The sequence below is a fragment of the Lygodium microphyllum genome, chromosome 28 (genome assembly GCF_053477565.2).
Source record: "Lygodium microphyllum isolate KBCC chromosome 28, Lygodium_microphyllum_v1.1.10, whole genome shotgun sequence".
Taxonomy (NCBI): domain Eukaryota; kingdom Viridiplantae; phylum Streptophyta; class Polypodiopsida; order Schizaeales; family Lygodiaceae; genus Lygodium; species Lygodium microphyllum.
Window position 1 is genome coordinate 59720501 of NC_141162.1, and position 72089 is coordinate 59792589.

The window sequence follows — 72089 nt, forward strand, 5'->3', positions numbered from 1 at the left end:
CTATTGAGCACACAAAAACTATTTAACGTACGAAGTTCTTCTTTTGTTAGCACTTTACTCATTCCTTTTCCTTGAGGTATTATAGAGGTCATCCTCAAGTCTTCATCGTCTTTCCATAGTCGTGGTTGAGAGGGGTCCACTTTAGCAAGATATTCAGAGATATAAACAAGGGATGATTGCACTAACCAACCCTCAGCCATGCTTCCCTCAGGCTGTGCTTTTTGCCTCAGAAAATCTTTCAAGGTTTTCATGCAGTGCTCAAGAAAAAACATCCACCTTGCATGAACTGTCCCAGAAAGTGTGATCTCGTCAATCAAATGTACGAGTAAATGTAATTGAGTAGTCAAAATGGATCGAGGAAAAGTTTCCTCCACCAAACAAACCACCTCAACGGATAATACTCGAGCATCTTGCAATGTGTTTGGATCAATTTCCTTTGGGCTCACATATCTGTCAGGATGTATTTGACAATTGTTTATTTTTGCGTACAAATTCAAAGATATATAATGAAAAAATACAATGTATACACACCTTACAAGCTCTCCTATCTTGTAAATTATATCACGTACATCTTTGGATACACAATGGGATATGCTAGTAGGAAGTACGAACTGAATGTAAACAATATTCATAGATCAAATGATTAGTTGAGGAAAAAGTCATCATACCCCAAAGTGTACACATAGTTACTCCACTAATTACTATATTCATGGTTAGAGATATCCTTACTTGAATCATTTTGTGCCAATCGTGGGACTTCAAACCAGATATTTGCTCCACACCTTTTTTTTTTCTTTATGAAGGCTCCCTTGAGACATCTCATACATCCTGTGGGTGTTCGAAAGCTACATATTTGTTCCTTCACTATTTTTTCATCGTTCTTTGACAACATCCAAGGTGCATGGGATAGCTCAATCTTTCCTCTGGGTCCAATGCGTGGCCAGGCTCATCTCATGCGACCAATGTTACATAAATCCTCCCTTACATTGATTGAATCATGAGCCCCTATCAAGTGATCCCATGCCATAATGTAGATACAACATTTTTTAATATGTGCATGGGGTCCAATAGGTGATTGATCTTGAGTTCGGTCCAATACGAAAGACGAAAAAATATAGAGAACCTAACAAACAAACAATATATTATGTAAACAATTCATCATGCTAAATACTTTAAAGTCAATCGAGAGAAATACACTTCTTACCAACTCATGCCTAGTGGAGGGTGGCTGTCGGCATTAATCCATCTCTCCTTCCAATCTCGAATGGTTAGAGATTGTGGAGTCATTCCATTAGTAGGGAGAACATATTTGGAATGGTCAATAGGAAGAAATCGATGATGATTGTCATAGATAACATTCTTTAAACGTGCCGGCCTAGAGGAAACTAGAGAGGGACCGCAAATAGGACATGCATGATATCCTGATGTGGTTAAACTAAAACAAACAAATGAATTAATAAAATGCAATTTATTCAAGTCTTGAATTTCAAATATAGAGCTATATACATGTACCTGAACACTCTTTGTATCCTGAAAAGTCATGCATGGTCCACAACAACATGGCCTTCAACGTGAAATCTCTAGAGGATGCAGATGCGCTTGTATCTTGCACCTCAGTACCTTCCCATAACATTTCTAACTCTTCAATCAAAGGCTCTAAGTACATGTTCATGTTTTTTACCTTGTGCTTTCCAAGAATCAGAAGGGATAACATTACATGTTCCTTTTTAATTGCCATGGATGGAGGAATATTATAGTTCACCAATACCACTGGCCATACACTATATGATGTGCTTTTGATGCCAAATGGATTGATTCCATCCATACCTAAACCAAATCTCAAATTTCTTCGCTCTTCTTTGAAAACAGGCCACAAATTATCTATATGTTGCATGCCGGTGTGTCTGCAGGGATCCTCCATTTTCCATCACTTGAACGATGACTAGCATGCCATGACATGAGCTTTTCAATAGACTTACACTTGAACATAAGTTGAATACGTGGAACAATCGAAAAATGTTGCAAAACCTTACGAGGCACGTCCATTGACTTCGTCTCCACTTCGTATCTTGATTCGCCACAAATAGGACACTCTCATGCGAACTCATGAATCCCATGAAATAAGACACAATCATTGACACATGCATGGATCTTGACATAATCGAGGCCTCCCAGAGATGTCAAGTAATGTCTTGCTTGCTCTCTCTTAGTTGGCAATTTATTTCGTTTTGGAAGTATTTGTGATAATATCCTACATATATTTTTAAAAGTGAGTTAAAAAACCACCAACATATATTTGTGTTTGATTTCAAAATAGAACAATTAATATTATGATTCATAAGCCAAACTGAATTGATAGCTACTTCAATAACGCATTCAAACTAACATTACTCCATCCACAAATTGTTGCAAGTTAAGTATCTCGAGGGAAGCACAAAGAACGGAGTACGTATAACCTTCATATAACGGAGTAGATGACGCTAAATATAGTGGGTCATCTGGCTTCCTAGAGTGACCTTCTCCCTGAACCGGTTGCGAAAATAGATGGTGTACCATGTTGTCCAAAATCTCATCCTCTACAACTTGATGGGGCATTTAATGAGGGCTATTATCATGGTTGTCAGTCTCCACTCTTCTTGAAGACTCTGTCTCCTCATGTTGATGTTTTGCAGCCTCTCGATGCCCGGGAGGGAGCATCTGAGGATGTGGCACTGCATCTTGCTCAACCACAAAAGGGAGTTTCATGTACGTTGATATATATTGAGTAACATAGACTAGCAATCTTAGTGTTAAAAAAACAATGAATACCAGTGATTTTTCTCGGTCCCATTCTCCATACATGCTGAGGTGTGACATTGTAACTCGACGTGCTCGAAAAATACACCCTCGACAACGATCACACATGAATTTAATTTTTTGTTGTAGCCATGCATCTCGATTATTAGGACGTAATGTTTCATCCTCACTTGAGGATGTGTTTGTTGACTCATCAGCTTGCACCACACTTAGGTGATGACGACGACATGATTATACCTAATTCATGACAACATCAAATTTTTTATTCATATATTTACATAAAAACTTCAAATTGGCGTACAAATTATTCTAAGATCTCAATTTTAAAAACACAAAACTTATCATAAATACATAAAAACTTATGATAAGAACTTACTATCAAAACTTATCTTAAAAACAAAAACTCATGATAAAAGCAAAATGCGCATCTATATCTGTGTTTAACTACGCGTCTAAATCTGCGTCTATTTGCGCGTCTATAAGCGCGTTTACGTAAACTTAGATGCGCGAAAATAGATGCAATAGTAAAAATTCAAAAGATACTTGAATCATTTCTTTCCAAACTGCGCCTTTCCTTTCCTGCATTTTTTGCGCGTTCTGAAGCTCAAGTTTAGATGACATGCAATCTACCTCCACTAGTCTCTTCATGCCTCACCTCCTCATGACTCACCTCTTCTTTGACTTCAAAGAGACAAGAGGGAAAATAAGAAAGCTAAGGAGAGGAAAAAATAGAGAAGAAGAGAGAGGAGAACAAGAGAAAGAAGAAGCAAAGGGAGGAGACAACAAGCAGCAAGTATCAAGGGAGAGTAGCTCACCAAGGAGAGAAAGAAGGAGAAGGAAGAAGCGCCACCACACGTCCACACCAAAGACCCAAGGTATGTCCTCTCTCTCTCTCTCTCTCTCTCAGTATTAGGATCTATGATTGAACTTCTTATAGCACAAATAAATCATGGATGGCGGTTGTCGAATTGAAATCAGTCGATTGAGTACGTTTGTCAACGCATGTAGATTTCAGTACAAACGTAGGTATAGACACAAAGCTATATTTGCTATCATTGTGTTTGTGGTCGTGTCTCCTAGAGCGTGTATTCTGCCTCTTAGACGCGAGAATGCACGCATTGCACCCAGAAGCTTTGACTTCAGAGTTGCATCTCCAGGCGCGTGTATCTTGCATCTCAGACGCGGGAATACACGCGCTCTGACCAAAATCTTTGACTTCAGAGTCGCATCTCCAAGCGCGTGTATTCTGTATCTCAGATACGAGAATACACGCACTCTGCCCAGAAGCTTTGGCTTCAGAATCGCATCTAAGAGTGTGTGTATTTTGCATCTCAGACGCGGATATACACGCACTCTGACCAAAGGGTTTGACCTGAGAGATACGTCTAAGAGCGCGTCTATCCTGCATTTCAGACGCGATTATACATGCGCCAGCCAGCTCTGATAAAAAATATTTTTTTATTTCTAGAATTATAGGATTTTGTATTTTTTTAATGTTTTATTTGCAGATGTCGCATCCTGGTTTATCTAGCAATGATCCAGATTTGGATCTCATGAATGATACATTGGGCTTGTTCGGCAGAAAGATCAATGCTTTTTTTGGAGGTTTTTCTAGTAGGGAAGACTTCATGGGAGAGATGACTAGATACCTTGGCCGCTCTCCCACAGCAGACGAGGTGTTCAACGTCATGTTTGGAACACCTTTGACGTCTTTGCCTGGCACTGCTTCCCAAACACCAAATGTCCAAACTCCAATTGCAGGTACTCCACGTGCAGCACCTGTACATGCATCGACTGAAGCACAAGCGTCAGTCGATGCACGTGCATTTGCAGAAGCACGTGCATCTAGCGAGGCATAGGGTAGTCGACAGAGAGGAAGGAGGGAGGGTCGAGGGGGAGGACGAGGCTTGTGTGGGAGGTTTCCTAGAAAGTGGTGAGAAATCACCCTCACCAGAAGATCATGTAGAGGAGCCAGTACGCCAGTACTATAGAGTTACAGATACTGGTGGCATCTTCCATGATGATGAAGGAAAGGATGTAGTGGCGTACATGAGAAGTGTCGTGCATGCGACGTATAAGGATTGTTTTGTTTACTTCAAGAATCAGAAAAGTGGCTTGTGGCAGGAGGTGTTGAGGGCAGTCCATAGGAGGTACCCAAATCCTGAGGGTCAGCGATTCTTGGATGATTGGGGACGCACAAAAGTGAGGGATTTTCTTCACAACAAAAGATCCCACCTCATGACACACGCCAGGGAGTCCTTCCAGAGATAGGAGGAGAGGAATGGAGTCTATAGCCAACCACCTATGTGCCACCACATAGAGTGGAAGAAAGCCAAGAAGAAAGCAACAAAGAAAGTGAAGAGTCGCCAGCACGCAGAGGCATGACGCATCCAAATGGAAACCATGGGATCATCGCATTACGAACCGGGCGGCATAGAGTCGTGGGAGGTAGAGTTTGCAAGTATATTTTAATTTCTAATTTTTTAAAAATTATATTTCTTTCAATTCTTTATATAATTTGTTCTAATACATTGTGTCTCATAATTATTTGTATATATCATAATTGTTTTGCAAACTACTATGGTTTGTAGGATACCTACTCCTTAGAGGTAGGTTACCATCGAGGCCATAACCGCGCAGCCACATGGCTTCACTTCTATGAGGAGGGTCTTATCATTAAGAAGCAATACAACCAGGCTATGAGGATTCGACAGCCAGAGGAGGTATGTTTTTCTTACTTTCCTATTAAAAGTATAGCTAATTATAACTTTTTCTTTGCAATTGTACGTAAGCAACCTTGATCTTTTGTGTATGTAGGTGAACCCCGATGTGGAGCATAGCGAGGAGGGGGATAGCGACACTAGTAGCCATGGTGATGCTAGTGAAGATGTTTCTTCTTTAGATTCGTAGAGGAGCACCATACCTCCTCTATGGCCTTGTTTCCTTGTATATCTATTATCCATCTTTGAGCCTACTGCTTGTGGCCATGCTTTAGGTTGCAAGCACTTAAACTCCCCATGTAAATGCGTTTTATCTGTAATGAATACATAGATTTTTGTTTTCAATTCTCATACCTTTAGATCCCTTATAGATTAAATGCATTTACATGGGAAGTTTAAGTTCTTGGGACCTAAAGCGTGGCCACAAGCAATAGGCTCAAAGATGGATAATAGATATATAAGGAAACAAAGCCATAGAGGAGGTATGGTGCTCCTCTACAAATCTGAAGAAGAAACATCTTCGCTAGCACCACCATAGCTACTAGCATCGCTATCCCCCTCCTCGCTATGCTCCACATCGGGGTTCGCCTATACACACAAAAGATCAAGGTTGCTTACATACAATTGCAAAGAAAAAGTTATAATTAGCTATACTTTTAATAGAAAAGTAAGAAAAACATACCTCCTCTGGCTGTCGAATCCTCATTGCCCGATTGTATTGCTCCTCAGTGAGATGAGACCCTTCTCATAGAAGTAAAGCCATGTGGCTGTGCGGTTATGGCCTCGATGGTAACCTGCCTCTTTAGGAGTAGGTATCCTACCAACCATAGTAGTCTGTAAAACAATTATGATATATACAAACAATTATGAGACACAATGTATTAGAACAAATTATATAAAGAATTGAAAGAAATATAAATTTTAAAAAACTAGAAATCAAAATATACTTATAAACACTGCCTCCCACGACTCTTTGCCGCTCGATTCGTAATGCGACAATCCCATGGTTTCCATTTGGATGCGTCGCGTCTCTGCATGCTGGCGACTCTTCACTTTCTCAGCTGCTTTCTTCTTGGCTTTCTTCCACTCTATGCGGTGGCACATAGGTGGTTAGCTATAGGCTCCATACCCCTCCCCCTATCTCCGCAAGGACTTCCTGGCGCATGTCATGAGGTGGGATCTTTTGTTGTGAAGCAAATCCCTCACTTTTATGCGTCCCCAATCATCCGAGAATCCCTGACCCTCACGATGTGGATACCTTCTATGGACTTCCCTCAACACCTCCTACCACAAGCCGCTTTTCTAATTCTTGAAGTAAACAAAACAATATTTATATGTTGCATGCACGATGCTCCTCATGTATGGCATTACATCCCTTCCTTTATCATCATGGAAGATGCCACTAGTATCTATAACTCTATAGTACTGGCGTACTGGCTCCTCTACGTGATCTTCTAGTGAGGGTGATCGCTCGCCACCTCCTAAACAACCCCCACACAAGCCTCATCCTCCCCCTCGACCCTCCCTCCTCCCTCTCTGTCGACTACCCTCTGCCTCGCTGGATGCACGTGTTTCTGCAAATGCACGTACGTGGACTAACGCTTGTGCTTCAATCGATGCATGTACAAGTGGTGCACGTGGAGTACCTGCAATCAGAGTTTGGACATTTAGTGTTTGGGAAGTAGTGCCAGGAAAAGACGTTAGAGGTATTCTAGACATGATGCTGAGCACCTCGTCTACTATGGGAGAGCGGCTAAGGAGTCTAGTCATCTCTCCCATGAAGTCTTTCCTACTAGGAAAACCTCCAATAAAAGCATTGACCCCTCTGCCGAACAAGCCCAATGTATCATTCATGCGATCCAAATCTGGGTCATTGCTAGATAAACCAAGATGCGATATCTATAAATAAAACACAGAAAAAAGACAAATTCGTACAATTCCAGAAATAAAAAATTATTTTTTATCAAAGCTGGCTGGCGCATGTATAATCGCGTCTGAAATACAGGATAGATGCACTCTCAGACGCATCTCTCAGGTCAAACCCTCTGGTCAGAGCGCGTGTATATCCGCGTTTGAGATGCACAATACACGCGCTCTCAGATGCGATTTTGAAGTCAAAGCTTTTGGGTAGAGCATGTGTATTCTCGTGTCTGAGATGCAGAATACACGCGCCTGGAGACGCAACTCTGAAGTCAAAGCTTCTGGTATGAGTGCATGTATTCCCGCATCTGAGATGTAAGATACATGCGCCTAGAGGCGCAATTGTGAAGTCAAAGCTTTTGGGTGCAGTGCGTGTATTCTCGTATCTGAGAGGCGGAATACAGGCGCTAGGAGGCAGGACCGCAGACGCAATGACAGCAAACATAGCTTTGCGTCTATACCTGCGTCTGTATTGAAATCTACATGCGTAGACAAACACGCTCAGTCGGTTGATTTCAATCGGACAATCACCATCCATGATTCATTTGTGCTATAAGAAGTTCAATCATAGATCCTAATACACAGAGAGAGAGAGAGAGAGAGAGAGAGAGAGAGAGAGAGAGAGGACTTACCTTGGGTCTTTGGTGTGGACGGGTGGTAGCGCTTCTTCCTTCTCCTTCTTCCTCTCCTTGGTGAGTTACTCTCTCTTGATGCTTGCTGCTCGTTGTCTCCTCCCTTTGCTTCTTCTTCCTCTTATTCTCCTCTCTCTTATTCTCTCTTTCTTCCTCTCCTTGGCTTTCTTCTTTCCCCTCTTATCTCTTTGAAGTCAAAGAAGAGGTGAGTCATGAGGAGGTGAGGCATGAAGAGACTAGTGGAGATAGACTGCATGTCGGCTAAACTCGAACTTCAAAACGAGTAAAAAACGTAGGAAAGGAAAGGCGCAGTTTGAAAAGAAATGATTCAAGTATCTTTTGAATTTTGACTATTGCGTCTATTTTTGTGTGTATATGCATGTCTAAGTTTACGTAAATACGCTTATAGACGCAAAGTTAGATGCGCAAATAGACGCAAATTTAGACACGTAGTTAAACGCAGATATAGATGCGCAATTTGCTTTTATCATAAGTTTTTATTTTTAAGATAAGTTTTGATAGTAAGTTCTTATCATAAGTCTTCATGTATGTATGATAAGTTTTGTGTATTTAAAATTGAGATCTTAGAATAATTAATATGCCAGCTTAAAGTTTTTATGTAAACATATGAATAAAAAATTTGATGTTGTCATGAATTAGGTTTAATCATGTCGTCGTTGTCACCTAGTGCGGTGTATGTTGATGAGTCAACGAGCACATTCTCAAGTGAGGATGAAACATTATGTCTTCATAATTGAGATGCATGGCTACGACCAAAAATTAAATACATGTGTGATCGTTGTCGAGGATGTATTTTTCAAGCACGTTGAGTTGCAATGTTACACCTCAGCATGTATGGAGAATGGGACCGAGAAAATTTACCAGTATTCATTGTTTTTTTTAAACACTAAGATTGCTAGTCTATGTTACTCAACGTACATGAAACTCCCTTTTCTGGTTGAGCAGGATACGGTGCCACATCCTTAGATGCTCCCTCCCGAGCGTCGAGAGGCTGCAAAATGTCGACGCGAGGAGATAGAGTCTTCAAGAAGAGTGGAGACTGACGACCATGATAGTAGCCCTCATTAAATGCCCCATCAAGTTGTAGAGGATGAGATTTTGGACAACATGGCACACTATCTATTTTCGCAACTGGTTTAGGGAGAAGGTCACTCTACAAAGCCAGATGACCCACTATACGTAGCATCATCTACTCCATTGTATGAAGGTTGTATGTACTCTGTTCTTTGTGCGTCCCTCGAGATACTTGACTTGCAAACAATTTATGGATGGAGTAATGTCAGTTTGAATGCATTATTAAAGTAGATATCAATTCAGTTTGGCTTATGAATCATAATATTAATTGTTGTATTTTAAAATTAGACACAAATATATGTTGGTGGTTTTTTAACTCACTTTTAAAAATATATGTAGGTTATTATCACAAATGCTTCCAAAAGGAAACAAATTGCCAACTAAGAGAGAGCAAGAAATATATTACTTGACATCTCTGGGAGGCCTCGATTATATCAAGATCCATGCATGTGTCAATGATTGTGTCTTATTTCATGGGATTCATGAGTTCACATGAGAATGTCACGTTTGTGGTGAATCAAGATATGAAGTGGAGATGAAGTCAATGGATGTGCCTCGTAAGGTTTTGCGACATTTTCAGATTGTTCCACGTATTCAACTTATGTTCAAGTCTAAGTCTATTGGAAAGCTCATGTCATGGCATGCTACTCATCGTTCAAATGATAAAAAATGGAGGATTCCTGCAAACACACCGGCATGGCAACATATAGATAATTTATGGCCCGTTTTCAAAGAAGAGCCAAGAAATTTGAGATTTGGATTAGGTATGGATGGAATCAATCCATTTGGCATCAAAAGCACATCATACAGTGTATGGCCAATGGTATTGGTGAACTATAATATTCCTCCATCCATGGCAATTAAAAAGAGACATGTAATGTTGTCCCTTCTGATTCTTGGAAAGCACAAGGTAAAAAATATGGAAATTTACTTGAAGCCTTTGATTGAAGAGTTAGAAATATTATGGGAAGGTATTAAGGTGCAAAATACAAGCGCATCTCCATCCTCTAGAGATTTCATGTTGAAGGCCATGTTGTTGTGGACCATGCATGACTTTCCAAGATACGAAGAGTGTTCAAGTACATGTATATAACTCTATATTTGAAATTCAAAACTTGAATCAATTGCATTTTATTAATTCACTTGTTTGTTCAGGTTTAACCACATCAAGATATCATGCAGGTCCTATTTGTGGTCCCTCTCTTGTTTCCTCTAGGCAGGCACGTTTAAAGAAGGTTATCTATGACAATCATCATCGATTTCTTCCCATTGACCATTCCAAATATGTTCTCCCTACTAATGGAATGACTCCATAATCTCTAACCATTCGAGATTGGAAGGAGAGATGGATTACTGCGGACAGCCACCCTCCACTCAGCATGAGTCCGTAAGAAGTGCATTTCTATCGATTGACTTTAAAGTATTTAGCATAATGAATTGTTTGCATAATATATTGTTTGTTTGTTAGGTTCTCTATATTTTTTTGTCTTTCGTATTGAACTGAACTCAATCACCTGTTGGACCCCATGCACATACTAAAAAATATTGTATCTACATTATGGGATCACTTTATAGGGGCTCGTGATTCAGTCAATGTAAGGGAGGATTTACGTAACATTGGTCGCATGAGATGAGCCTAGCTATGCATTGGACCTAGAGGAAAGATTGAGCTACCCCATGCACCTTGGATGTTGTCAAAGAACGAGGAAAAAATAGTGAAGGAACAAATATATAGCTTTGAACACCAACAGGATGTATGAGATGTCTTAAGGGAGCCTTCACAAAGAAAAAAACAATAGGTGTGGAGCAACTATCTGGTTTGAAGTCCCACGATTGGCACAAAATGATTCAAGTAAGGGTATCTCTAACCATGAATATAGTAATTAGTGGAGTAACTATGTGTAAACTTTGGGGTATGATGACTTTTTCCTCAACTAATCATTTGATCTATGAATATTGTTTACATTCAGTTCGTACTTCCTACTAGCATATCCCATTGTGTATCCAAAGATGTACGTGATATCATTTACAAGATATGAGAGCTTGTGAGGTGTGTATACATTGTATTTTTTCATTATATATATTTGAATTTCTACACAAAAATAAACAATTGTCAAAAATATCCTGACAGATACGTGAGCTCAAAGGAAATTGATCCAAACACGTTGCAAGATGCTCGAGTATTATCTGTTGAGGTGGTTTGTTTGGTGGAGGAAATTTTTCCTCGATCAATTTTGACTACTCAATTACATTTACTCGTACATTTGATTGATGAGATCGCACTTTGTGGGGCAGTTTATGCAAGGTGGATGTTTTTTCTTGAGCGCTTCATGAAAACCTTGAAAGATTTTGTGAGGCAAAAAGCACGGCCTGAGGGAAGCATGGCTGAGGGTTGGTTAGTGCAATCATCCCTTGTTTATATCTCTGAATATCTTGCTGAAGTGGACCCCTCTCAACCATGACTATGGAAAGACGATGAAGACTTGAGGATGACCTCTATAATACCGCAAGGAAAAGGAATGAGTAAAGTGCTAACAAAAGAAGAACTTTGTAAGTTAAATAGTTTTTGTGTGCTCAATAGTGATGTAATGAGAAAACGGGTGACACTATATAATGAAGCAAGGGCAAGAAGAAAAAGCGAAAGACAAGCATTTCACACTAGATATGGACGTAATGTCTCATTCTAGATCATCTAAATGCGCTCCCACATCATATTTATATAGATTGGTTACATGAGAAAATGGAGAGAATCGAAAAAGAGGAGGAGATTAATATATCTCAGAAAGAGTGGGAATACGTACGAGGTTGCTTATCAAAGGTGAGACATACTATCAATTAATTTGTTTCTAGTTATATTTTATATAATAAATTGACATGTTTGATCTTAATCTTTTACTACTAGTGCACATTATTCAATGCTATTTGGTGTGAGGATAAACATCTTCGAACTCAATGTATAGATGAAAAGAGAAATACCCAAGATTGTGATGTCCTTGCTCACTTCGAGGATGCCAATGGTACCATGGAAGGTTATTGTGGCTTGATCCAAGATATTCTGAAGCTTGGCTTCAGACGATTCTTTATATATGTACTGAATGTGAAGTGGTTTAAAGAAGTGGTAACAAATGGTGAGCATTGCATAATCAGACGTCATCCACGTGGTTTTGTAATCATTGACTTTATAAAATTTCACCAAAACAAGAATGGCACATTAGTACTACCTCAATAATGTGAGCAAGTATATCTGTAAAAGCTAATTTTTTTATATGTATACATGTGATATATATACACAATATAATTACTAATATTGTGTATATGTATACATAATTACGCGTCTATATTCGCGTCTATTTGCGTGGATATATAGATGCAAAATTCGCGTCTATTTACACGCTCTTTTACACGCACATATAGACGCAATGATAGACGCACCCGACTTTGCATGTCTAACATGCGCGTCTATGCCTCGTTTCTGTTGTGGTGTAGGATAACAAATCGTGTTGTTCAATAGTACATCAACATAATAATCTCCCTAAAGTTGTTGCTCAAGAATTGCTATAGCATATATATAAAAGTCTCTACACTAGTAACAGTTGCTCCATACAATGATAGTCAGATAGTAAACTTCAAAATTGAAAAACCTATAATATGTAATTTGTATCAGACAACTTGTAATCTAAAACTACTTGTTTTAAATAATCTATCTCACTAGTTATCAATGCAAAGTAATCTCTGTACAATGTCTCTATAGTGAACATTGTAAGCCTTCATCTATTTGGTAAGTTTTGAACAATTTGTGTAGAATCGTAGAAAAGAACGAAATAAAATGTGTAACATTTACAAGTAAAAGACGAAGCTCGAAGTAGTCTCAAATTGAAAAATAGAGCAAACACTTTGAGAAATTTTCAATCTCTTTGCGTACATTGAAACTTGTCTAAAATGAAGATCATGAAATTTTATACTTATGACATTGATTAAAGGTTCCCATCCACTCTAACACTAATTGATGGGGCTAGAAGGAGAATTCAAATTGCACACACACACACATATTAAGAGAGAATGTTATATTTATGGTGCCTTCAATAGCTTTCTTGTAAGCAACACCTTATTATTCAAAGAATAAAGAATGAGTATGCATATATATAGTTAGCATTAGTGAGTAAGATGGGTGGCTATCCACATTGGCCTTTACCCCAATACATGTGATCTATTCTCTCTACAAAAGCCCCTAAAACAGTTCTCGAATTTGTAGAGCAATCCAAATTTTTAATTTAAAAAGCTATAGATAAGGGCAAATTTCTTGTGAAGAATACCATCATACGCCCCCCGCCCCCCCCCCCCTAAGGCTAATGTTAGCTTCAAACGAGAACATTAGGCCTACATATGGCAAACAAATATCCACCCATACTTTACGCTCGTGTGTGCGCATACAGATATAAGACTCATCAACTTGCATGTAGGCTGTTGGAACTTGGAAACAAAAAGATTTGACATATTTGTAGACTTTGACGTCTTTGAGGGTCAAGCTAGAAGAAGTCTTTACGAGCGACGGTATGGGGTCACTATAATACTAGGTCGTTTATTTATTAATGTTTTGGTACGTACTATTTGAACTTCGATTTTAAAGCCGCCTTTCATGCGCGCAGGGGCACAAGAAGAAGTTGAAACTTGAGTGGGATTAAAATTTTAATGATCGTGAAATGGGGGGTGATTAGAAGAAATTAGGGCGCCAAAGGAGGAGGGACGTACCTATCCGAGAGAGTGAGATGCGAAAGGGAGGGGTCACCAAATGCTAATCAGTCCGACTAAACCGCAACGTGGGCCTTATAGGGCACTAATCGAGTTGGAGAACGAGCGACTTGATCTGATGTACTAGCGAAAAAAAGATGAACCACAGTTGTCCCCGATTAAGAGGTTGAGTTGATGTTTCATGGTGATGATCAGAGGTTAATATAACCACAATAAACTTTAGTTTACGTATCGCGCTTGATTTCCTTCTGCAATATCAAGTGGACGTTCTACCAGATTCCCATTCGCCCGCTGCTTGCTAATCATCCTTTCTAGGGCCGTTCATGGTCTCAATCGTGATCGACATTGGCATTCTGATGCAATATATAGGCTGCAGTAGCAAGCACAAGCTTTGTCTGATCCATAAGGTCACGCAATTGTGTACTCAACCAAAGGGGCGACGCCATTAAGGCCGCAATCAGCTCGATCAAGATATCAAAATGGTGCCGCTGCGGCATGCGCTGATGAAGATCGTATTGATGCAGGCGGCCGCCATGTGCTGCTTAATGCTGCTCATGTCCAGGAAGGTCGTCCAGCCGGCATGCGGGGAGACGACGACGCGGCGCTACGATTTCCACGTAAGTATAAGCCAAAGTGATCCTGTGCGGCTGGCAATTTAAAATGTCAGCTAATTGGACTCGGAGATTTGAAAAAAGGATTAGTTTAATTAAGTCGATTTACTGCCTGCCCAGGTGAGGATGACGAATGTGACACGCCTTTGCTCCACGAAGGCAATTCCCACGGTAAACGGCGAGTTCCCCGGGCCGACGGTGGTGGCGCGGGAGGGCGACCGCGTGCTCGTCAAGGTCTCCAACGAGCTGCCGGCGGGCAAGAACATTACCATCCACTGGTAATTACTTTATTCCAATAAATCACCAGTCAATCCATCTATTAATGTCACTACTGATCATCACGATTCGTAAGAGGATACAATAGATTAAAACTGTAAGAATATATCTAGACTACTTACTAGATAATTGAGTTATTAGTATTAATGTGCTGTCTCTCTGCCCCGGCCATCAGGCACGGCGTAAGGCAGCTCCGCACCGGCTGGGCCGACGGGCCGGGATACATCACGCAGTGCCCCATGAAGCCCGGCACCGCCTACACCTACAACTTCACGCTGGTCGGCCAGCGCGGCACCCTGTGGTGGCACGCCCACCTCACCTGGATGCGCTCCACCGTCTACGGCGCCCTCATCATCCTCCCCAAGCAGGGTAGCACTGCCTACCCCTTCCCTCCGCCGGCACAGGAGATACCCATACTCCTAGGTAATTATTAATTAATCATACTAATTACCAGCTCTAGCAGATATCCGCCAAATACTAATTCACAAATAATCGGTGCTATATTCTCAGGAATAAATTACTAATACTCGTCGAAATTGTATTAATTATGCGAATTTTCTCGCGCAGGCGAATGGTGGAAGGCCAGCGTGGAAGCTGTGATCCAGCAGGCGAGGCAGACCGGAGGGGCGCCCAACGTATCGGAAGCCTACACCGTCAACGGGCAGCCTGGAGCCCTGTATCCCTGCTCCAAAGCGGGTAGGTTATGTCTCATAAATACGTCATTAATTGGTCTCAGTAATCACTGCTGATGGACATGAGATCAAACACTAACCTTATCAATATAAATGGGTGCAATGAGTAGGCACCACCACGCTGAGCGTCGAGCCGGGCAAGACGTACATGCTCCGGATCATCAACGCAGGCATGAACGGGGAGCTGTTCGTGAGCCTCGCCAGCCACAAGCTGACGGTGGTAGAAGTCGACGCTGTGTATACCAAGCCCATGCAGGTGGACCGCATCCTCATCACGCCCGGCCAGACCACCAACGTCCTCTTCACTGCCGATCAGACATCCGGTGCCAGCTACTACCTGGCAGCCAGCCCCTACATCGCACCCAACGTCACTCTGGACAACACCACCACCACGGCCATCGTCTCTTACGACATCCTCAGTAATGCTAGTAACAGTATAATCACTATGAGCCCTCCGCAGCTTCCCGTCATGCCGGCCCTCAACGACACACCCGCCGCCGCCCAATTTTGTAGCAGCCTCCGCAGCCTGGCCTCGTCCGCGTTCCCAGCCAAGGTGCCCCAGACCGTGGACCGCCACCTGTTCTTCACGGTGGGTCTGGCCATCCAGCCCTGCCCGACCTGCTCCCTGGGAGGCAAGCTGGCGGGCGCCATCAACAACATCTCCTTCGTTCTGCCCCAGACGGCCCTCCTGCAGGCCCACTACTTTAAGACGCCCGGCGTCTTCGTCACCAACTTCCCGGACAACCCCACCGCCACATTCGACTTCACCGGCACTCAGCCGGCCAGCCTCACCGCCAAGTCCGGCACCCGCCTCAGCTACATCCCCTTCAACGCCTCCGTCCAGCTGGTGCTACAGGACACCCGCATCGTCGCCCCCGAGAACCACCCCATCCACCTCCACGGCTACAACTTCTTCGTAGTTGGCCAAGGCTTTGGCAACTACAACAGCACCACTGACCCCAACAACTTTAACCTCCTTGACCCTCCCGAACGCAACACCATGGGCGTCCCGCAAGGTGGTTGGGTGGCCCTCAGGTTTCAAGCCGACAATCCAGGTATTATAATCAACACTGTCGCAATAGTGTTGACATTTACGAGCGTTAGGGATAGCATGTGAGCAAGGGTAGTTAGTATGTCTTAACATGTGTGTGCGTGTACGCTCGAATATTGCTCGATGGTATGTTAAGCATTGTCGTGCATGTATATATGCGTGCGCTCATACATGCACACCTATACACACACATCTAAAGTTTGCATATTCATATATTTATACACTTGTATATACATATGCGCATATAGAGACATATGTATAAAGACACTCACATGTATAGATGTGTTCAAGCATGTGTGTGGAGAGAGAGAGAGAGAGAGAGAGAGAGCTCATCATCTAACCATATTTTGCAGGTGTTTGGTTTATGCATTGTCATCTTGAGTTGCACACATCTTTGGGGTTGGATATGGCCTTTCTTGTTGAAAATGGGCCAAGGCCTGAGCAGTCCTTGATTCCACCACCTTCTGACCTTCCTCCTTGCTAAGATTGTAGCTTCCATCTAAGACCACCACCTCTTGTCAAAAATGGGCTTGGGCAATAATAATCCTTGATTCCACAACCTTTTGTTCTCCTACCTTGTTTGTATACCTTCATCTCATGAGCATCTCTTTCCTCTCATCTCAAGCCTTGGCATCACATTCATAGTTAATGCATTGCACAACATCATAACATGAACATTTCTTTTCTTTAGTCTCCCCCCACATGACCCCTTACCCATCGCCTCAACCCCACTATTTGCACAAATTCGATTTGAGGCCACTTAAGTTTCTTGAGCTTCCTCCAATAATGGCAAAGCCAAAACTACAACCGAACTCTCTCAAGTATATGGTACGATTAATGTCAGTATCATCAAGCTGCCTGAGCCATAATGTTACACTCATCTCTATAGTTTGTGTAGATATGGCAAACTCTTCACCCCTTGGACAAATGGACAATGATACATATGTGGCACTGCTAGCTATGTGAGTGGTGGCTATAATGCTAAACCATAAGTATGTCTAAGTGCATGCATGTATGTGTGTGTGTGCACGCATGGACGCATGCATGTGCACATGTAAGAGTATAGAAAACAAGTAAGGAAAACTAGTAAGAGTGCATGTGAGTGTGTAATTTTTGACTTGGATCTTCTAAGTTGAGTTAACTCATATTTCTTGCCTTCAATCACATAAACTAGTCATGTCTATGTGTATATGTGGGTGGATATATCATTGCCCTAGGGTATGTATGTGCTATCATTAAAATCAACAAGGTACATCTATTAGATGATATACTTCTTGAGGACATCTCTATCATTCTATTGTACAATACTAATTGACATAAAGTACAAAAAGTTAGTCTTTGTATGTGAGTGAGTGTGTGTGTGTGTGCAACCACTATCATATCCAAGCAAATAGATTGCAATAAACTTGTATAGATTTATATAATACCTAGGCTAGGTACATCATAAAAATCTACATAACATTTATGGATGCTACCAATGGTATAAGCCCTATAGTCTAAGTCCAATATTTGTAGTGTGTCTAGGAAACTCCAATAATGGAGAGAGAGAGAGAGAGAGAGAGAGAGAGAGAGAGAGAGAGAGAGAGAGTGTGTGTGTGTGTGTGTGTGTGTTAATTTGTGTATGCCTTTCTAATTTGCATACTACTAGTAAAAGAAGCCCAAGTTGTAGGTTTGTATATGTGCTTGCTGGTATATATGTGGAATTTATAGAATAGGTCAAAGGACAAGTTGTATATGTGTGTGTGCACCATGGACTTACTTGCAAGTACACACATTGAGGTAAATTGTGGTACATACAATGGAATAATTAATTATGTTGTGGTTGAAAGTTAAACATCTCAAAATCCTTATATGCACGATGAGGAACACATGTATCATAATTTTATATGCATATCAACTTTTACTTACCCAAAGGTGATTTGGATTTCTGATCTTTTCAATAACATAGATACCAAAAGTGATGTATAACTGGCTTACTTTGAATATCATTGTATCTATTCTTATGACAATGGCCCTTCTTTCCCCATGAGTATTGTTGTAGCTCTTAAGCTTTACACTTTATTATATATATTTCTCTTGTTTCCTTCACTACAAACCTAAATATCTTCAAGACCTCTATTTAATATCCAAGAATATACATTTTCATAACCCCTCCTATCTTGATTCTTGAACTTTATGTAGTATATGAGCTCTATTTGAGATTATCATTTATGTATAATCAATACTTAATTTATCCCTCCAACCCAATCATCTCTAATTCATTACCTTTTTCAATAGAGTTACACTTATCTTAATATTCAATGTAATATTGTCCTGAAATGTTTGCATGTTTGTACTCACAAATAATTAATTGATCAAAATTTACATGAACCTTAAGTACACAATAATGTTGCAAATGTCTCAACATATATCCCAAAATGTAAATGTATTAGGGAAATTTCACGGATAACTAGTGAAGGAGCCTTCATAACCTTGATATACCTTAGAAATGTCGGGGAATAAAATCCTCAAAATTAAAGCTCAACCTACTCAACTTTTTAAAAAATAAAAGGAATATGTAAACGTATAGCCAATTGGCAAATTTAAGCCACTAAAATCAATCTTGGGAGCCTAGACAATACAATGGATGCCAAGGTTGCAAATGTCTTTGATGCTCATGTCTCTATAGTTGTGAGTAATAAATTTAAGATTTATTGCACTCATCAAGAGGATCTCAGGACCTTCATTGGCCTATCCAAAGGCAAATTCCCCTCTAAACCTATTGTCATAGGGAAAAAGCCTTATTCAATCATGGTGGGCAAAAATCCTAGGGCCATGCACATATCAAGTTCTTTTAGGATTAATGAGATTTTGTGGGTAGTGACTTGACTACTATTTTAAATGATTATATCTCAAGTAGCACCATGCTTGCCAAGGTGAACATTGGGCTCATCATACTAATATGTAAAGAGCTAGAGAGGCATAAGGTTAGCTAGTGGTTGCCACTTACCATGCTCAATGTTGGCTAAAAAGTCATTGTAAAGGCTTCATTAGCACTTTGGAGATATTTCCAAGAATAGTTCATAAAAATAGAACAACTTCATTTTTGGTTTAAAAACTATTTTATCACATCCCCAGGTAGTTCACTATATGTATACCCTCTATATCACATGCATTCAAGGCCTATTTATAAATGTCATTATCTGTGAATTTTTCATTAATAAAACACGACCTTTCTATTGAATCTATAAGTAACCCTTTATATGGGACCCTTTTGTATGTAAAAAATATGTAAAAATGGTATTTGAAAAATCCCTTATGTTGAACCCACGTGATACATACATATATTTATGAATAACCTCCCTAGGATCACATCATCTTCTATATAGTCCTTGCATTGGATTTTTGCTTGTCCATTGCTAAGAAGTGCATGCTAGTCAATGTAGACCTTGACAAATCCAGTTATCACATCCCTTGGGATTTTATTAAGGTGAGCTTTGCACGATTTGGGTTTTTTTCACAATTTCTCAAGGTAGCTATGTGCAAGAGTATCTATCAATACTATCATATCCATGGGATTCACCCTAACATATCTATGTGACAAGGCATCTCTCTCATCTTGTTATTTCTTTCTCATTAAGATTAACAAATATTGTCTGGGGCTTTCATAGAAAGTTAATACCTTGAAAATAAATTTTATGATAGTATTTTGAGAGGTCTACCACTCTCTAGCAATAGCCTTTTTTTCAATTAGATATCTATTAATGATAGTCCTAAAATCCTTTAAGGAGGGGTACTCACTACTTGCCCATATGGATTACTACCACATTTGCCCCCCTTCCATACTGTCTTAAGTCACAGTTGAAAATATGCCTCTCGGGGCAGGGCGGTGGAAAGGGGGAGGTTGTACCCAAAGCAAAGATACCATTAGGGTGCAAAGCATCAATTTATGAGAATCAACATCTAGCATTCACTACAAGGATATGAGGCTATAGCGACGTGCGTTAGCGACGACAAATAGCGACGGTAACCAGAGGAAAAAAACGCGGGTCGAAACCCGAGCACGTCATTTTTCGTGCATTCATGAAAGAGAGAACGAGAGGGAGAGTGACCATCTTTCTGAGAGGGAGAGAAAGAGAGAAAGAAGGCTTCTCACTGCCACCGCCGTTGCCAACGCCATTCGTGAAGAAGGGTAGGAGCTGTATGGAGGGCGAAGAGGCACCGCCAAACCCTTCTTCGAGCCTTTACGGTGAGTGCATTGTCCATTCTTTCTTTGCTTTTGCGTTTTATCTCTCTCTTTTACTTGTTTTTGGTATGATTCATGTGTACTGAGAGAGGGAGAGTAATGAGAGAGAAAGAGAGGGAGAGGGAGGAGATAGAAAGAGAGGGAGAGGGAGAGGGGGAGGGAGAGAAAATGAGAGAGGGAGAGGGAGTTTTCTCTCCCTCTCTCTCTCTTACTTGTTTTTGGTATAATCCGTGTGTATTGAGAGAGGGAGAGGGAGAGGGAGAGAGAGAAAATAAGAGAGCAAGAGGGATTTTCTCTCTCTCTTTCACTTCATTTTTGGTATAATTTGTGTGTATTGAGAGAGGGAGAGGAAATGAGAGAGAAAGAGAGGGAGAGGGAGGGAGAGAGAAAGAGAGGGAGAGGAAATGAGGTATAATCCGTGTGTATTGAGAAAGGGAGAGGAAATGAGAGAGAAAGAGAGGGAAAGGGAGAGGGAGGGAGAGGAAAGAGAGAGAGAGAGAGGGAGAGGGGGAGGGAGAGAAAATGAGAGAGGGAGAGGGAGAGGGAGTTTTCTCTCTCTCTTTTACTTGTTTTTTGTATAATTTGTGTGTATTGAGAGAGGGAGAGGAAATTAGAGAGAAAGAGAGGGAGAGGGAGACATTGAACATAATAGGGAAATGAGAGAGGGAGAGGGAGGGAGAGGGAAACATTGAAAGAGAGAAAGAGAGGGGGATGGAGAGGAAAAGAGAGAAAAAACATTAAATATAATAGGGAAAGAGAGAAAGAGAGGGAGAGGGTGAGGGAGGGAGAAGAAATGAGAGAGGGAGAGGAAGAGAGCAAAAGGAAATGAGAAAGGGAGAGGAGAGAGAAAAAGAGAGAAAAGATGTTAAACATAATAGGGAAAGGGAGAAAGAGAGAGTGAGGGTGAGGGAGGGAGAGGAAATGAGAGAGGGAGAGAGAGAGAGAGAGAGAAAAAGAAATGAGAGAGAGAGAGAGGAGAGAGAAAAAACATTAAACATAATAGAAAAAGAAAGAAAGAGAGGGGGAGGGTGAGGGAGGGAGAGGAAATGAGAGAGGGAGAGAAAGAGAGAAAAAAATAAGAGGGATAAAAAATGGGAGAAAGAGAGAGAAAAATGAGAGAGGGAGAGGAGAGAGAAAAAGAGAGAAAAACCATTAAACATGATAGGGAAAGAGAGAAAGAGAGGGAGAGGGAGAGGGAGAGGGAGGGAGCGTATACGAGAGAGGGAGAGAAAGAGAGAAAAGGAAATGAGAGAGGGAGAGGAAGAGAGAAAAGGAAATGAGAGAGGGAGAGGAGAGAGAATATACACTAAACATATTGATTATTGCCAATTGTATGATAAAGGGTAGAGAGAAAGAGAGGGAGAGGAAATTAGAGAGAAAGAGAGGGAGAGGGAGACATTGAACATAATAGGGAAATGAGAGAGGGAGAGGGAGGGAGAGGGAAACATTGAAAGAGAGAAAGAGAGGGAGAGAGAAAGAGAGGGGGATGGAGAGGAAAAGAGAGAAAAAACATTAAATATAATAGGGAAAGAGAGAAAGAGAGGGAGAGGGTGAGGGAGGGAGAAGAAATGAGAGAGGGAGAGGAAGAGAGCAAAAGGAAATGAGAAAGGGAGAGGAGAGAGAAAAAGAGAGAAAAGATGTTAAACATAATAGGGAAAGGGAGAAAGAGAGAGTGAGGGTGAGGGAGGGAGAGGAAATGAGAGAGGGAGAGAGAGAGAGAGAGAGAAAAAGAAATGAGAGAGAGAGAGAGGAGAGAGAAAAAACATTAAACATAATAGAAAAAGAAAGAAAGAGAGGGGGAGGGTGAGGGAGGGAGAGGAAATGAGAGAGGGAGAGAAAGAGAGAAAAAAATAAGAGGGATAAAAAATGGGAGAAAGAGAGAAAAAAATGAGAGAGGGAGAGGAGAGAGAAAAAGAGAGAAAAACCATTAAACATGATAGGGAAAGAGAGAAAGAGAGGGAGAGGGAGAGGGAGGGAGCGTATACGAGAGAGGGAGAGAAAGAGAGAAAAGGAAATGAGAGAGGGAGAGGAAGAGAGAAAAGGAAATGAGAGAGGGAGAGGAGAGAGAATATACACTAAACATATTGATTATTGCCAATTGTATGATAAAGGGTAGAACAAGAATATCATCCTTCTCTAGTATAAATATATTTAATGCTATTATTATATTAATAGTTTTATATATGTAATCAATTATGGTTGTATCATTTGGAATTATACGTATTCATTTACTATTGTGTCATTTGGTCATTTGTGTATTTTCATAATATATTCAAGCATTTTATAGTATGTGTTGCAGTGAATATAAAACTCTTATTTAGTTTTTTAAATACTAATTTATTAGTGTTTGGATTTTATACAAGTTTGAATAATATTCCATATTCGATAGGATAGTAGATATAGACAATATAAATTTGGCTCCCAAAATGGCCAAATCCCTCTTTTTTTCTCTACATTTGTTGGTATATATGTTAGTACATTTACTTTGCACATGTCAAAATAGATATTAGAATATCCATTGGAATAGCCATCAAAATACTTGTCTAATATATTACTAGCTATATCAACAAATATTTGGACATTCGTGTTTCAATTATTATTTTGAGGTACATATCAATGATGCACCTTACATTTTAAACCATTTTTGCTTATATTCTTGTTGAAGTTTTCATGGATACGTCCTTCATTTATTATAGTATAAGTCAAATATGAATGACTTAAAGGATGCTAAGCATCAATATTCAATCACTACAAGATATAGGCATTATACCGACGTTAAAAGCAACGAAAATGTAAATAACAAAATTTGTCCCTCTCGTCGCAAAAAGCATCGTTATTGGCGATGCCATAGAACAGTCGGTATTAGCATCGTTATTAGCGACACTGATCGACGCTGATAACGACGCAAATAACGACAGGTGCAGGTAAATTTGCGACGCTAATAGTGACGATAACATGGAAAAAAAATTTATGGGGCATGGCAGCTTAGGCCATACAAAATAGTTTTTGCACTGTGTACAATGCTCGTGTAAACAAAAACAAAGTGTACTGAAATCATAACACTAATATATGAAATAAATACATGATCACATAATGAAAGCGACTGGTATAATCATGACAAGATATCACTACTATATAGAAAATGTTTACAGTACAAATCAGGCAACCAAAAAAGAAGGGTGTGTGAGCTCTAGGGATCCAAGGGCGAGCTATAAATCCTCGCCATTCGAAAGCTCATCCCGTCGCAAAAAAGGAGCATCGAACGGACTTTGCAAAAAAAGAAACAACTACACATCAGTCCACCATACAATAATGCATTCTAATTAAACATGGTAACTACGGACAAGAAAGATGAGTGACTTACAGGGCCGCCACGTCTATACAATCAGTCGATCAATGCAATGAGACCATGCCTCTCTGCATATCGAGTCTCAAGGCCGGTCGGAACACGATTTGTAATGGAGTGCTGCAAAGAAAACAAAATACTAACTATTAGAACATGATTGTCAGTATAAATGATATTGCAAAAAAATAAGCAAGAAAAACTTACAAAGTCCTCCAGATATGTCCTATGGTCGCCACTCCCAAGTTGATGGACCACTCCGGTCTCTAGTCATGCCCTCGCCGCCTCGCGCTGCTGACTTCAACGTCCTAGAGAATCTGTGTAGCATCCTCCCTCAGTCGGCGCTAGTCATCCGCATCTAGCCACTCGGGCTTTACAGTCCCACTCTTGAGTGCCTTGCGTGCATCTGATCATTTGTGTGACATATATGCATGCATGCAATCCATCATCCAGCCTGTAGAAAATCTATCTGATGTGGCTGGAACCAAAAACTCCTCATGCAAGGATGCTACTATGTAGTCTTTGCTCCCCTCCGGTATGTTTTTCCAATGATCTAAGACATCATGTCGAAAAACTTATTGGCACAACTCTCTCATGCGAGCCATCACCCTCCTCCCCTGATCATTCATGATGATGGCTCCTGACCTATCATCGACAAGATAGGCATATTCCTCTGGGATATGCCTAAGATGGGTCCTCTCCCATCGACGTCCACGCTCTTGGGCATATCTAGGAGACCCATGTACATTCGGTGTACCGACTAGGGTAGTATCTATTGGTGTAGCACCCATAGGGGTGCCACTTGTAGACAACTGAGCAAAAGCCAGAGTAACTAGAGTAGACATCCCCACAGGTGTGAAAAAACTTGGATGCAACTTTAATAGAATGATGAGATGGAGACATCGCGTTCGTGTCTCCACAGCATCCACTTGAGCCACGCTTCCTAGAACCGCCACGAGAGCGAGGAGTCGCACATGTATCCCATGCCAACCGTGGGCTCAATGCCTCCGTATCTCTACAGCATCCCCCTGACCCTGAAGCACTCCCTCCCTCTGGCCCAAGTCTGGAGCGTCGACCTCGTTTACTCGAAGTTGAAGCATCTAATCGCGCCGAAGTAGATCTAGTAGAGCAGCTTGATGATGTCCGAGACAGATCCTGGTCCCCCATGTCTCTGAATCTCGCTATCTAATCTGGAGACATGTGCATGAAGATATCCTGCAACTCCTTATCGCTCATCTCTCGACTCATCCTAAAAATGTCACCTGCACAGATAAAAAATGATGTTAGCATAATCAATTTAAATCTTACAAAGCATGGTAATATAAATCCTTAAAAAATGATCTCACTTAAAATGCATATTTTATGTATCCTTATAAGCGATTAGTCAACGAATTGAGTAAGTGAATGCTCCAAGTATAAAGTAACCTATGGTCCCATGTCAATCTCCTGACACAACTCTAGATACACAAGAAGGTCGATAGATATGTCACCACAAAAGGATGAGTCCACCTCGTTCTTAAAGAATTTTTGGACTCCTGTATTTTCATCATTGTTAGCCAATGTTGGCTCCTCTACATGCTCCAAGCTTTCGGTGACCTCCACCCCTTGCAATATGGACCTCTCTATTTTCATATTGTCCTTATCTATGCTCGAAACATAGCTTTGATCATATACTCTCGCACTTCGGGGAGCTAAAGGTATAACATACCACCATTGAGGTTGTCGGGGGTTGGATAGAAGATTACATGTTCACAAATACGTACAAGAGAGATTAAACTATTGTGACATGTATCATGTCATAATACAATTAACAAACAAATGAGTTCATGAACCTGTTTACAATGGGCCGGTAACACAAAGGTGTCGCATAAATCCGTCCATTTTTTTTCAGAATCTATTTCGAGAAATCCAGATGGACCTCGTCGAACTGTTGCTTCAGCTCCTTCAAGTACCACTTTGAACCACTACACATCGAATAGTATCATGGAGAAGCTACGGTAATCCACTGTAATAATACTTTGCAAGTTTCCAAAATACTCCATCTCATCTATAACTGTGTTTGGATCCATCACTTGTCGTCGACTCTCCTGCTCGAACCTTGCCATGATACCACAGTTCATTGTGGAGAGTATTTTGTCAATACGATCCACGTGAAAATGTCATCCGTGCAACCACACTGCACTATATATTTTGTATTATACATTAAAACACTCAAATTAGTTGTCACATATAAAATATAGATATGACAAATCCTAAACACGTCATCACCTTTGGACTATATCCCCTCGAGAATTCCAACTCCTCCATTGAGACCTCCGTCCCTTCGCAAGAAGCTGCGGTCAAAGTTCTATCACTACAATAAAAAGGCCTCTTAGACGCACTTTTAGATGCGATTTTTGAATTGAGAGAAAATCTTATGGCCGCATCTACCAGCCCGTCTATTTGTGCGTCTACCATTTCGCGTCTATAGTCGCATGTATGAGGAAATTTACACGCAACAATAGACACATTGTAGATGCGCATATACAAGCATTAATACAAACGCATAGGAAAAACAAAATTGTTGTTTATTTAATTTCTCTTATGCATCTACCAGTGCATCTACATGGAAAATTAAACGGGTATATAGACACGTTCATAGACATGCTTTTACAAGCGCTAATAGATGCGAATGCAAAACCAAAAATCTCATTTTTTAAAAAGATATTTAATTTATTTTTTAAATAAATTTATATAGCACATGTACTCTGCATTTTAGATGTAAGTATAGACGTGCGTTTTCTGCAATTTAGACTCGCAAATAGACACGAAGAACAGAACTGAAAATCCCCCTCCCATACATCAAATTGTGCATTTGGGAAAAACACAATGGATCTAAAGGCACGAGAGTTGAAAAAAAAAATCTATGTATTAATTATAGATAAAACGCATTTACATGGGGAGTTTAAGTGCTTGCGACCTAAAGTGTGGTTGCAAGCAGTTATAGGCTCAAAGATAGATAATAGATATACAAGGAAACAAGGCCATAGAGGAGGTATGGTGCTCCTCTACGAATCTGAATAAGAAACATCTTCGCTAGCATCACCATGGCTACCACTACAATAGAAACGAGGCATAGACGTGCATGTTAGACACGCAATGTCGGGCGCGTCTATCATTGTGCCTATAAGTACGTGTAAACGTGCGTGTAAATAGACGTGAATTTTGTGTCTATATATCTGCGAAAATAGACACCAATATAGACGCGCCAGTAGATGCACAATTATTTAACCACCTAAAATTGCAATTCACATAAGTAAAAAACCAAAGTTAATAATTATTTAACCACTTGAAATTGATTCTTGAGCATGCACGTGTACGCATGATAAAAACCATAGAATTAAGAGTACACATTGAATCATTGAATTAAAAAAATAAAGTTAATAATTACTTTTTCATTGTTCTCTAATGAGTGGCAGTTCATCCAGTTGACAAGCGTGATATAAGTAATTAGCGGTAAGCGATAGAAACGTTACAATTAGTAGTAAGCATTGCAATATGTATCTCGTAATTTCTCTACTTGAAGATGATAAAAAATACTTCCTTTTTATTATGGAAAATTCAATTTAGCTTTAAACTTGACTATTGATTCTTGAGTATGCACATGTGTGCATGATAAAAACCATAGAATTAGGAATACACATTGAATCATTAAGCAAATTAAGTATGTTATAGTGAATGATCCATCTCATCTTCAATGAGATCAGCCCTTGCTAAACTATCTACTTCTAGGTCTATGTTACCAAGAGTAACGAAACAAATAAGTCTATCCCACTATCAGATGTGTTGCTATATTGCTCAATAACTTCATCAATATCATCGACAATCACATTATTGTCTTCTTCTGTGTTTCCTTGACAATCACATTATTATCTACTTCTGCATTTCCTTGAACATCCTCGCAAGGTTAATCTTGTACTATATCACGTATATCATCCATTATGGTGTCATCATGCACATCATCATTAATTGTTGGATTGTCATCTACTATCTCCATGTCGGTAATATTACTATATATTGGTTTTGAACGATTAGATATAGGGATGACATACCACCATCGGTTATTGTTTACCATTGGATGATACACAACTTGTATTTGAAAAAACAAAAGCAATAAACTTAAGTAGTTATTATATTGTCTATATGTACACATGTATACATATAAAAAAATTAGCCTTTGCATATATACTTGCTCGCATTGTTGAGGTAGTACTAATGTGTAATTCTTGTTTTGGTAAAATTTTGTAGAGTCAATGATTACAAAACCACTTGGATAACGTCTGATTGTGCAATGCTCACCATTTGTTATCACTTCTTTAAACCACTTCACATCCAATACATATATAAAGAATCGTCTAAAGTCAAGCTTCAGAATATCTTGGATCAAGCCACAATAACTTCCATGGTACCATTGGCATCCTCAAAGTGAGCAAGGACACCACAATCTTGGGTATTTCTCTTTTCATCTATACGTTGAGTTCGAAGATGTTTACCCTCACACCAAAGTGCATTGAATAATGTGCACTAGTAGTAAAAGATAAAAGATCAAATATGTCAATTATTTATATAAAATAAAACTTATAGAAACAAATTAATTGATAGTATGTCTCACCTTTGATAAGCAACCTCGTGCGTATTCCCACTCTTCTTGAGATATATTAATTTCCTCCTCTTTTTCCATTCTCTCCATTTCCTCATGTAACCAATCTATATCAATATGACGTGGGAGCGCATTTAGATGATTTGGAAATGAGACATTACGTCCATATCTAGTGCAAAATTCTTATCTTTCACTTTTTCTTCTTGCCCTTGCTTCATTATATAGTGTCACCCATTTGCTCATTACATCACTATTGAGCACACAAAAACTATTTAACTTACGAAGTTCTTCTTTTGTTAGCACTTTACTCATTCCTTTTCCTTGAGGTACTATAGAGGTCATCCTCAAGTCTTCATCATCTTTCCATAGTCCTGGTTGAGAGGGATCCACTTCAGCAAGATATTCAGAGATATAAACAAGGGATGATTGCACTCGCCAACCCTCAGCCGTGATTCCCTCAGGCCGTGCTTTTTTCCTCACAAAATCTTTCAAGGTTTTCATGAAGCGCTCAAGAAAAAACATACACCTTACATGAACTGCCCCACAAAGTGCGATCTCATCAATCAAATGTATGAGTAAATGTAATTGAGTAGTCAAAATGGATCGAGGAAAAATTTCCTCCACCAAACAAACCACCTCAACAAATAATACTCGAGCATCTTGCAATGTGTTTGGATCAATTTCCTTCGAGCTCATGTATCTGTCAAGATGTATTTGAGAATTATTATTTTTTGTGTAGAAATTCAAAGATATATAATGAAAAAATACAATGTGTACACACCTCACAAGCTCTCCCATCTTGTAAATGATATCACGTACATCTTTGGATACACAATGGGATATGCTAGTAGGAAGTACGAACTGAATGTAAACAATATTCATAGATCAAATGATTAGTTGAGGAAAAAGTCATCATACCCCAAAGTTTACTCATAGTTACTCCACTAATTACTATATTCATGGTTAGAGATACCCTTACTTGAATCATTTTGTGCCAATAGTGGGACTTCAAACCAGATAGTTGCTCCAGACCTCTTTTCTTTTTATTTATGAAGGCTCCCTTGAGACATCTCATACATCCTGTGGGTGTTCAAAAGCTAAAAATTTGTTTCTTCACTATTTTTTCCTCGTTCTTTGACAATATCCAAGGTGCATGGGGTAGCTCAATCTTTCCTCTAGGTCCCAATGCATGGGCAGGTTCGTCTCATGTAACCAATGTTACGTAAATCACGAGCCCCTATCAAGTGATCCCATAATGTAGATACAACATTTTTGAATATGTGCATGGGGTCCAACAGGTGATTGATCTTGAGTTCAGTCTAGTACGGAATACGAAAAAATATAGGGAACCTAACAAACAAACAATATATTATGTAAACAATTCATCATGCTAAATGCTTTAAACTCAATCGAGAGAAATGCACTTCTTACCGACTCATGCCGAGTGGAGGGTGGCTGTTAACATTAATTAATCTCTCCTTCCAATCTCGAATGGTTAGAGATTGTGGAGTCATTCCATTAGTAGGGAGAACATATTTGGAATGGTCAATAGGAAGAAATCGATGATGATTGTCATAGATAACCTTCTTTAAACGTGCCGGCCTAGAGGAAACTAGAGAGGGACCGCAAATAGGACATGCATGATATTCTGACATGGTTAAACCTGAAAAAACAAGTGAATTAATAAAATACAATTGATTCAAGTATTGAATTTCAAATATAGAGTTATATACATATACCTGAACACTCTCCGTATCCTGGAAAGTCATGCATGGTCCACAACAACATGGCCTTCAATGTGAAATCTCTAGAGGATGCAGATGCACTTGTATCTTGCACCTCAATACCTTCCCATAACATTTCTAACTCTTCAATCAAAGGCTCTAAGTAAATGTCCATGTTTTTTACCTTGTGCTTTCCACGAATCATAAGGGACAACATTACATGTCCCTTTTTAATTGCCATGGATGGAGAAATATTATAGTTCACCAATACCACTGGCCATACACTTATGATGTGCTTTTGATGCCAAATGGATTGATTCCATCCATACCTAAACCAAATCTCAAATTTCTTGGCTCTTCTTTGAAAACGGGCCACAAATTATCTATATGTTGCCATGCCAGTGTGTCTGCAAGGATCCTCCATTTTCCATCACTTAAACGATGACTAGCATGCCATGACATGAGCTTTCCAATAGACTTGCACTTGAACATAAGTTTTATACGTGGAACAATCAGAAAATGTCGCAAAACCTTACGAGACACATCCTTTGACTTCATCTCCACTTCGTATCTTGATTCGCCACAAACAAGACACTCTTGTGCGAACTCATGAATCCCACGAAATTAGACACAATCATTGACACATGCATGGATCTTGACATAATCAAGGCCTTCCAGAGATGTCAAGTAATGTCTTGCTTGCTCTCTCTTAGTTGGCAATTTGTTTCCTTTTGGAAGCATTTGTGATAATAACCTACATATATTTTCAAAAGTGAGTTAAAAAACCACCAACATCATATATTTCTGTCTGATTTCAAAATAGAACAATTAATATTATGATTCATAAGCCAAACTAAATTGATACCTACTTCAATAACGCATCCAAATTGACATTACTCCATTCATAAATTGTTTGCAAGTTAAGTATCTCGAGGGATGCACGAAGAACGGAGTATGTACAACCTTCATACAACGGAGTAGATGATGCTACATATAGTGGATCATCTGGCTTCGTAGAGTGACCTTCTCCCTAAACCAGTTGCGAAAATAGATGGTGTACCATGTTGTCCAAAATTTCATCCTCTACGACTTGATGGGGCATTTCATGACGGTTACTATCATGGTTGTTAGTCTCTACTCTTCTTGAAGACTCTGCCTCCTCGCGTCAATGTTTTGCAGCCTCTCGACGCTCGGGAGGAAGCATCTAAGGATGTGGCACCGCATCTTGCTCAACCACAAAAGGGAGTTTCATGTACGTTGACATATAATTCCCGTAACATAGACTAGCAATCTTAGTGGTTTAAAAAAAAAAGAATACCAGTGATTTTTCTCGGTCCCATTCTCCATACAAGCTGAGGTGTGACATTGCAATTCGACGTGCTCGAAAAATACACCCTCGACAACGATCACACATGCATTTAATTTTTTGTCGTAGCCATGCATCTCGATTATGAAGACGCAATGTTTCATCCTCACTTGAGGATGTGGACATTGACTCATCAGCATGCACCGTACTAGGTGATGACGACGACATGATTAAACCTAATTCATGACAACATCAAATTAAAATATTTGTCATTCATATGTTTACATAAGATCTCAATTTTAAATACACAAAAATCATCATAAATACATTAAAACTTATGATAAGAATTCACTATGAAAACTTATCTTAAAAATAAAAATTTATGATAAAGCCTAAATGTGCGTCTATATTCGCGTTTACATATGCGTCTACATTAGCGTCTATTTCCACGTCTATATTCGCGTCTATCTGAACAATAGACGCGCATATGCATGCAAAAATAGATGCACACGTTAAAATTCAAACCATACTTAAATCATTTCTTTTCAAACTGCGCCTTTCCTTTCCTACATTTTTTGCGGTTCTAAAGCTTGAGTTTAGCCAACATGCAGTCTCTTCATGCCTCACCTAGTCTCTTTATGTCTCACCTCCTCATGACTCACCTTTTCTTTCATTTCAAACACACAAGAAGGGAAAAAGGAAAGCCAAGGAGAGGAAGAAAGAGAGAATAAGAGAGAGGAGAACAAGAAGAAGCAGTAAGTAAGCAAGCAAGCATCAAGGGAGGGTAACTTACCAAGGAGAGGAAGAAGCACCACCACCTGCCACACCAAACACCCAAGGTGAGTCTGTCTCTCTCTCTCTCTCTCTCTCTCTCTCTCTCTCTGTGCTCTGTCTGTATATTTAGGATTTGTGATTCCATTATGTATTGCATTTTGTAAATCATCAATGGTGGTCGTCGGGCTAAAATCACCCGACCGAGCACATCTATATTTCAATGTAGACGCAGATATAGACGCAAAAAAATGTTTCCTCTCATTACGTCTGAGGGCGCGTCTTATAGCACGTGTGCTGGCGCGCGTGCAAGTCAATCTACACACGAGGATACACGCACGCGCAGATTGACCTGGAATTTGCGTCTTACAGTGCGTCAGTGTTGCATCTTAGATGCGAATATAGACGCGCTGGACAGAAGGTTGACTTTGGGAGCGCGTCTGAGGGCGCGTCCAACCTGCAATTTAGACGCGGGGATACACGCACCAGGTCTCCCAGCTCTAATAGTAAGCAATATATTTTTGCAATGATGAATGTGACCAATCCCATGTTTGTGTTTATCATTTTTATTGTTTATGAGAAGCATTAGCGCTTAAGTTTTATGCTCAATGTCTAAAGAAAGCTCTTTGAAAATGTAGGTAATATATGATTTTTTGTATGCAAATAAATTTGTCTTTTTCTTGTGTTTTTTTTGCAGATGTCGTATCCTGGTTCATCTAGCAATGACCCGGATTTAGATCGCATGAATGATACATTGGCCTCGTTTGGTAGGGGGGTCAATGCATTTTTGGAGGTTTTCCTAGTAGGGAAGACTTCATGGGAGAGATGACCAGACACCTTGGCCGCTCCCATAGTGGACGAGGTGCTCAGTGTCATGTCTAGAACTCCTCTGATGTCTTTGGCTGGCACTACTTCCCAAACTCCACATGCAGGTACTCCACGTTCAGCACCTGTATGTGCATCGGCTGAAGCACAAGCATCTACAGAAGCTCGTGCATCCATCGAGGCAAAGGGTAGTCGATAGAGAGGGAGGAGGGAGAGTCGAGGGGGAGGACGAGGCTTGTGTGGGGGGTGCCTAGGAGGTGGCAAGCGATCAACCTCACCAGTAGATCACGTAGAGGAGGTTGTACGCCAGTATTATAGAGTTACAGATGCTGGTGGTATCTTTCATGATGATAAAGGAGGGGATGTAATGGCATACATGAGGAGCGTCGTGCATGCGACGTATAAAGATTGTTTCATTGCCTTCAAAAATCAGAACAACGGCTTGTGGTAGGAGGTATTGAGGGCACTCCATAGGAGGTACCCAAATCTTGAGGGTCAACAATTCTCGGATGATTGGGGATGCACAAAAGTGAGGGATGTGCTTCACAACAAAAGATCCCACCTCATGACACGGGCCAAGGACTCATTGCGGAGGCAGGAGGAGGGACGTGGAGCCTATAGCCAACCACCTATGTGCCACCACATAGAGTGGAAGAAAGCCAAGAAGAAAGCAGCAGAGAAAGTGAAGAGTCGCCAGCACGTAGAGGCGCGATGGATCCAAATGGAAACCATGGGATTGTCGCATTACGGATCGGGCGACAGAGAGTCGTGGGAGGCAGATTTTGCAAGTATATTTTGATTTCTAGTTTTTTAAAATTTATATTTCTTTCAATTCTTTATATAATTTCTTCTAATATATTGTGACTCATAATTGTTTGTATATATCATAATTGTTTTGCAGACTACTATCGTTGGTAGGATACCTACTCCTAGAGAGGTAGATTACCATCGATGCCATAACCGCGCAGCCACATGGCTTCACTTCTATGAGGAGAGTCTCATCACTGAGGACCAATATAACCGGGCCATGAGGATTCGACAGCCAGACGAGGTATGTTTTTCTTACTTTTCTATTAAAAGCATAGCTAATTATAACTTTTTCTCCACCATGTCTACGTAAGCAACCTTGATCTTTTGTGTGTGTAGACGAACCCGAATGTGGAGCATAACGAGGAGGGGGATAGCGACGCTAGTAGCCATGGTGGTACTAGCAAAGATGTTTCTTCTTCAGATTTGTAGAGGAGTACCATACCTCCTCATGAGGCCTTGTTTTCTTGTATATGTATGATTCATCTTTGAGCCTACTGCTTGCGGCCACGCTTTAGGTCGCAAGCACTTAAACTTCCCATGTAAATGCTTTTGATCTATAATGAATACATGGACTTTTATTTTCAATTCTCGTGCTCGTAAGATACATTGTCTTTTTCCCAAATACACAATATGATGTATGGGAGGGGAAAAAAAAACCAGAGAGCACATGCTCTCCGATTTTTTTTCCTAGTTTTGTTTTGCGCGTTTATCCGCGCGTCTAAATTGCAAAAAATCCGCGTTTATACATGCGTCTACAGTGCAGATTACACGCACTTATACACACGCTTCATAATTCAAATTTAAAAAAGAAATTAAATATATTTTTTTAAAATTAGATTTTTATTTTTCGTTTGCGTTTATCAGTACTTGTAAAAGCTTGTCTACTAGTGTGTCTATATGCACATGTATATGTGCGTTTATTACGCGTCTATTTTTGCATGTAAATTCGTTGATACATGCGATTATAGACGCGAAATGGTAGATGCGCAAATAGACAGGCGGATAAACGCGCCCGTAAGATTTTCTCTATATTCAAAAATCACGTCTAAAAGTGCATCTGAGGCCTTTTTGTTGTAGTGTACTAGCGTCGCTATCCCCCTCCTCGCTATGCTCCACATCGGGGTTCGCCTACACACACAAAAGATCAAGGTTGCTTATGTACAATTGCAAAGAAAAAGTTATAATTAGCTATAATTTTAATAGGAAAGTAAGAAAAACATACCTCCTCTGGCTGTCGAATCCTCATAGCCCGGTTGTATTGCTCCTTAGTGATGAGACCCTCCTTATAGAAGTGAAGCCATGTGGCTGCGCGGTTATGGCCTCGATGGTAACCTACCTCTCTAGGAGTAGGTATCCTACCAACGATAGTAGTTTGCAAAACAATTATGTTATATACAAACAATTATGAGACACAATGTATTAGAATAAATTATATAAAGAATTGAAAGAAATATAAATTTTAAAAAACTAGAAATCAAAATATACTTACAGACTCTACCTTCAAAAAAAGCATTGACCCCTCTGCCGAACAAGCCCAATGTATTATTCATGTGATCCAAATCTGGGTCATTGCTAGATGAACCACGATGCGACATCTGCAAACAAAACACTGGAATAAGATAAATTTGTACAATTTTAAAAATAAAAAATTGTTTTTTATCAGAGCTTGCTGGCACGTGTATCATCGCGTCTGAGATGCAGAATAGACGCGCTCTCAGACGCTTTCTTGAGGTCAAACCCTTTGGTCAGAGCGCATGTATATCTGCGTCTAAGATACAGCATAGACGCACTCTCAGACGTGATTCTGAAGTCAAAGCTTCTGGGCAGAGTGTGTGTATTCTCGCGTCTGGAATGCAAAATACACGTGCCTGGAGATGCGACTCTAAAGTCAAAGCTTCTGGGCAAAGCGCGTGTATTCTCGCGTCTGGAATGCAAAATACACGCGCCTGGAGATGCGACTCTAAAGTCAAAGCTTCTGGGCAAAGCGCATGTATTCTCGTGTTTGAGATGTAGAATACACGCACCTGGAGATGTGACTCTGAAGTCAAAGCTTCCGGGCAGAGCGCATGTATTCTCACGTCTGAGAGGCAGAATATATGCGCTGGGAGACGCAACTACAAACGCGATGACCGCAAACATAGCTGCGTGTCTATGTCTGCGTCTGTACTGAAATCTACATGCACTATCAAACGTGCTCAGTCGACATCTTTCAATTCGACAACCGCCATCCATGATTTATTTGTGCCATAAGAAGTTTAATCATAGATCCTAATACACAGAGAGAGAGAGAGAGAGAGAGAGAGAGAGAGAGAGAGAGAGAGAGAGAGAGGACTCACCTTGGGTCTTTGGTGTGGATGGGTGGTGGCGCTGCTTCCTTCTCCTTCTCCTCTCCTTGGTGAGTTACTTTCCCTTGATGCTTGTTGCTTGTTGTCTCCTCTCTTTGCTTCTTCTTCCTCTTGTTCTCCTCTCTTTTGTTCTCTCTTTCTTCCTCTCCTTGACTTTCTTCTTTCCCCTCTTGTCTCTTTGAAGTGAAAGAAAATGTGAGTTATGAGGAGGTGAGGCATGAAGAGACTAGTGGAGGTAGACTGCATGTCGGCTAAACTTGAGCTTTAGAACGCGTAAAAAATGCAGGAAAGGAAAGGCGTAGTTTGAAAATAAATGATTCAAGTATCTTTTGAATTTTGACTTTTGCGTCTATTTTCACGTGTATATGCGCATCTACATTTACGTAAATGCGCTTATAGACGCGAATTTAGATGCGCAAATAGACACAGATTTTGACACGTAGGTAAATGTAGGTATAGATACGCATTTAGCTTTTATCATGAGTTTTTATTTTTAAGATAAGTTTTGAAAGTAAGTTCTTATCATAAGTTTTTATGTATTTATGATAAGTTTTGTGTATTTAAAATTGAGATCTTAGAATAACTAATATGCCTTGAAGTTTTTATGTAAACATATTAATAACAAATTTTATGTTGTCATGAATTAGGTTTAATCATGTCGTGGTCATCACCTAGTGCAGTGCATGCTGATGAGTCAACAAGCACATCCTCAAGTAAGGATGAAACATTACATCTTCATAATCAAGATGCATGGCTACGATGAAAAATTAAATGCATGTGTGATCATTGTCGAGGGTGTATTTTTTGAGCATGTCGAGTTGCAATGTCACATCTCAGTATATATGGAGAATGGGACCAAGAAAAATCACCGGTATTCATTGTTTTTAACACTAAGATTGCTAGTCTATGTTACTCAATATATATCAATGTACATGAAACTCCCTTTTGTGGTTGAGCAGGATGTGGTGCTACAGCCTCAGATGCTCCCTCCTAGGCATCGAGAGGCTTCAAAACGTCGATGCAAGGAGGCAGAGTCTTCAAGAAGAGTGGAGACTGACGACCATGATAGTAGCCCTCATGAAATACCCCATCAAGTTGTAGAGGATGAGATTTTGGACAACATGGTACACAATCTATTTTCACAATCAATTCAGGGAGAAGGTCACTCTACGAAGCCAGATAACCCACTATAGGTAGCGTCATCTACTCCGTTGTATGAAGGTTGTACGTACTCCGTTTTTCGTGCGTCCCTCGAGATACTTAACTTGCAAACAATTTATGGATGGAGTAATGTCACTTTGAATGCATTATTGAAGTAGGTATCAATTTAGTTTGGCTTATGAATCATAATATTAGTTGTTCTATTTTGAAATTAGACACAAATATATGTTGGTGGTTTTTTAACTCACTTTTAAAAATATATGTAGGTTATTATCACAAATGCTTCCAAAAGGAAACAAATTGCCAACTAAGAGAGAGCAAGCAAGACATTACTTGACATCTCTGGGAGGCCTCGATTATGTCAAGATCCATGCATGTGTCAATGATTGTGTCTTATTTTGTGGGATTCATGAGTTCACACGAGAGTGTCATGTTTGTGGCGAATCAAGATACGAAGTGGAGATGAAGTCAATGGATGTGCCTCGTAAGGATTTGCGACATTTTTTTATTGTTCCACATATTCAACTTATGTTCAAGTGTAAGTTTATTGGAAAGCTCATGTCATGGCATGCTAGCCATCGTTCAAGTGATGGAAAATAGAGGATCCCTGCAGACACATCGGCATGGCAACATACATATAATTTGTGGCCTGTTTTCAAAGAAGAGCCAAGAAATTTGAGATTTGGTTTAGGTATGGATGGAATCAATCCATTTGGCATCAAAAGCACATCATACAGTGTATGGCCAGTGGTATTGGTGAACTATAATATTCCTCCATCCATGGCAATTAAAAAGGGACATGTAATGTTGTCCCTTATGATTCCTGGAAAGCACAAGGTAAAAAACATGGACATTTACTTAGAGCATTTGATGAAGAGTTCGAATGTTATGGGAAGGTATTGAGGTACAAGATACAAGCGCATCTGCATCCTCTAGAGATTTCACATTGAAGGCCATGTTGTTGTGGACCATGCATGACTTTTCAAGATATTGAGAGTGTTCAGGTACATGTATATAACTCTATATTTAAAATTCAAGACTTGAATCAATTGCATATTATTAATTCACTTGTTTGTTCAGGTTTAACTACATCAGGATATCATGCATGTCCTATTTGCAGTCCCTCTCTAGTTTCCTCTAGGCCGGCGCGTTTAAAGAAGGTTATCTATGCCAATCATCATCGATTTCTTTCCATTGACTGTCCCAAATATGTTCTCTCTACTAATGGAATGACTCCACAATCTCTAACCATTCGAGATTGGAAGGAGAGATGGATTAATGCCGACAGCCACCCTCCACTTGGCATGAGTCGGCAAGAAGTGCATTTCTCTCGGTTGACTTTAAAGTATTTAGCACGATGATTTGTTTACATAATATATTTTTTGTTTGTTAGGTTCTCTATATTTTTTCGTCTTTCGTATTGGACTGAACTCAAGATCAATCACCTATTGGACCCCATGCACATATTCAAAAATATTGTATCTACATTATGGGATCACTTGATAGGGGCTCATGATTCAGTCAATGTAAAGGAGGATTTACGTAACATTGGTCGAATGAGATGAGCCCCTCGCCACGCATTGGACCCAAAGGAAAGATTGAGCTACCCCATGCACCTTGGATGTTGTCAAAGAACAAGGAAAAAATAGTGAAGGAACAAATATGTAGCTTTCGAACACCCACAGGATGTATGAGATGTCTCAAGGGAGCCTTCATAAAGAAAAAGAAAAGAGGTGTGGAGCAACTATCTGGTTTGAAGTCCCACGATTGGCACAAAATGATTCAAGGGTATCTCTAACCATGAATATAGTAATTAGTGGAGTAACTATGTGTAAACTTTGGGGTATGATGACTTTTTCCTCAACTAATCATTTGATCTATGAATATTGTTTACATACAATTCGTACTTCCTACTAGCATATCCCATTGTGTATCCAAAGATGTACGTGGTATCATTTACAAGATGGGAGCTTGTGAGGTGTGTACACATTGTATTTTTTCATTATATATCTTTGAATGTCTACACAAAAATAAACAATTGTCAAAAATATCCTGACAGATACGTGAGCTCAAAGGAAATTGATCCAAACACATTGCAAGATGCTCGAGTGTTATCTATTGAGGTGGTTTGTTTGGTGGAGGAAATTTTTCCTCGGTCCATTTTGACTACTCAATTACATTTACTCGTACATTTGATTTTGATTGATGGGATCACACTTTGTGGGGCAGTTCATGCAAGGTGGATGTTTTTTCTTGAGCGCTTCATGAAAACCTTGAAAGATTTTGTGAGGCAAAAAGCACGGCCTGAGGGAAGCATGGCCGAGGGTTGGTTAGTGCAATCATCCCTTGTTTATATCTCTAAATATCTTGCTGAAGTGGACTCCTCTCAACCACGACTATGGAAAGACGATGAAGACTTGAGGATGACCTCTATAATATCTCAAGGAAAAGGAATGAGTAAAGTGCTAACAAAAGAAGAACTTCGTAAGTTAAATAGTTTTTGTGTGCTCAATAGTGATGTAATGAGCAAATGGGTGACACTATATAATGAAGAAATGGCAAGAAGAAAAAGAAAAAGACAAGAATTTCGCACCAGATATGGATGTAATGTCTCATTTCCAGATCATCTAAATGCGCTCCCATGTCATATTGATACAGATTGGTTACATGAGGAAATGTTGAGAATGGAAAAAGAGGAAATTAATACATCTCACGAAGAGTGGGAATATGCACAAGGTTGCTTATCAAAGGTGTGACATACTATCAATTAATTTGTTTCTAGTTATATTTTATATAATAAATTGACATGTTTGATCTTAATCTTTTACTACTAGTGCACATTATTCAATGATATTTGGTGTGAGGGTAAACATCTTCGAACTCAACGTATAGATAAAAAGAGAAATACCCAAGATTGTGGTGTCCTTGCTCACTTCGAGGATGCCAATGGTACCATGGAAGGTTATTGTGGCTTGATCCAAGATATTCTGAAGCTTGGCTTCAGACGATTCTTTATATATGTACTGAATGTGAAGTGGTTTAAAGAAGTGGTAACAAATGGTGAGCATTGCACAATCAGACGTCATCCAAGTGGTTTTGTAATCATTGACTTTATAAAATTTCACCAAAACAAGAATGGCACATTAGTACTACCTCAATAATGTGAGCAAGTATATTTGTAAAAGCTAAATTTTTTATATGTATACATGTGATACATATACACAATATAATAAGTATTTAAGTTTCTTGCTTTTATTTTTGAAATACAATTTGTGTATCATCCAATGGTAAACAATAACTGATGGTGGTATGTCATCCCTATATCTAATCGTTCAAAACCAATATATGGTAATATTATCGATATAGAGATAGCAGATGACAATCCAACAATTAATGATGATATACATGATGACACCATAATGGATGATATGCGTGATATAGTACAAGATGAACCTCGCGAGGATGTTCAAGGAAACATAGAAGAGGACAATAATGTGGTTGATGATGATGAAGTTATTGAGCAATATAGTAACCCATCTGATAGTGGGATAGACTTATTTGTTTCATTACCCCTTGGTAACATAGACCTAGAAGTACATAGTTTAGCAAGGGCTGATCTCATTAAAGATGAGATGGATCATTCACTGTAACATACTTAATTCGCTTAATGATTCAATGTGTATTCTTAATTCTATGGAAAATATCATGCGCACATGTGCATACTCAAGAATCAATAGTCAAGTTTAAAGCTAAATTGAATTTTTCATAATAAAAATGAAGTATTTTTAATCATTTTCAAGTAGAAAATTTACGAGATACAGGCAACGCTTGCTACTAATTGTATAATAAGGTTTGTGTCGCTTGCCACTAATTACGGCATGAGCTACCATTCATTAGAGAGTAATGTAAAAATAATGATTAACTTTAGTTTTTTAATTATATTAAGTCCAATTTCAAGTGGTTAAATAATTACGCATATGAAAATGCGTCTATATTCGCGTCTATTTGCGTGGATATATAAACGCAAAATTCGCGTCTATTTACACTCTCTTTTACACGCACATGTAGATGCAATGATAGACGCGCCCGACTTTGCACGTCTAACATGCACGTCTATGCCTCGTTTCTGTTGTGATGTATGCAACCATCACGTTGACATGAATCGCGGCATCTCCTCAATGCCCTTCGGATATCAAATCAGTTGATGGCGCGTACTACATCGAAATTCAGATTGTGCTTCCTCTCGATCTTGCCTAGCGATTTGATACTTGGCGAGCCATGTCTCCATAGAGGCATGGTGCAACATACAAAAGCGATTCACCTTCTTTTCCATTGCAACATCCATTCTTTTTTCTACCCCATTTCCAACCACCACATCTCCAGTCAGTCTATCATCGTCCTTCAGCGACGACCATAGCATTTTGTTGCCTGGATCCACCGTTGGTAGCCATTGTGAAATATGCACTAGCGCCTCAAACACCAACCAACATTCAGTCATGCTACCTTCTTGCCGAGCTCATTGTCGCGCAAAGCCTTTCAGGGTTTTCATGAAGTGCTCCAAGAAGAACATCCATCGCATATGGATAGGTCCAGTAATCTCCACTTCATTTACAAGATGCACAAGAAGGTGGATTTGTATCGTGAGCATGTTGGTAGGCATGTGTTTCTCAAAGAGACAGACCATCTCCACTTTTCCCCACCTCACGGATTCAATAGAGGACGTCTTAATCTCCTTCTGTGAGATCCATTGCACTAAAGTCGACAATCTATAAATGGCCTTGCGTATTTCTAGAGTAAGGCATCCTGCGATCAAGATCGGTCGTACAAACTGCCACAAATGAGAAAGCATTATGAACAATGACTACAATCCAAATAGCAAAATGTGCAGACCACTTAAAATCCATTCATAGTACAAACCTGACATATCTTATGCCAATCATGGTATTTTAGCCCTAATAATTGCTCATATTTAGAAAATGCAGACATGAGAGAACGCATCATACGCATCGGAGTACGGATAGACTTTACTAGTTGCTTCACAATGCGCTCTTAGTGAACAAAACCCAAGGAGCGCGAGGTAGTTGCACACGACCATCAGCACTCGACTGCGGCCAAAGCACCTCCATCTTGCCTACCTCCTTCAAATCCATTCGTGGCCCTATAGTATCTCTCTTTCCTGTGATGTGATCCCATAGCAAACTGCCCACGTTCTTGAAAATATGCATGGGATCCAACAAGTGGTTGATCTGTAAGTGGGTCCAATATGGCAACTCGTAGAAAACTGGAACTGCCGCATTCCGTTTGAATGTGACTCTGCGTGGACCATTTTCAGCTCATACCAGCTTGCGGCATTCATACGTGTTAGAGGTCGTCCAAGAAAACCTTCCATGAGTTCATGAGCCTCTAGCAAGAAAGCGGTGTATCCTTGATATACCATCTTCTTCATGGTTCGTGACCTTCGGAAGTCTAACTGTGGCCCGCACGATGCACATGAATGATAACTTGAGGTAATCAAACATGTTCTAACACCTCTATCCAGTGAATATAAACTTGAACGAGATAAAATATAGATATTACCAACGAGAACGGAAGCCTATTTACCCGAGGACTCTCCGAATACCCGAAATTCATGCATTATCCACATGAGAATGGTTCAAATATTGGCGGATCGTCGACCATCCCGCTTGCTCATATCTTGCACAGTGACCCCCTCCTCCCACAAAATCTTAACCTCATCGACTAATGGACGAAGATACATGTCCATATTTTTGACTTTGTAGCATCCGGGGATGAGTAAGCTAAGGATGAGATGTCCTTTCTTCGTAGAAAGCCATGGAGGGATATTGTAGTTGACAAGGACTATAGGCCACACATTAGAAGAAGTTGAGCATAGACCGAATGGGTTCACACCATCCATTGCAAGACCGAGCCGAAGATTCCTTGGCTCTCAGGCAAAGCCTGGGAAGGTAGAGTCAATGTGGCTCCATGCGCGTGAATCGTCTGATATTCGTTGAATGCCATCTATGGACCTATTCTATGCATACCACGTTGTCAACCTCGTCATGCCAGACGTACAAAACAGGTGGTTTATGTGGGAGATAAGCGAAAAGTGTCTAAGAACTTTTTGAGGAATGGTTTTCCCTTGCAAGTCCTGTCGATACCTATGAGCACCACATGTTTGACATGTCTCCATACTCTCGTATTCTCCTCAAAATAGTATGCAATCGTTGATATATGCATGGATGATATTGTAGTCCATGCCAAGCTTTCGTAAAACATGTCGTGCATCATCACAAGACTCAAGAATGGTATTTGCAGGTGGTAATATATGATATTTCAATAACCTTTAAAAAATCATAAAACATCTTGAAAAAGCACAAAAGTTTTTAATAATAGTGCTGAAAAGAAATCAACGAAGTGTATATACAAGGTACCTGAACAACTCGGTCACACTCGCATTGCTCTACCCGTATTTTGCTTGCACACTTAGGAGTGCAAGCAGTGTCTTCAGGCAAGATACTCGGCACCCATCATATAATGGTATAGATGCTTCCTCTCTAAGCAGATCAGAAGTCTCGACATCCATGGGAATCAATGCATCGATCATTGCCTCCATCTTAGGCTCCAAGATTGTAGGTAGGTCTGGAAGGCTGCTTGTCTCCTCTGGTGTTGACGATATAGATTGGGTAGTGCCTTCCAAGTGGTAGATTGGCTCAAGCACTCCATCCATCGTATGCCCACAAACTCTTCTAATTAGCCGCAAAGGGTGCACTCCTCCTTGGGACGAGACGTCACCTCCTTGGATAGAAAATTTGCTAGCCACACCCAATCTTCTTGTATATGGTATTGAATTAGCTTGGGAGTGCAATGCATGATTGATATTAACTTTTCTTACTGTTTGCTAAAAATCCGCAATTGCCTGATCAATGATCTTAGATTGAAACTCGCCAAAGCATTGTACGTGTTCTATAGACAATTGATGTTTTCGTCTAATTACCAACTTGCATTGAGAGCAAGGACATGGGACACGCTGATTAAGATACGCCTTGTGATCTTGAATAGCAAGACCTTTATAGTTTTTCATTTTGTCTACGTTACGACAAAAAATTTGTTTTTGTTATCATTCTTTTTTTCTTTCTTAAATGGTTTGAGAAGGGATTTCTTCTCTTGTAACTCAGCAAAAATTAACATATGTAAAGTCTCCACCCACCCATCCACAGATTAACATATATATATCTGAGTGTTTCCCGTCTTGTGGTGTTGCACGGGACCTCGCCACCACTCTCTCTTTGTTTTTTATCCATTCATTTTCTCCTCTCCTTCCATCTCTCTCTATTTTTCTCTTTCCTTATGATGATGTATGTTTATTCCCTCTCTCTCGTTCCTTCTTCTTTTGCTCTTCCTCCCCCTCTCTCATTTTCTTTGATGATCACGGCTATGACTACGAAGACCACGACCACGACTACTACTATGACTACGACCACAACCACGACTACGACGACCACGACCACGACCACGACTATGACTATGACTACGACTACGACTACGACCACGAACATGACCATGATCACGACCACGAACACGACCATGACCATGACTACAACTATGACTACGACGACCACGACCATGACTACGACCACAACTACGACCAAGACCACGACTATGACTACAACGACCATGACCATGACTATGACCAATACCACGACCATGACCACGACCATGACCGTGACTATGACTACGACTATGACTATGACTACGGCCACGACCACGACCAGGACTATGACTACGACTACGTCTATGACTACGGCCACGACCATGACCATGACTATGACTACGACTATGATTACGATTACGACAATGACTACGACCATAACCATGACTACGACCACGACCATGACCACAACCACGACCACGACCACGACTACGACTAGGACTACGACTACCACCATGACTACGACTATGACCATGACCACGACCACGACCATGACTACCACTACCACTACCACTACCACTACCACTACCACTACCACTACCACTACCACGACTACGACCATGACTACGACCACCATATCTATCACTACCACTACCACTACCACTACCACGACTATGACCACTATAATAAACGAGAAAAGAAGAAGAAAAAGAAAAACAACAACAACAACTACTACTACTACTACTACAACATTAAATCAGAAAAGAAGAAAAAATTACTACTACTACTACTTCTACAACAACAAAAAACAAGAAAACTAAACAACAATAAACAAGAAAAAAAATACTACTACTACTACAAACAACAATAATTAATTTCATTTCTCTCTTCCTCTCCCTCTCTCATTTCCTCTCTCTCCCTCACCCTCTCCCTCTCTTTCTCTCTTTCCCGATCAGGTTTAATGTTTTTTCTCTCTTTTTCTCTCTCCTCCCTCTCTCTTTTTTTTCTCTCTCCTCTCCCTCTCTCATTTCCTTTTCTCTCTTTCTCTCCCTCTCTCATTGCCTCTCCCTCCCTCACCCTCACCCTCTCTTTCTCTCTTTCCCTAGAAAAATAAGAAGAGAATAAAGCTCCAAAATTCGCACGACACAAGATAGAGACATAGGTGCAATCTCTCCCAATGCATAGATGAGCACATCCCATGTGCATATATTTGTAATATTAAATTAAGCTCTTGTCCCCAAAATACATTGAAAGTGGATTCTTGAGTTCTTGCTTTTCCTCTCCTTGCACAACTTGCTTTTGCGAAAATCAATCTAACACACTCTATAGCTTTATAACCAAAAATAATATTTTTATTCTCTAATAAATACATTATGAAAAATATATTACACATATACACACACAAAGTCCTTACACTAGTAGGTGCATACAAAATATAATATTTTTCCATGCTATAAAGCATATAAATTCCATGCATTAAGATGCACAATGTAAAATAATAACTTATCTTAACTTTATCTAATTATCTACTCACCACAACACAAAAGAGATCATTATCATTCTATCTATCTACTAGGTATAATGTGACCATTACTGCATGCATGTGTTTGCATGATAAGTTATGAATTATGCATTGATTAGATAAAATTTATATAATAATAAAAATTATTTAAATTTAATAATTTTTAATAACTAAATATAATTTTATAATAATTTTTGGTAATTAAAAAGCAACTATCCCCAGTTAATAACTCAAAGAAAAATATGTAAAGGTGGCCAATTACATACATGTGCTACCTCCTACGGGGAATCTCTATTGTACACTAGTATTGCCTCCCATGGTGAATCTATATTGTAAGTTTTCTATGCTTGTGCAATATTTAATGTGAATGTTAGTGGTAGGCATCAATTAGATTATCATATTGTGGAGTTAATGCCGAGTTTTGAATCCATCATGACTTTCTAGAGAATGATTTTTAAACTTAACAAGATACATATGATATTGATTTATTTTTGGTAGTAGTGTGGTCAATGTCAAGGATTACTTTAGGAACTAAAATTTCACTATCAACCTCTAACAAAGGAGAGTCATCAACTATAAGAGTAACTAGAGGTGTTTCCATGAATGGTTTCAACAAACTAATGTGAAAAGAATTATGTATTTATAATGAGAAGGGATGCCCAATCTAAATGCATTCTCATTAATCTTATGAACAATACAGAATGGGCCATAATACCTTAGTGTTAACTTAATTTTCGGATAATACTCTATTGATTTTAGCCTCCTCTTTTCAATTCTCAACCAAATTAGATCATTCTCTTGAAATTTAATAGCCTTGCACTTTTTATTAGCTTGAGCTTTGTACCTTAATTGGAATTACTTAATCTTTTTGGTGACTTCCTCTAAAAATTGTATATGGTCAATGGCCAAAGAATCAATAGCTAGAAACATCACTAGAAATGATCATCATAGGGATAGGCAATTTCATTTCGTAAACTACTTCAAAGGGAGCTTTACCAATTGTTGCAAAATGTGGCATGTTATTTTGTAAGAAAATTGAAGGATATGTAAATGTGTCCCAATTACTACGTCAGTTAATAGTGTAGGATTTAAGAAGTTCAAGAATAGTATATTTGATTCCTCTTGTCTAACCATTACTCATAAGGTAACAAACTGAAGTGAAATCCATTTTAGAACCTAAAATTTTAAAGTGAACTATCTAGAAATAATTACAAAATTGACCATCACAACTAGATAATATAACCTTAAGAAACTCTTGAGATGAGAAAATATGGTGTTAATGAACAATTCAATAGCTTGTGGAGTGTACAAGGTCTTTTTACAAGGAATATAGTAGGCATGTTTAGTAAATCTATATACACTAGTTTAAATCATAATATGATGAGAGGACACAGTAGGAAGACTAGTGATAAAGCTCATTGAAAATTGCTCCCATGGGCCATCAAAAACTTATAAATACATTAAAAAATCATATGATTTCTATAATATTTCCAATTTCTCCCGCATTCTTCATAAGAATCCCCTCTTGGGAAGAGATTATTTTTAGAATTATGGAAAAAAATTCTTAAATTATTCCCTCCTTCCCCCAGTCGACTCTCGTGCTGGGGGAGAGGGAGGGAAGGTGGGATGACTAAGCATCCCTACTGGATGCCATGGAGGGGTCGAAGGCATGCATGATGCCACGTGGGGGAGGGAGGATCCCCTCCCCTCGCCTATATAGCCTGTGCCATGGGAGAGAGGCTGGAGGCGGTCACGCTATAAATTGAGGAGGGGAGAGGTCGTGAGGATTTTGCAGCTCCGCCGCCGTTGAAGGGAAGGAGAGAGTCACAGTTGCCGGAGCTAGTGGAGAGGTTCCTTGAGAGTGGCAAGGAGCTCGTGGAGGAGATTCGCAGCTACCGCAATAGCGCTGCCACCACAGGGGAGCATGCCATCAGCTACCATTGAACTGTCGCTTGGGGATCACCCTGCCGCCATCAAACCACCAGCTACCACCTGTAAGCACTTAGTCAATTTCTTTCCCACCACGTGGGATCTCCAAGAAGTTTCCAGAAGCTTTAGTCCCCCTAAGGAAGCCCCCCTTCTTGTGGGCTTCCACAAGCCTTCTCTAAGTGGGTTTTGTACCCCCCCCTCAGAATCCAAAAAAAAAAGCCCCCTTTCCATGGCTTTAATAAGCCTTACTCTCGAAAGATTTTAAAACCCCCCTCCCAGGGATTTAAAACCCTCCCCGTGGGTTTTTTTTCTTTCCCCCCAAATAATGCTTTAAGGTCCTTTAAGCCCTTTCATATTGAAAGCCGCCTTAATCTTTTCTTGTGGGCCTCCTTCAAAGCCCCCTTTTCTGTGTTGTCCCATCCAAGTTTTTAAAATCCCATTAAGTTTTTTTTTCCCCCCCTCGTGTTCTTACACAAAGGTTCATCTTAACCTCGAGGTCCCTTAGAACCCCCTTTCTATTGGCCTTCACAAACCCCCTTTTCCCCCTTAGGTTCCCCACAAGTTCCCATTAGCCAAATTTAAGGAGGAAACCTATGAAGCCTTCTAAAGCCGACTCTGAAAGATGGTGCAATCGGTCACAAAGGGAGTTTCACGTTCGAAGAAGATCGGCCAAGATCATAAATCAGCATCCAAGACGGAAAGGCTGCATTCGCAATGGCTCCTAAGAAAGCACTAGGCGCAACCGCAAGAGGAGGATTGTCTCCTAACATCCATGTGGACATTTCACCACAAGTCCAGGTTCTTCTTCCTAAATTTGATTAACGTCGTAATATTTCAATTATGCATGAATCATTTGAGGAATAAGGATGCATGTTTTTTCGATTGAAAATACTTTGGCTAGTAGATCACAATTGAGGGATTCGGTCATTAGTATTTTTTAATAAACGAACAAAATAAAGTGAGCATAAGATTTCTATGCATTTCTAGCAAGTGGTTTTTATGCATTGCAAAGAAATGAAATTAGATTAATTAATGTCCATTTTTACAAAATGGAATTATGATAGTACACTTCGATTAAGCATGGAAGAAATAAACTGCATATCGCATTATTGAACATCTTTTTCAAAATGATTCTTAAAGAAAGTTACTAGCAACTGTAGGAAATTCCTAGGGCTACATGAAGAAGATTTAACTCTAGGCAAAAGGCCTTAAAGGTTGTGTAAGTTCAGCATACGACAAATTCATTTAGAAAAGAAAGTAGAAAAAGGCTGCATGGTTAAACATAAAATCCTAAAGCTTAGTAGCATGAATCTTGTTTTCATGTTATAGGATGATCAATTGGAATTATGCTATAACTTAACCTATGCTTTGATCTTAACCTGAAAAGTTAGGGTTTGTAAATCAACTTATACGTAGGAAATGAATCATGTGGTTATGGAAATGGTAGTGTAATTATCTTCAAGAATAGACAAGTTAAATTGGTTTAAACCTAAACACCTAAAAAACCACGAAAGACTCGTTTAGGAAGGGTTAATTCAATGCAATCTATCCCAAAGAGCTAACTAGGATTTAACACATTGAGAATGTGACCTAGTCGCTCTTATTGCCAAAGCTGAAACTCCTGTACCCTAAAGACTTGCCCACATTCGCGGAATGTAGGGACAGTAGGACATACTTGCAAGAAATGAGCTAGGGTCTCTCGCTAAAAAGATGAAACTCGGTTTTGACTTGGAACCATAGGACTGACAATGTCGGCCTAATGCAATCAGGAATGGATTGTTATATCTAATCATGATTTCGTGATTATAAGACTCCATTCGATGGGTAAATAGTCCCATAGTTTGATGCGACTCTTGTGCAACAAGCTGTAGAGTCGCATGATCTTGTGATTTGATCACAAGGGAATGGCCAATTCCTCGGAATGAGATTGGTTGATTCTTACGCAAGTTATCTTGCAAGAGGATGAATAATCATCCTGATATAGTACATTTCTTGGATAAAGTGACCAAGATACGGGGATTAGATAAATTGCTTGGAAGCAAAGGACCAGTCAGTAAATTGGAATAACATGTTTATTGCTAATAGAACTTAAGGTATTGATTAAATCGGGTTAATAAGGTACAGCCCTAACCCAAGGATATAGGGTTAACAAAAAAACCCTTGGGGATCTTGCCAAGTCGCAATTGATCCCAGATCGAGTGCTGGATGCATTCGGAAAGAAGGATTCACTCCTTAGCAGTTCGCAAAAAATAACAACCAATGGAAATGATTGTGCTTGTAACAGTTTTAAGAGCACTGTTTTTCTTTGTTTTCTCAAAGAATTAAAGGATGAAAAGATATCTAAATGTTTCAGGTTGAAGGCCTTAAGGGAGAGGAAGCTTCAATTACCCCCGACTGCTTGCCTGACCCTAACCAAGGGGGGTGTTAACCGTGCTGGGAAGGTGGACAGAACCCGCCGCGAGAGGTCTCTCCGTTGAGCGCTACTTGGAGCAGGAGGACACTTGGGTGCCAGAGGGGGATCTGGCCATAAATCCCTCACCTTCTGGGCCCTGCACAAGAGACCAACGTGACTCGGGGTTGGATCTCGAGGCCCGAATACTAGTCTACGGGTGGAATCTTGGATTAGTAATCCCTATGGATTGCTGGATAGCCTTTGGGTAGATTATGGATAAGCCTACGGGCTGGACTTTATGTATTTCAAAGATAAATATGATAACATGTTGAAAAGGAACTTGTTTGACATTGCTTTTCTATGTCAAGTGCTATGATTATGTGAAGGTAGGTGCCTAACAGACTAATTAACGAAGCTGTTTGATGCTTGTCCATCTAAATGTGGTAGGTAATTAGACAACTAAAAGAACCTAAGGAAAGTGCGATGGATGTGTCCATAGGTCCGTCCTACAGATGGGTGGTCCCGGTTGGCTGGGAACTTTTCTCAAATCGTGATGGACAGCAAGAAGATCGTTTCAAAGGATGCGAACAGCAAGGGCGCTGACCTAAAGGCTAAGCTATGATAATCTCAATTTACACTATTTTAGGGGAACGGAATGGGACTATGCCTTATGGCAGAGAGGTTGAGCCTTGCATCCCTCTCGTTTCCCATTCTCCTTGAACTAAGTGCAGCGTGAATCCGCTTCAGACCTGGCATTTCTGCATAAAGTAGTTCGCTCGGGTTCGACGCTAGTTGTCTTTTAGGAAATGACCATTAGGAAAAAACCCTGATTCAGGTAGGTCCTAAGTGGAAATGGCCAGAATACTTCCGCTACGTGGCAGGCGCGAAGAGTCCTAGATGGAAAACCCCGTGACATTCCATGGGAGTGCCGAGCAGAGCTTTCTAGACATCCTTTCCGATGGACTGCTAAGACGTGTCCTGAAGATTACAGGCGGACATGTTACAATTTCCTATGGTGATGATTAACACAATACATTCAAACATAAATTTTGTTATGTTAAGCTTCATAGCATGCTAATAAAAATACTATTTCCATGGAGTTATTGCAGATTCAATATCCCTATGTTTAATATATGTGGGTTGATGCATTTAAGTCATAGAAACAATTTTAAAAGATATTGTAGCCCACAACTTTAATTGATAATGTAAAAATCTATTTATATAAGAAAAATAATAAAAAATAGTGGTGTTAGTATTCTAAAATCTTTGTCAAACAAAGAGAGATTAGAAAATGAAATAAATGCAAGAATCATAGCATGAAAAGTTTGAATTTCAATAGTTGAAAACATTATTTAAATACACACTTTTGATTCTATCAAATGTAAGAAAATGTGATGCAATATTTTCCATTGGCCTACATCTTAATGCATCTGCGAAAACATTGACATGAGTTAGCTAATATTTGATTGTAGGGTGAAAATTTTGAATAAAAGAATCCCATTTGATGTGTTAGAAATTAAAGATAAGTTCAACAAATGTTTTATGGTTTGTTGATATATTTTTATGAGAACCTTGGGTCCATAAGGTAGTATTTCCAAATATCCAAAGCGTGAACTACAACTACTAATTATCTATCATGAGCACTATAGTTTTGTTCAAAAGGTCTTAGTTTACAACTTTCATAGGGAATGGGACGATTGTTTTGCATCAAGACAACACCTATGCTTGGACCGCTAGCATTAGTTGATAAAACTTTGAGAATGAGATGCCCAATACTTCAACTCATGTATTTTAAAACATGCGATAAGAAGATGCCATAGACAATTGGTTGAAATGAACTCATAATTAAGTAGACAACAATGGAGGCAAACAATGTAATGATAGTAGAAGTGATTGAACACATTCAAAGAGATAATGCATTAATTGAATATGAGAAGTACAATTATAAGAAATACTAATTAGGTTTGCTAACACTTCATCACTCTTTGTCTCTCACATATAGTCCCTCATACAATGCCTTGAGACTAGCTCAATATATATAACAATGAATGTAGTAGATCATTGTTCTGTCTAAAAATTATAGATTAGTAAATATTGATTTACTCTTAATTGGAATAAGATCTAGATAATTTCAATGGTTGAGATGTAGATCATGATTAAAGAAAAAAATATAGAAGATATCAACTCAATCCAATGGTTGGATTTTTCCAGATCTACCCTTCAAGTTAGGTATGTCCTACAATCTCTAAAATACAAGGGAAGTAGGTAGTAAAGATTCAAGTGCCTAGATTTTAGCATAGAATGAAAATCTTCTTAATCTGAATGGTGAGAGTGTGGAGACTAATCTTAAAACATTTTCTTTTTTCTACATCAGCAAAGGTTATAAGCTAGATCTAAACTTATTGGCCTTGAAAGCCTGCACTATTTTAGGAATCTCAAGAGTTGAGAAAAAAATAAGGGTTGAAAAGTAGGATACTTTTGACCAATCATATCCACGTGTGAAGTAGGATATCTAAAGTGAAATATATTATTAAGATGCCTACAATCATGTCATTTTATCTCATGTCAATTATGCTTCCATTAATGTCACTAGTTAAGTTCTCATGTATACTAATTAGTAGCGCGGCGGCTAGTTAATATTGCTATTTATAGCGACTTATATGCTTATATGTAGTTGTACGCTAGCTAGCATAGTTGCCTAGTTGTATACTACTTAACGTCTGTATGTTAATTAGTAGTTTGATGAGTGCTAGTTAGAAGTTTTCTATATGCTAATTAGTAGCATAGTGTGTGCTACTTAGCATTGGAATTTTCTCATGCCCCCTCAATTATAGAAGTGTACTTGCATACTCCAAGCTTGTTCTTGAAAATGTTGAGATTTTTTGGTCCAAGTGTCCTTATGAATATATTTGTAACTTCATCATGTCTGAAGCAATGAATCAAATCAATCTCTCAATTCAAGACTTTCTCTTGAGTGAATATATCTTAATATGTTTGGTCCCATCATGTAAGATAGAATTATTGGCAAGGTAGATGATTAAGAGATTATCACAAAAGAATTCAATTCTTTCCTCAACTGGTACAATGGTATTTATAAGCATTATTTCCAACCATACAATCTCACAAATGACATTAGCTTCTCCTCTATATTCATATTTAGTAGATGATAGTGTGATTGTGGGGTGCTTCTTACTCGACAAATTGATTATATGACTTTCCAATGAGTAAAAATATCTTGAAGTAGACCTTTTATTCTCAATATCCCCAACTCAATTAGCATTCGTATATCCAAATACTTTGAAGTACCTTTGACATATTTAAGAATTCTCTTGACTAGAATTGAGTGACTTTGCTAGGGTTCATGCATAATTTGATTGACAACACTTTTAGCAAAAGCAAGATGAAGACTTGTTATGATTAGATAGATTATGCAACCAAATAATTGCTCAGATAGATTGGCATTGGAAAATTTGGATCCATCATCTTTCACATGTTTGAGATTGACTTTCCATGAAGGAGTAGAGTTTAGTTTATAAGACTGCATATTAAATCTCTTAAAGATATCATTGGCATAATTATATTGACAAAGAAAAAATCTAATTTTCATCCCTTAAGAAAAGATTTTAACTCACCAAGATCTTTCATATCATATTCCATTTCCAATTGATGTTTGACAACATCCATGCTTGCAAGACTACTATTAGTAAGTTTGAGATCATCAACATAGAGAATGATCAATGAAGAATCCATACCTTCCTTCTTTATATAGATATTAGGATCAACATTACTATCTGAAAATCCATGAGATCGCAAGAAAGAGTTGATCTTGGTATACCATGATCTAGGGGCTTGCTTCAACCCATATAGAGACTTTCTTAGTTTGCAAACCATGTATGGATTGTTGACATCTATATATCATGGTGATTGTTTCATGTAAACTTCTTCCGATAAGTGTCCAAGTAAAAAACAAGTTTTACATACATTTGGTGTATGTGCCATCCATAATGATTAGCAAGAGCAATCACAAATCTAACACTTGTCATTTTTGCGATGGAAAAAAGAACGTTCTCCATACATTTAATAAAATCCTTTAGCACATAATATGACTTTGCATGTATTGATTGTACCATAAGTATTCAATTTGACTTTGTACACCCACTTACATCCAATGGCCTTCTTACCATCTGGTAGGTTAGCAAGCTCCCATGTGATGTCCATAAGAGCTTTGTATTCTTCATATATGGTTGAATTCCATTATTTATTTATGCATGCTTCATTGTGTGGCTAAGATTCAACTATGGAACAAAGTCTTGATAGGAATGGTACATGTGCAGTAGCAAGATTGGCATTGTAGGTAAGCTGCTTTTCGGAGATAAGTAACTCTTTTAGAACTTCTAAGGGTTGGATGTACTGAATTTTTAGTTGCATTCTCTTGTTCTTATTTTTAAAATACGTCAACATTAGTATGAGCTAAGGTAGAGGCTACATTTTCTGAAATATGGTTGCCATGTAACTCATCTTATTATATAAAGTTCCATTCCAACTTTCCAATGATTTTTTCATGTTTTATTCGAGAACCTTTTCAAAACACCAATAGTAAAATCGATACCTATCTTGGTGTTACACAAATAAATGAGACTAGTGACCAAATCATGTACCTCCCAATATCTACTTCTACTGATGTATTTTAATGGATAATGTCAATATTAACCTCCACAAACGTATCTATCTCCTTGCATGCCAAATGCTTTCAAGTTCTTCCATGCATACTTATTTCAAGAGATGAAGATTTTTCCTAGCTCTTGCAAACCTCAATCCCCAAAAAATAGTGCAATAAGCCCAAGTCTATCATTTCAAACTTAGAGCTGAAAGCCTTTTAAATTTGATGGATCATATCTTCATTGTCACCTCTAATAAGAAGTTTGTCCACATATAGGACAATCACTATAGACTTTTTCACATCCCTATAATATAAGTTAGCATCTAAGGCACATCTTTTTAAGTTTGAGCCTAAAAAGAATTTATCAATCCATTGGTGCCATGCTTTAGAGGCTTGTTTCCAACCATACAATACCTTCTTTAGCTTATAGACTTTGTTCTTAGAATGGGGAGCCTCAAACCTATGTGGGGGTTGAGCCATATACATCTCCCTCTTGAGGTCACCATTCAATAATAGTGATACAATATCCATTTGGTAAGCTGACCATTTTTTACAAGTAGCCACTGTAATTATTGTGCAAATAGTGGTCATTCTAGTAGTCGGAGCAAATGATTTTTGAAAATCAAATCCTTTAACCTATGAAAATCCCTATGTTACAACTAATATGGCATTGTATTTTTCTAAGCTTCCATCAGTCTTGTACTTTACCTTCCAAACCCACTTGGTGCCAATAATCTTGATCTTTTTTGGCTAATCCATTAGCTTTCAAGTATGATTCTTCATTATACTATCATACTCAGCTTACATAGCTACTCTCCACACTAGATTTGCAAGCGCTTTCTTCCAAGTCTACTTGTTTATTTACTTCTCTCACAATCTCATCCATCAAGGCCATATTGACTATGGGAGCAGAATCCTTTTTTTGCTCCTCTATTCTCTAAGACCTCCTTGGTTCATCTCCATTTTCCTCAATAGTGGTAGGCATAGGATTACTTCAATCATAGAGCTACTTCACCCATTGCAGCAATGGCTTTTCTTGTGGTATGATTGTAGGTTGGTGAATGTTTTCCTCATCTTTCAAAGATAATGCTTCCTCCTCCTTGAGCATAGAGATAACTCTTTCAGTAGTTTCATAGTGAACTACTTCTTTGCTAGATAATAAAGTGGAAGAACTTGTATTCTCCTCCTTCATTATACATGGATTCTCCTTGAATACTACATCAAAACTCTTCATCATCTTGTTTGCATCTTGGCCATACAATTTGTAAGCCTTTTTGTGTGCATCACTATAATATTTACATCTAAAAGTTCTAAAGTGCAAGACACATTGTTTCTTACTAGTATAGGCTTCATGAGGAGTTTTTTCCTTAAGATCATTTGTATGACACAAATTGAGAATGTAGATTATAGTATTAACAACTTAGACTCTCTAAAATTGGTTAGGTGATCTCTTGTCAATAAGCATGCCCCTTTCCATTTCCACATGGTATGATTTTGGCATTTAACATGCCATTTTGTTGAGGCACATGAGGCATTGTCAATTGATGCTTAATCTCTTTGCCCTTATAAAAGTCTTTAAACTTCTTTGAGTTGAGCTCACAACCACCATTTGTTCTAAACTTCTTCACAACTTTCCCTATTTCATCCTCAATAAGATTTAGCTATTCTTTAAACTTATCAAAATCTTGAGCCTTATCATGAAGGAAGTACGACCACATCTTCTTGTTATAGTCACCAACATTCAAAATAAGAAATTTTTTCTAAGGCTTATATAGGTATTTTACTACACAAGTTAGCATGGACAAACTATAGAGAAGCCTTCACTTTGTTCTTGTTTTTTTATGGAAATTCCTTTCTCTACCATTCATATAAGCTTCACATGGTTCATTCATTTCAGTTACTGTAGGTAGGTGAGAAATCATACCTTGCATATGCATCTCCTTTAATACTATAAAATCAATGTAACCAAATCTCTCATACCAAAGTTTACTTGTGTCCACACTAGCAATGAATGTAAGAGAGAACAATGTGTTTATTCTTTCTCCTGTTTCGAAAACTTTTCCAATACTATTGATAGTTTTAACACTTGTCTTGGTGAACCTCACCTCATGACCAAGATCAGTACTAAAAGCAATTGATTATAGATTTCTCTAGATCTCTAGAATGTACAATACATTAGAAAGATTTTTTAGTTCACTATTTGTACCAACAAAGGAAATAGTACTTGTGCCCTCAGTAGGGTAGCATCATTTCCAACTGTCACAATGATGGATTCTTGGAGAGGCTTTATACAAATATATAGATCTTTCTTATTGGTCATGTGACAAGATGTGCCACTATCAAATACCTAGTTATAGATATTTCTTTCACTGAGGAACACGCTTCCTCAATGGTTGCCATGAATAATTCCAGCTTTAATTTAATCATTGTCAAAGGATGATCGGCCAAGCCACAAATCCATAGAGGATTAGGAACATAGCAAGATGAAAGAAGTAGACTTGAAAATTATACAAAGTGAGAGTACCTTTGAATTTTATAAGCACAACTATATGAATCCAAGGCAAGGCTCTTAGTTAATAAATAATTATCAAGACCTTTGATAGCTTCTTTCCCAAACCACAGAGTCCTAGATGTTTAGTTCTCAAGGTATTGTAATCAAAGCCTCAATGATGTTGTTGTTAGAGCAGTCAATATGCTTAAGAACATGAATATGATATCATAGATAAGAAGATAAGATTCCTTAAGAGGATAGTGGAGAAGATGACCTCAAAAATCAAGGATTCTAATTGACTTAAAACATCCTTACTTGAAAGAGCCTAGACATGATGGTGTCGAAGAATCTCAAAATGAAGCTTATAAGTAACTCAATATAGTTGCAAGCATACTCCATGGCCATGCCTCTGTATGCTTTCCCTTCTCACCCTTGTGTATGTAGCTAAATTCTCACCTCTTATAGTTTATAGTCTATAGTACTATCATTATCACTTCTTCATTAGCATTCCTTCAAATTCATCACCTTCATGTGTTTAATTGTAGTCACTCTTAGTGTATAATCATTGCATGGAGACTCTTGGTATAGCATTGCCGATAAAGAAGACTTGATCATCGGTATCATATTGTAGGTCTTCCTCCATCACAAGAAGTTCCCCCATCATGTTAGAACCTCTCTATCATACTAATATGTCTCCTAGTCATGCCACAACTACCTTAAAAGAAGGTGGTAGCTTTTTATTCATGCACATTGTAGCCCATTGCTTTTCTAGAAAAACACATGTAGTTGAAAACTCCTAAGAAAGTGGGAGGATTTAGATTAAGTGTATGATGGTGGCTCTAGACTCTAAAGGTGAGTTGAGAGCTCCCCCTTCTTACACTAAGACTGCAAGCAACTCGCACAGGAGCAGAGATTCTTTGTTTCACATTCATATCATTAAGAGTTTGCTTCATCCCTCCATCCCCAAAAATTTTCTTCATAGGCAAACCAGTCTCTGTTTAGCATATTTTATTTTCAAGTCCCCAAAATACCAAAGTCTTCCTCCTTTTATCCTTGAAAAACTCACAATTCTTGCACTGAGACCCAGGATTGTCACATCAAATTTATCTCCTAACATTATCTATTATTGGAGGTGTATGTGTATAAAAAGGTCTTCTTCTTTCAAGTGTAGTAGCTAACCCTGCAAGTCAAGACAAATGAAGCCTTAGATATTTTAAAATTATAATTACCTCATCCATACCATTAGTTTTGGATGGTGGAATTGTAGGAGCTAGTGGCACAACCATAGGCACTAATACTAGCATTGGCCTAGGCATAGAGATGGGTGCATGCATAGAAGCAAAAGTAGGCAAGAATGGTGTAGGCACAATAGGCATAGGTACAATAGGTTAATGAAAATAGATAAGATCCAAGGGGAGAGTAGTAGAAGGCATGGTAATAGGAGGGATCATAGGTGACACAATATCATTCAATAGCAATGACCTCCACATCCATCACTTCACCAAAGTGGTGGCGACATCCTTCATGTCGTACCAATGGATCTTCAATCTCATTAGCTATATCCTATCCTCCAAAAGCTCTCCTAAATAAATACACTTGCAACACTAGATTTACAACTTGTAAGAATGACTTCACCTTGTTGGGCTTTAAGACCACTTGATCTACATCATCCATCTCAGTAAACTTCAACTCAAACTCCCATAGAAGCCCTTATTTGTCTTGTGAATCCACTCACAAAATCTATACCTTATATCCATCACAATGCCCTCTAAAAAGAACTCTTCCTTAAAGAATTTTCTAAAGGCATGCCAGATAGAACTCACAACATAAATCTCACTAATAAATGGCTTCAAAGAATAAGTAACTAGCCACACAAAGAACTAGCTCATCATGTGTCCAGGTACACCAAAGAACTCCATGTTCAACTCATAAAGCTTCAAGTAACTTGAAACATTGGGACCATCAAAAATCTTTTTTTGGATTTCTACCACCTCCACGACCTTCATAGTAGCAGCTTTTTCTTGTGCATTGGCTTGGAGCTACATTTATTGTAGGATCTGTTGCTAATGATATTGCTATTGTTGTTGCATAAGTGCATTGAAAGGACAAAGAAGCTACTTCATCCCTTCGTTAGAATTGGATGTACATGTAGGAAGGGGTGATTCTTCCATCTTGCCACAACAGTCACGGTGTTTCTGTCATGTTAATTTCACAAATGATGTAAAGGACAATTGTGCCAAGCCAGAAATCCACAAAGGATTAGGAGTGAAGAAGGTTTGTCAAGCAAGCTAGAGAAGTTTCCACCTCACAATAGGCCATGGCCATTTTCACCATGAAACATTAGAGTCTCATGAAATATTAAGTGACTTCAATGCACACATCTAAATAATAAGCCAAGGTAGGGACTTTCATTAGTTATTACAAGAAGTAACTCAAAAAGTTAGGAGCTAGGAAATAGATACAATCAATGGTAAATGGAATTTGATAGATAAAGCTCTTTTTAATTTATGGAAGTAAAGTTGAGAGATTGAAGAGGAGGTACATGAAAAGAAAGAAGAAGTGGATCGCATAGTTTACTACTCAAGCATCTCAATAGCCTTGGCATAACGAGGGGATAAAAATTGAGTGTTTGGCTTTAGGTCTATCAGATTACTTTCCTTCACAAATGCTATGTGTAAGACAAGGAGTACAAGTCTATGTACCCAAGGGATTCACAATCTCAATGGGTGTTCAATGTATGAGAGCTTGGAGTTTTTCTTAAAGTTTTTCTCTAATGTTTCTATTTTTCTCATATACTTCACTTGTCCACTACATTCCCTTATATCCTTTCATTTTGCTGGATCTTCAAATCTACACATCGTTTGGCATATGCCGTAGTATTACTATTCACCAGATTCCAAATCTTCCTCATCCATATCAATCCTCTTCCGCACTATCAAGGTCAATATATGTATCTAGCTCATCCATTTCATATGTTGTAGACTCCCTTCACTTAAAGAGCTTGATCTATTTACCAACTATAGGAATGCACAATGTTGTTCCATCCAATTCAATAAGTGAATAGGTAGTACTGTTAAATACCTAGCTTAACAAATATAGATCAAACCATCACTTTAGACATTTCTTGATTGGCACTATGTTGATTTTCCAAGCTACTATCATAAATTAGTACCCAGTCACCTTCCTATATGGCTCTTGGCTAGAGTCTCTTTCCCTTATCAAACCATTTCTTATTTGAAGCCTAGCTGTCTTTAACCTCTCTGTAACGTGTCTGCTAGTATCATCCAAGACACGTCTTAGCAGTCCATCGGAAAGGATGTCTAGAAAACTCCGCCCAGCACTCCCATGGAATGTTACGGGTTTTGCGATCTAGGTCTTCCCACGTATGCCACGTAGCGGAAGTATCGTGGCTGTTCCCACTTAGGATCGACCAGAATTTGGGTTTTCCTAATTTGGTCATTAGCTAACAACAACTAGCATCAGATCCGAGCGAGCTACTTTACGCAGAACGCCAAGTCCGAAGCGGATTCATGCTGCATTTGGTTCAAGGAGAATGGGAAACGAGAGGGATGCAAGGCTCAACCTCTCTGCCATAAGGCATAGTCCCATTCCATTCCCCTAAAACAACGTAAATTGGGTAAGACGTAACTCTAGGTCATCGCTCTCGTTATTCGTTTTGATGATGATGATCATCCCGCTGTTCTTCGAGATTTTTGAGAAAAGTTCCCCCGGCTAACCGGGACCACCCAAGCGTAGGACGAACCCATGGCCCATCCTCCGTACTTTCCTCAGTTTGTTTTAATTATGTAATTATCTAACACATTAATTTGACATGTAACAATCAGCTTCATTAATTAAACCTGTTAAGCACTGGTTCCTTCACGTAGTCTTATCATGTGACATAGAAAAACAATATCAAGCAAGTTCTTTTAACATTTCATCATTTTATCTTTGAAATACAAGGAGTTCCGCCCGTAGGCTTGTCCATAATCTGCCCGAAGGCTATCCAGTAATCCGCCAGGGATTACTATACCAAGCTTCCGCCCGTAGACTAGTATGCGGGCCTCGAGATCCAATCCCGAGTCACGTTAGCCTCTTCTGCAGGACCCGGAAGGCAAGGGATTTACGGCCAGAGCTCCCCCTAGCACCCAAGCGTCCTCCTGCTCCAAGTAGAACTCAACGGAAAGATCTCTCACGGCGGGTTCGGTCCACGTTCCCGGCGCGGTCAACAACCCCCTTGGTTAGGGTCAGGTAGGCAGTCGGGGGTAACTGAAGCTGCCTCTCCCTTTAGGCCTTCAACCTGAAGCTTTAGATATCTTTTCATCCTTTAGTTCCTTGAGCAAACAATGCAAACAGTGATTTCTAAATTGTTATAAGCACAATCAATTCCAGTGGTCGTTTAATTTGGCCAACTATTAAGGAGTGAATCCTTCTCTCCGAATGCGTCCAGCATTCGATCCGGGATCAATTGCGACTTGGCAAGATCCCCAAGGTTTTGTTTGTTCACCCTTTTGTCCTTGGGTTAGGGCCATACCCTATTAACCCAACTTAACCAATACCTTAGGTTTTATTAATAGTAAATCCTGGCGACCATGTCGCTTCAATTTATTGATTGGTCATTTTCTTTTAAGAAAATACCTAATTTCCCTTTTTCTTGGCAATTTTTCCCCAAGAAAGGTGATGTAACAGGATGACTACTCATCCTCTTGCAAGTTAAACTTGCGCAAGAACTTGCCAACCTCATTTCAAGAAATGGCAAAACTCTCTTGTGAACAAATCACAAGTCTATGCGACATTGCAACTTTTTGCACAAGTGTCACATCTATTCCATGGGATCATTTTACCCATTGAATGGCGTTTTCTGGTCACGGAATTATCTCCAGTCGAGAAGCAGGGTTTAGGGTGTCTTCTTATCCAACCCATTTCTAATTACACTAGGCCAACAACGTTCGGTCCTAGGAATTCCAACTTAATCCGAGTTTCATCATTTGAACGAGTGATCCTTAGGGTAGAAACCTTAGATTGTTTTATGCATGAGCATCCAATTGTGCCCTACATTCCGTGAATGTGGGTAGGACCTTTGGTTTAAGGGTTCGTCTTGGTAATAGATGTGTGAAACTAGGTCAAGTCCTTAATGTGCTAAACCCTAGCTAGCACTTGCAGTATATTGTATCAATTTAACCATCCTAAATGAGTCCTTTGCGGTTTAGGTGTTTTGGGTAAACCCATTTACTTGTCTTACGACAAGGACGAACCATTCCTAAAGATATTGTCTTGATCTAAGAGGGGAAAAACTAGTTGCATTACGTCATAACTTACGTAAGCACGCGATTCATTTCCTCTAGATTTGCAATCCCTAACTACTCTTGTTAAGACCAAGCACCTGCTAAAATTCACATAACTTCCATTGATCCTACTAGGACCTGGATTCACGATTCATGCTACTAAGTTTTTAGGGTTTTATGTTAAAATGAATCGTGCAGCCTTTCCCTAACTACATTTCTGAAAGAAATATTCGTACACTGAATGAATGAAATTCTTACGTGCGATGAGTGTGCAACATGCAATCCTTTCCTAACTACACGTAGTTAAATGAGATTTATGCTAATTGAAGCTAGAGTTAACCTATTAATGCAACCCTTAGAATTATTCCCATGCTTTGCTATTTCCTACGGGTGATAACGACTTCCTTAATGAATCATTACCAAGAAGATTTATCTAAAAATGTGACATGCCATTAATCTTTCCATGCCTAGTAAAAAAAGTGTACCTCAATAATTTCAACCTTGTAATGAGGCAACAGTTGACCTAGGCTCGTCACTTTTGAATGCACAAAAGGAAACTTATTGGTAAGGTCCTAAAAATGTATAGACACCTTATGTTCTTTTCATTCATTCCATTGTACCTATGACCAATTTTCATATTTTGAGCTAATCCTAGTAAATTGTTTGAATAGCCAATTCATTTTCCAATTGCATTTAACTTGACTAGGTGAATTCGAGCATGCATGGGTGCTTCCTAATCCATGAAGTTATCGTGACTAATTCAAAACTTTTGTGTGGAATCCAAATAGATAAAACCTGGACTTGTGGACTCCGGGAAATATCCACGTAAATACTAGGAGAAGATCCTTCCGCTGGCACGCCTTGTGACTTTTTAGGGCCATCGGAGGCATGATTTCGGCTTGTGGTTTGCCTTCGCAGTCTACCAATTTTACTCATCTTGGTATGCAGCCTTATGATCTTTGCCTTTTCCCATCGTACATAGGAAATTCCTTCGCGGGACTTCAGATGAATGGTGCTTGTGGAAAAAGGGGCTTTATGAGCTTCTTAGGAAGAAACCGGGGTGGTGGCTAGGAATGGATTTACGGATGGCTTGTGGGCTTTGAAGCTTATTTGCGGAAAGGCTCTTACGATGGGTCTCGCGGGAAGGGAGCTTTATAAGCTTCTTCTTCTTCTCTTCAAAATTCTTGGCTAGGGATGATTGGTGGGAAGGGGGCTTTATAAGCCTCATTTCCTTTTGTTCAAAATGTCGGCTAGGGATGGGCTTGTTGGGGGATCAAGTGAGAAGGGGGTTTAAGGAGGCCCCTCTTCTTCTCTTAAAGAACCGGGCCTAGGGGGCTTGTGGGAGACTTGGTAGGAAGGGCCTTATAGGCTTTCTCTTCAAAGCCCGAGGCTAGGGGAGGCTTGTAGGAGTTACAATGGGAAGGATAGATTTAAATTCCAGAGGGTAGAGTGGACTTAAAGAAGATTCAATGGGGAAGGGGTTAAAAACCTGGCTAATATGGCTTTATGTGAGTCCACGAGAAGGGCTTTAAAAGAAAGCCGGGGGATAAAGTGGAATTACGAAGATTCAAGGGAAAAATGGCTTAAAACCGTCTAGTGTGGGAATCCATGGAAGGGTAAAATAGTTTTGTGGAATGCAAGGGGAGCAAGGCTTAAATCCCCGGGTTTTGAAAAAAAACCACTTGAGAAGGTAATAGAAAAGGGGACTTAGAGAGCCCCCCCTTAGAAGCTTCTTAGAAGAAGCTTCTAAGAAGCTTCTGACTTTAGTCAGGATTGACATGGAAAAGAAAATCTTATGGCCTCCTCAGGAAACGGCGGCAGCCTGACGTGGGGGAACAAGCGAACTGGACGGGGCGGTGATGACCAGCGGCTTGCAACGAGTACGGTGGCGGCCTCCCTTTCTGACGGCATCGGCAGCATCAGCACTATCTTCCCTTCCTCTCAACCATGACCTCAGCATGGTAGCTTTCTGCCTCTTCTCTCTCTCTCACGGTGCATCACGGCACCTTCGCCCTCACGCCCCTTGGGCAGAGCCATGACCCGCCCATACCCCCACCATCCCAGCGTGTGCACCGCCAGCGCCCATGGCAGGCCGACATCGCCCTCACGCCCCTCATTATATAGGTGAGGGGAGGGGATCCTCCCTCCCCCCACGCGGCATCTTGCATGGCCATACCCTCCCCTCAGGCATCCAGCAAGGATGCTCAGTCATCCTTGCTATTCCCCTTCCCTCGAGCACGACAGTCGCTGGGGGAAGAAAATGGGAAAATAAAAAAAAATTCCCTTATTTTCAAACTATTATTCTCATGATCTCCTATTAAGAGGAGGTTCATGTAAGGAACGAGTGCTTAGAAATCGGGAATGTCACACTCTCCACTACTATCCTAATGCCTTTTGGCCTTTTTTTCAACTCTCTCATGCATAAAACTAGTAACTCCTCTCTATTCAAGCCCTCTTTCCAAGGTATCACACTCCAAGTAATGACCATCTCTTCTATTGGCATGGTGGGCTTTTGACCATACATCAATTCAACAAAAAAAATCTTGTGATAGCACAATGATTTGTTCTATTAGTCCACAAAGCATATGGGAGTAGTTGTGGCCACTCTTTTATCTTCCCTCCACATGAATTGGTCAAGGCCTTAATGAATGGTAGATGTCCACATTCACTTTTGCCATTGCCTTTCGGATTATATGATGAATTAAGAGCCAGCTTTATCCCCAAGTGGCGAGAGAAGAACTCTTGTGATTCATCTACATCCAATTCACCCCTATCCACTATAAATTTTCCAGCCCACCTATAGTGACATAAACAAGAGAAATGTACACACTACTTGAGTAGTCTTTGTCCTAAGTGCTTTTCCTTCTACTTAATTTGTCAAGTCTTCATGCATAAGAAAAAGGTATCACATCTGTTGTAAACTTGTAGGCATATTAACCAAATCCACTACCCATTTAAAATGAAGAGATAATGGATAAGTTGGCTGCAACCCATCCCGATGCCTCATTGACAAATACATTTGACAAGTATCACAAGATTCTACAAAGTTAGCAATGTTTGCATACATTCCTTGCCACCAATATATTTCTTTAAATTTCTCAATGGTGTTTCACACACCTCTATGACCAACCCATAAGCTTTTGTGGAACACATGTATAGCTTGTACCTTTGTGGCTCCATCTTCAAGAACTTGTAGTGGAGCTTCCATCTTCTATGTAGCATGCTTCCATAAATATCCATGCTTCAAGAAGAAACCATATATGTTTCTCTTAATCCTCTTAAGATCCTCTCCTAACCATTCTTCCCTCTTGGAAAGAGTGCTAAGATATTGTCCTAACTATTCTCAGCCATTTCTCTTCATATTTGTCTTCCATAAACACATTCATGGCTAAAGCATAACATCTATGATGTTTTCTTTCTGCTCTACATACTTTCCCATAGTTGAAAACTCCTTCTTTGCTATTGAATTGCTTGCAACAGCAACATTCCTAAATAGTGTACCTACTGTACTTGAAATTTATTGTTGTTCCAATATTTATGATAGATGTACTAGCATTTAAGACACCTATACCTATATATACACTAGTTGTAAATCATCCCCTACTATAATTTCATCATTTTCAACAAGAAACTCCTTCTCTTTATCCTCATTCATCATGCCACCTTCATCTTCATAACGTGATAATGTATGCTGGGTTGTTTCTCCCTATAATATGCTATAAACTAGGGTTGAGTGAATTAATATAAGCTATCCCATGTAACATGGCAATGTGTGGAGTAGCACAACTAGTTATTATAACCAATAATAGTAGACAGTTTGACTCCACCACTACATGAGCACCCATCAAATGCTCTCTATCACATTTAAGAGCTATAACCATTCCCTAAAGCTGCCTCTTTACCTATGGATACCTTCATTGCCTATCATCTAGTACCTTTGTTTTGAATCTAATAGCATATCTATTTCCTTGAGCATCATCTAGTTCCATTGCCCATCCAATACTAACAGGGCTCATATCGACAATGAGGATGAAGGGCAAGAAGTTAGCTTTTTGAGCGAGTTTTTTTGGCAACCTCCATTTCTTGTTCCATATATTCCACTTATTCCTCCTATTCTCTTATATACATATCAAGCAAAACTACCACCCCTATTGTCACCACCATCTCCACCACCACCATCACCATCATTGCCACCACCACCACCACCACCTCTACTGTTGCCTCCACCACCGTTGTCACTACCACCTCCACCGCTTCCACCACTACCGTCCCCTCCCATGTTTCTCCCCCCATGTTAATTACCTCAAGTACAAGTCTCTCTCTCTCTCTCTCTCTCTCTCTCTCTCTCTCTCTCTCTCTCTCTCTCTCTCCTTTCCTTCTCTCTCTCTCTCTCTCCTTCCCCCCCTCTCTCTCTCTCTCTCTCTCAAATAAAGCAACTAATTAATATTAGATCAAAGAGCACTAGACCAAATAGGCAACTCCTCTCTTTCTCCCCCTCTTACACACGCACACACACACACACACACTCTCTCTCTCTCTCTCTCTCTCTCTCTCTCTCTCTTTTGTGCACTCACATAGATACACACACACACTCTCTCTCTCTCTCAAATAGCAACCTCACTCTCTCCCCCTCCTCCCTCTCTCTCTCTCTCTCTCTAAATTAGCAACTTCTCTCTCTCCCCCTCTTAATTTTGCGAGGGTCATCTATCCATTTTTCACAATCCTCTTATTTTTACAAGGGTTAAGGGTTTGAATGACGTAAATTGTCTTAGACACTTTTAGCTATTAATATCACGATGAAAAGAATATCACATTGTTATCCCACATGCATATATACATTCACGTACCTCTCACTTTTATGTGCATGATTTGATATTATATCCTGATATATCACTTTCATTATTGTGCACACATAAGTGGAACTACATTCCACATGTTTTTGCTACTTTCAATTGAGCATTATTATATGGACTTACTATAGGAGGATAGGGTATCAAATAGTTTGTTACGCTCATTGCAATAACATGCAATATCTATTGTTTTTCGCTTTGTTTAAATAGTTAATGTCGAGACGACAATATTACCTCATTGTTATTCAATCCACTATGCACATATACATTCACATGCATGCGTGTTTCTACACTCCACCCTTCCGTAGATATTTTGCACGTGCTTTTTTTACACATCTTGTAGTATTGCAACTGAGTGAATGCCTATATACAATCTCCCTCACTTGCACATTCCTCTCTCTTTCTCCTGTTCCCTCTCATCCTCATTTCATTGTGCTTGTGAATAAACACAATCTAATCATTCTTAAAGTACATATTCATCATGCACATCAAATATCAATCGAGTTCCATTGTCTTGGGGGGTGGAATTGGTGATCCCAAAAAAGTCTAAGATTGAACCATGGAAGCATGCTAAGTAGGGAAGCATGTGCTCCAGACAGATAGTGTCCATGGGGTTTCCCTCAAATGGGGGTGTGAATATAAAGGCATTGGGTGGGTTCATTTTCATCTTCTCTATGCTATCATCCACAAATAGTGTTCTTGTTGGCTAAAGTGTGGCCAATCAATGTCATCAAAACATTTCATGAAAAGGGGCTTTATGTAACTCCTTCTGCTAGCAGAAGTTGTTGTGGGAGTTGCTCTATAATTGCGTTATCCATATTAGAATACAAAGGTTGGTGCTTGCTTTGACGACTTCACACATTCACTTCTAACCAAGTGGAGTAGCTCACTTAAGTTGTCTTCCTTCATGGAGCTCCAGATGGAAATGTCAAACAATGTAGATGGGTAACACAAAATAGTACGCAACTCCACCTTCATCATCATAGTGGCATGGGAGACAACAACTTGCAAGGGGTCTTCCATGGGGCTTTCAATGTTGTGGACGTCTACAAATTAACTCCTCGATTAGTAACATATTTTTCTTACTGAATGTTAGCGATGGATAATATTCTTCTTACATGTTTGTTTACTTACATGTGTGGTTGGAACATCTTGCACCATTGTAGCTTCATGGGAGACGATGTCTTGCAAGGGGACTTCCATGTGACTTTCAAATACCCTCTTGCATGATAAATTTGAAATTAGCAACATATTTTTTGTTCAAAATGTTGTTGTAGATAGTATTATTGAGACACGCTAGTTCACCAGTGTCTATGGTGGTGGTTGGTACATCCTCCAGCATTATAGGTTGAAAATCAAAATTTGTATCTGCTTTTGCAAAAATACATACCATTCTTATTGGCATTGTATTGTGGAAAAAAAAACTACGAGTCATGCTTGTTTATCGATAGCTGCCACCTCTACTAGCATAGCTAGTCCATGTTCTTGCATTCTTTCCTTCCCTACAAATAGGGAAACACATCACTATTAACATCCTATAATGATCAGATATGTGATAATAACTCCCACTCATCTAGGGGAGAAAGCTCGGTGAGGGGAACGTTTTTCCGATTAAACCTTCCGCAATCCTTTCATCGCCCTCGAAAAGGTTGACATGATCTTGTCTTTCGAAATCAGATTTGGCCATGATAGAGGGGCTTACGGTTACTTCTTCTAGATATATTGCTTCCTCAATTTCTTGCCAATGAAATAACAATTGAGAGAGAGAGAGAGAGATAGAGAGATAGAGAGAGAGAGAGAGAGGGAGGGAGGGAGGGAGGGGGGAGGGGGGAGAGAAAGAGATGACATTGGGATAAGAGAGTAAGAGATAAAGAGAGAGAGAGGGAGAAGGAGGGAGAGAGGGGGGAAGGAAGGAGGAGATAGGGAGAGGGGGGAAGGTGGGGATAGATTAAGACAGGCAAGTGTATGTGTGTGAGTGAGAAAAAGAGAGAGTGAGAGTTAGAGGTGGAGAGAGAGAGAGAGAGAAAAAGTATGGGATAGAAAGGTGAGATAGAGTATGTGTGACTATGTTAGAGAGAGAGGTGTGAGAGAAAGAGGGGAGAGAGAGAGACAAAACCGTGCCAAGGGGAGTCCTTTTAAAGACAAAGAAGAGAGAGTGAGGGAGGGATATAGAGAGAGTCACATATCGAGAGTCATGGGGAAACGATTTACAATGTGCAAAGGGGGGGATGGGTCCTTTTATAGGTGAAAATTTGAGAAAATAGGGGAAAGCGAGAGAGAGAATGCGATATGTGTACTTTTTCCTTACCAAGAAAGGGGTTGTCGATAGGTCCTTATAGAACTTTTTCAATGACTCATTCTTGGAGAGAGTAAATTTTGGCCCAACTACATTTGTGTTTCTTTTTTCGCCCAATTAGGAGCTGCTGGTGACCCCGTTTTGGCAAAAAAATAAACCATGGTTTTGAGAATAGAGAACATGGGAAGAAGAGAGAGCAACATAGTGTTTTTTTTTCACCCAAGAAGGGGTTATCAGTTTTGCTCAAGAAGGGGCGACAGCCCCTTCTTGGGAGAAAAAAAAAGATCAACATACCTACCACGAAACGTGACACCTAACAAGACATGCTCACTTGATTGTAGAATGGCCCATCTTGAGGGCAAAAGGTCATATTCATATCAAGAAAGTATGTACAATGGTAGCATACTCATTCAAACGTTGCTTTATTTATGTTGTCTTTCTCTCTCATCTCTCTCCCATCGCTCTATTACTCTCTCTTCCCCCCATGCATTCTTGGACGTGTGGGATTTTTTTCCGTTGAGAAGGGGTCGCCGACAACCCCTTCTTGGGTGGAAAAAAACACACTCTATTGCTCTCTCGTCTTCCCATGCTATCTATTCTCGGAATTGTGGTTTTTTTTTTGCCAAAAAGGGGTCACCGGCAACCCCTTATTAGGCAAAGAAAAGCCACAAATTCAGTTGGGTGAAAAGTTACCCTCGCTAGGAATAGGTTGTCAGAAAAAAAATTCGTTCAATAAGGGGCTATCGACGACCCCTTTCTTGCAAGAAAAAATTACACATCACATGTCCTCTCTCTCATCACCCTTTCTCTCTCTCTCCCCATCTTGGGTATCCTTCAAAGGGAAAATTGTAATAGCTCTTTAGTTTTAGAGTAACCCAGTCTTTTTATTTATACTAGAAGGTTTGGACAATCTATTTGATTACCATTTTTCTAATAGTTTGAGTAGGTTTGATAATCCTAGGCCACCCTTTTGTTTGTTCTATTTAATCCTCCAAAGCTACCTTGGGAAGTTTCAATATTTCATTGTTCCATGAGACTAGAGAAAATTCCTAGCCAATTGTTTGTTATAGTTATTTAAGTTCAGTAGACAAACTCCTTCACTAAGTTTAATGTATGATCTTTGAGAGGGTAATCAACATGATACACCAATGGATTGTAATTTCAATTCCAAATTCAGTTGAGCGAGCTCACACACCTCCCCAAGAATCTTTGGCCCTTTGTTAAAACTCTGATGGTCCCTTTTGGGAATATATTAGGGAAGAGAGATTACAAACATGGTTAATCCTTGATGGTTCCCCCAAGCATTTGATTAATAAGCTCCTTGACTTTCTTCTCATATCTATTTTCAAGGGGAATCTGATCACAAAACAACCCCTATCTTGCAAGAGTTTACTTAATGTATGCTTCAAATACATGAATGTGGGATATTTCGCTAGGGACTATCTGGATTAAAATTAAGAAGTCTATAGAAACTAAAGAAAAAATGAAACTTGCTGATAATGATTTTCATTAAGTAAATAGGAAAGGGAAAAAAAAAACAA

At 39.4% G+C, this 72089-nt stretch overlaps 1 protein-coding gene and 1 long non-coding RNA gene across 2 annotated transcripts; both read left to right on the forward strand.

Moving 5' to 3' along the window:
• Positions 1-14090: 14090 nt before the first annotated feature.
• Positions 14091-17870, forward strand: LOC148011506 (laccase-4-like). Its single transcript, XM_087670940.1, has 6 exons — positions 14091-14529; positions 14644-14801; positions 14975-15222; positions 15367-15495; positions 15602-16546; positions 16896-17870. The coding sequence occupies exons 1-6, from the start codon at positions 14392-14394 to the stop codon at positions 17024-17026; spliced, it is 1749 nt and encodes a 582-aa protein (XP_087527066.1). The 5' UTR covers positions 14091-14391; the 3' UTR covers positions 17027-17870.
• Positions 17871-32763: 14893 nt separating this feature from the next.
• Positions 32764-34638, forward strand: LOC148011507 (uncharacterized). Its single transcript, XR_015689402.1, has 3 exons — positions 32764-34163; positions 34277-34426; positions 34522-34638. It is a non-coding gene; the product is annotated as an uncharacterized LOC148011507 (long non-coding RNA).
• The last annotated feature ends 37451 nt before the right edge of the window (positions 34639-72089 follow it).

Excerpts from the sequence above, each read along its gene's own strand:
- LOC148011506 (XM_087670940.1), top strand. The coding sequence starts at position 14,392 with ATGGTGCCGCTGCGGCATGCGCTGATGAAGATCGTATTGATGCAGGCG. Across the intron at positions 14,530-14,643 it reads CGCGGCGCTACGATTTCCAC|GTGAGGATGACGAATGTGAC; the intron begins GTAAGTATAAGC and ends CTGCCTGCCCAG. Across the intron at positions 14,802-14,974 it reads AAGAACATTACCATCCACTG|GCACGGCGTAAGGCAGCTCC; the intron begins GTAATTACTTTA and ends CCCGGCCATCAG.